The 72,089-nt window shown below is 38.9% G+C and overlaps 4 protein-coding genes and 1 pseudogene across 5 annotated transcripts; 2 read left to right on the plus strand and 3 right to left on the minus strand.

Moving 5' to 3' along the window:
- Positions 1 to 941: 941 nt before the first annotated feature.
- LOC112177394 lies at positions 942 to 10,400 on the plus strand (annotated as a pseudogene).
- A 28,857-nt stretch (positions 10,401 to 39,257) lies between these two features.
- LOC112179905 (probable pectate lyase 18) lies at positions 39,258 to 41,498 on the minus strand. The gene is made up of 4 exons (XM_024318395.2): positions 41,317 to 41,498; positions 40,442 to 41,191; positions 39,965 to 40,103; positions 39,258 to 39,843 (listed from the first exon to the last, which is right to left on the minus strand). The coding sequence occupies exons 1-4, from the start codon at positions 41,439 to 41,441 to the stop codon at positions 39,622 to 39,624; spliced, it is 1,236 nt and encodes a 411-aa protein (XP_024174163.1). The 5' UTR covers positions 41,442 to 41,498; the 3' UTR covers positions 39,258 to 39,621.
- An 8,871-nt stretch (positions 41,499 to 50,369) lies between these two features.
- On the minus strand, positions 50,370 to 50,750 carry LOC112177395. Its single transcript, XM_024315688.1, has one exon. It carries the CDS (start codon positions 50,748 to 50,750, stop codon positions 50,370 to 50,372), a length of 381 nt encoding a protein of 126 aa, XP_024171456.1.
- A 127-nt stretch (positions 50,751 to 50,877) lies between these two features.
- LOC112176400 (protein MHF2 homolog) lies at positions 50,878 to 53,115 on the plus strand. 2 transcript variants are annotated; one of them, XM_024314305.2, is made up of 7 exons: positions 50,940 to 51,012; positions 51,112 to 51,160; positions 51,264 to 51,304; positions 51,515 to 51,554; positions 51,672 to 51,725; positions 51,817 to 51,921; positions 52,754 to 53,115. In XM_024314305.2, exons 1-6 carry the CDS (start codon positions 50,986 to 50,988, stop codon positions 51,918 to 51,920), a joined length of 315 nt encoding a protein of 104 aa, XP_024170073.1. In that variant the 5' UTR covers positions 50,940 to 50,985; the 3' UTR covers position 51,921; positions 52,754 to 53,115. The 2 variants fall into 2 exon arrangements, with proteins under 2 accessions (XP_024170074.1, XP_024170073.1); XM_024314306.2 differs by lacking the exon at positions 51,672 to 51,725 and having other exon boundaries at positions 50,878 to 51,012.
- A 69-nt stretch (positions 53,116 to 53,184) lies between these two features.
- On the minus strand, positions 53,185 to 55,296 carry LOC112176399 (leucine-rich repeat receptor-like serine/threonine/tyrosine-protein kinase SOBIR1). Its single transcript, XM_024314304.2, has one exon. It carries the CDS (start codon positions 55,239 to 55,241, stop codon positions 53,328 to 53,330), a length of 1,914 nt encoding a protein of 637 aa, XP_024170072.1. The 5' UTR covers positions 55,242 to 55,296; the 3' UTR covers positions 53,185 to 53,327.
- Between the last annotated feature and the right edge of the window lie 16,793 nt (positions 55,297 to 72,089).

Genomic DNA, 72,089 nt, shown 5'->3' on the forward strand with positions numbered 1-72,089 from the left:
TGGAGCACTCGAAGAACATAAGAGATAACAAAATCTTGAAACTCCTCGCGGTAATCAGCCTTCGAACGCATGAAGTAAGACATTTTTTTTAAGGCCAGATGTCATCTTTTTGGGCCTTTGCTTCATTCTAAACCTTCCTTTAATTTTAACACTTGTGAAATAGGACAAAAACCAAATTTTCTTAAATAGGCCTTCAATTCAAAATAAACTCCTTATTCACAAAGGGAGGACTAAAATCCATACACTTTTTTTTTTTGCCGTATACTTATTTTTTTTCATTTTTTTTTTCTTTTCGGCATACATATATTTTTTATGGACAAGTCTGACCCCCCCCCCCCCCCCCCACACACACACACACACACACACACACACTTACTTACAAAAGTATATCTCTAAAAATATTTGCTCCACTAATTCCTTCGGATAGGAATGTTCATCGCTTTCCTAGTCACCATAAACTAATTAGCAATAAGTTAGATATTCTCATCTATCCTTGACCTTCATTTGATATCGCTTGGTATGATAACCACCACCCATAAGTAAACTCCACCACTAGGAAAAGTTACAAACAGTACGTGTTTCAAACTATCTGACAGCAAGGAAGATCTGAAATACCTTTGTGCACAAACCTAAACATCTCCATTGTTTCAAATACAATTTGGACAGGCCTTTAATATTTGGTTGTGTATCAGAGTTGGTTGTATATCGGAGCAATCATCGGTCCGACAATGGATGCGATGGCATCATATCGTCTCTTTCCCTGAGGTGGGTGGCATAACCAAAAGTTGCTTGTAAGTGATGAGGCGGCGACATTATTCATAGTTGTTTATGGAACTGGCCTAGTAATACTTTAACGAATGGAATGGGCTCAAAATTTGGGCTTTTGCAATATAAAAGTTAAAACATAAACCCTAATTTTCAGGAGCGGAGAGAAAGGAATCATGGTGAAGTCGTACCTGCGATACGAGTAGGGTGCCGCCTTCGGCGTCATAGTTTGTGGCAATCAAACATTGCCTACGACAGTTCCGGGAAGCACCTTTTTTCCCCGGGCCTGGAAAAGGTGGGCGTCTGGAACGTGCGACAAGGCATTTGCGTCAAAACCCCTAACTCCTTCTGCTGTTGGCATGGATATTCTCCGGGGCCAGTCACCTCCATCGCGGTCTCGCCTACCTCTTCTCTGATAGCTACCGGGTATAGACATGGTAGCATTAGAATTTGGGACTCCCACAATAAAATATGTGAGACCATATTCAACGGTCATATGGTACAACAATATTGGAGATAGCCTGGTTTCTGGAGGCCAAGATAAGGACATTATATTGTGGGATGTGTAGAGGGCCGAGGGCATCTATCGCCTTCGTGGGCATGGCAATCTGGTCACTGACCTCGTCTTCTTGGACTCTTGTAAGAAACTCGTTAGTTCCTCAAAAGACAAATTTTTGAAGGTCTGGGATCTTGAAACTCCTCCCATTGCATGCAGACAATAAGTGACCATCATAGTGAAATTTGGTCCATAGATACCGATCCAGAAAAAAGATATTTGGTTTCTGGCTCTGCTGACTTGGAACTTAGGTTTTACACAATTAAACATGACCTTGAAGCTTGCCATGAAACAGAAACTGCAAACTGCGGAGATGATAAATGGCAAGTTTTGAAGCTCTTTGGTGAATATCAGCGAAAAATGCAAGAACAAGTCCGGAAATTTGCTGGCATATCAAGAGGCAGGAAAGGCAATACATATATTCAGCGTACTGGATGAAGCTGAATCTAACCGTAAAGCAAACCGCAGGATTCGCCGGATTTAAAAGAAAAAGTCTGCCCATGAGAGGTGATGAAAGATGATGGAGCTGGAGAAGAGGGAAAGATGGTCTCCGCAGTCTTTCAACATTTCCAAACTATTCGACCTGGCAAAAAGATATGTTCCATCTCTTTTTGTCCAAACCCTCCCAAGACTTGCCTAGCCACAATAGCCTCGTCTCTGAACGGTCATCTAGCTATGCGTATTTTATTCTCTTGAAAGTTAAGCAACAAATCATACACGCGGTATAGACCTCCGGGGCCAGCGATCTCTGAGTGTAACGCTTACACACTTTTGATGTCAACTAGTCACACTGCAGCAAAGATCTGGAATCCAAGGAATGGTTACTGCCTTGGAACTATTGACACAGGACTCGGCATGTGTGCTTTTATCCTTCCTTGTTGCAATAATAAGTTTGCACTTGTTGGAACCAGGAGTGGAACAATGTAAATTATTGACGTTGGGAGTGCAACTGTCACTCAAGTAGTGGAATTAAGCTCATGGTACGTGGCTCTTTTGAGTCTATTGCAAGAATTCCCAATGAAAATGGTTTTGTCACAGGAAGCTCAGATGGTTATGTTAAGTTCTGGGAATATGAAGTCAAACAAGTATGTCCTATGTACCTTCTCCAGTTTGAAGTTCTAGTCCTATATTACTATCATTATCAGTTCTTATGGTAACATCTCATTTATTAACTCTAGTCTCTAGGACTTATTTCTGGAGCAGACTTTTGTCTCATTTCCATGAGTCTATGTCCTGATTTGGTGATGTCTTTATGATTTAACTATCAGCGTTTGAGCGGCTTGTTTTCTCAAATCTATAAAAGCTTTTGATAATATGCAAAGTGGGATCTGTCTACTGTTATTACTTATTGATCATCAGAGTCATTTCAATCATTTCGAACAAATTTTTTTTTTTTTTAAAAATCCCTAATATGTCTATGGATGGGCTCAGGTATAATAAAAATTATCTTTTTTCTTTGTTGATTGGACAAGTTGGAATCCCTAATTGTCTCGGATGAAATCCCATCCTTGATGTTCCCCTCCAGCTTTGTGGCCCTCCATTCCTGCTGTTTTATTGGGCTCGACCTTCTTGACTTTTTTTATGACTTTTTTTTTTTTTTTGAATAAGGGATTAGGCGATATTAGTTCCTCGGAGGCAAACGATGTAGGGAACAAGTCCCACCCTCAATCCCGAAGGAGAGGGGTTTGCCACACTCTGGGAACCCACCGCCCGTCCCCCTATTATTATTTCATTAATAACATAAAAAAGAAAATACAACTTAAAGAAGGGGGGGGACATAAACCTTACCCCAAAAGCTAGAAAGAAAGTCAAAAGGAAGTGAAAAGATTGAAGCAGAATCGCAAATTTACCCAACTTCCAACTATTAAAACAAGCCCAACACCAACCCATGCAAGAAAGAGAGTTAAACATGGCGAAGGTAAGGGAATCCCAAATCATCCATAAGAAGATAAGGAGATATATTAGGCGGGGGAGAAACATGCCATACCAAGGATGGAGAAAGTAAGCCCATGTTTGTCATTCTATCAGCCATCGTATTTCCTTCCCGAAGAATATGGGAACAATGAAAGGTCACTGCTCTAATACGTGCTAAGCAAGTAAGCCATGCAATTCGTAGCGGCCAAGGTGGAACAAAAGATGAGGATTTGATGCATGCAATAACACTAGTCGAATCACATTCAAGCCAGAGGCATCGCCAACCATACTGGAAGGCATATTCAATCCCAATGATCACACCCATAAGCTCTGCGTAGAAGGCAGATTTGTGTCCCAATCCTTGACAGTAACCGCCAATGTAATGACCATGGGTGTCACGAAACACACCACCACAAGCTGCAGGTCCTGGATTACCCTTTGCAAGACCATCAGTATTCAACTTAATCCAAGGAAAAATTGGAGGGTGCCAGAGAACTAACCGCGGCGCCACTCGATTTTTAGGAATAGGCTGAATTAGGGGTCATCATTTAGCCCGTGGGCCTAGTGGGCCGATGGAGGCCCGCCGGCCCGCAGGGCCAAAAGCCCGGCCCGGCCCGCCAAAAAGCCCTCCATAGGCCCGGCCCGGTGGGTAGTGGGCCGGGCTTGGTTTAGGGGTTAGAAACCCGGCCCGGCCCATAGGCCCGGCCCGCCAAAAGCCCGCTAGGCCCGGCCCGTAAAAGCCCGCAAATAAATATGTATTATATAAAATTATATATATATATATATATAATACATATATCAAGAAACGGATCCTACCGTTGTTTCAAAATAAAGAGAATCCTATGCTACAATGAGTGTTTCTTACCGTTGGATTGGACTATTGGAGACCAGCTGTCTCACACGGTCACACCATCCCACAACGGCACAACTGACAAACCCCACGTCCTGTCGGTCTGGACGTCCCCACTCCCCACACCCACTAGGTCAATCACTCAGTATCTCAGTCTCTCACACTCTCAGACTCAGTCTCTCACTCGACTCAGTCTTCTCTCTCGTTCTCTCCGCCGTCCCCGATCCTCTTCTCTCTCGTTCTGATTCGCACGAAGCCGCTGCCTCCGTTCGTCGATTTCACACGACTCAGTCTTCTCTCTCGTTCTCTCCGCCGTCCCCGATCAATCTTACCTCTTCTCTCTCGTTCTGAATCTCACAGCCGCTGCCTCTGTTCGTCGATTTCTTACGAATCTCCAGTCTGATTTATCCTCCATCGGTCCATCCTCCTCGATTTCTCACAAAGTTCGAATCGCAGACTAAGAACCCGTTTCTTCAATTTTCTGTTTGTCTTGAAATAGATTAGTGTGAAATATATCGGTTCGAATCTCAGACTAAGATTCAAGTTACAGGTTTGACTTTTTGATCATTGTAATGTGCAGGTTCTAGTGCAAGATATTCGGAGGCTTCCCCTATTCGGCTTATGGAACTCCTGGAAGCTGGTAATCGGTTCGAATCTCTTTCTGATTTGTTCATTTTCATTTTCAGTTTCTGTTTTAAACAATGAGTTTTATTTCTTTGTTTGTTCATGCTTCAGAATGCATATATCTGCAATCTAGTACGGACTGAAACGAAACTGAATCAAGTTGAAACGATGGCTTTTGAATCAAGGTTATGTCTTATTTGTTCATTTTATTTTTCTTATGAAGTTGGTATTTTGATTTATTGGACAGGAGTTGAAAGAGTTAATTTTTTTTATGCGTTTTGAAGAACCCAGTTGTTCCTTTGATTAGATGTTGGGGTTAGAATGATTAGATATTGTTTTATGCATGTTTTGAGTTCTTATTGTCACAATGAATATATAACTGATAGTCTGATACTAGTGACTAGTTCTTAGTAACAATCTAGTTGCTATATGCTATTTTTTTCTTGTTTTGATTGTGATCTCTCATATTGTAGGACGAGGAAGAGCAAACCAAGGAATGGACAGTAGCATCTCTGCGAATAAGTTGTGCCTCATAGCAGTTTGTTCATTCAAAACTCTCAAGTAATATCTGAACCTTGTTTATTTCCAGCGAGAAATGGATGATATTAATGTTGATAATGTGACTGAAACTGGAGCTTCATCTATTTCAGCATCTTCTAAGAAATCTAGGTTCACTAGTAATGTTTGGGACTTTTTTGAAAGGGTTCAAGTTAATGACCGTGGAAATATGGTACCAAAAAATAAATGTGGGCTTTGTAAGACTTTGCTTAGAGGTGGTGCTAGTGCTGGTACTAGTCATTTAAGAAGACATTTACAAATTCATGAGAAAGGGCAGAAAAGATTAGGTCCCGATATTTCTGGAAATATCTCAACTTTTGCTTACGATAAGAAAGTTGCACGTAGAGAACTTGTTGATTATGTTATTAGAGCTGAATTGCCTTTTACTTTTGTTGAAAAACATGATTTTAAAGGAATGATTCGTCGAGGATTTTGTCCTCAATATGTAGGAATTTCTGCCCCAACATGTAAAAGAGATGTGATGAAGAAATTTGTTAAGAGCAAAAATGAGCTTTTGAGTCTTTTTGAAAAGTTTGAAGGCAAAATTTGTTTGACTTCGGATGTTTGGTCATCGCGTCAAAAAATGGGTTACATGTCACTTACTGCACATTTTATTGATAAAAATTGGTCTTTAAATAAAAGAATAATATGCTTTAAGATGATTGAGTACCCTCACACGGGAGAGTCACTTGCAAATCATATATTTGAAGAATTGTTGTCTTGGCGCATTCATAATAAAATATTTTCCATCTCTTTAGACAATGCTACGAATAATGATGTGGTTGCATGTGTTCTTCCCACTTATCTTATGCTTGAGGCAGTGCCTAAAAGGTTGTTTCATGTGCGATGTTGTGCCCATATTTTGAATTTGATTGTGCAAGATGGTTTACGTATTTTAGGTCCATCTATTGATAAAATAATCAATGTTGTTAGAAGCATGAATTCTTCTAATAAGAGACATGAATTGTGGGTGCGTTGTTGTAATGATTTGCAAAAGCCAAAAAAAAATATTGACAATGATGTGCCTCATAGGTGGAATTCCACTTATGAACTTTTAGAAGTAGCTTTAAGTTATAAAGGGCCTTTGAATATGTATGCTCTAAAAGTGAATGAATCACGATCTTGCAATTTAGATGTTCCATCCGAACAAGATTGGTCAATTGCACAACTAGTTAATGGCTTTTTATCGATTTTTGCATCCTCAACTAAGATATTTTCTTGTGTATATTACCCTACATCATGTCGTGTTATTAGTTGCTTGATAGATATCCATTTTGCATTTGAGGCATATTCTGATTTTAATGTTTTTAAGGATGCATTGGGTGCAATGAAGGACAAATTTGATAAGTATTGGGGTACATTTCCTAAAGCTTTTTGCTTTACTACAATTATGGATCCTAGATTTAAGTTATTTGCTGTTGGAGAATGGTTAAAATGCATGGGTATTGATCAGCTTGATGTTGATATAAAATTGTTAGAGTTAAGAACTGAATTGCAAGCTCTTTATGAAACATATAAGAAGAATATTGTGTCAGCAGATGTAGCACCTAGGCAATCTGAAAATTTTACTTCTTCTACCTCGAGTGCTCCGGGTTCTATAGCATTGCCTATTGTTGGTAATTCCTCAATGCAAAGTTTGAAAAGGGCAAAGGTATCATCTTCATATACTTCCTCTGCGACTTCTAATGATTTACAAATGTACTATGATTTACCGACTACTGAAGTTGATGATGATAATCAATTTAGTGTCTTGGCTTGGTGGAAATCAAATGAATCATTATACCCTATAGTTTCTCTCATGGCTAGAGATTTGCTAACAATTCCAGCTTCTACTGTAGCTTCGGAGTCGTGTTTTAGTGCAGGAGGTAGAGTTGTATCTGAGAAAAGGGCTTGCTTGAGTCCAAATACAATAGAGGCGTTGATTTGCTTGAAAGATTGGGGTTTAGCAAAAGAAAGGATGCAAGAGGCTCAGCGTGAAATGCAGCTAGCAGAAGAAAGGAGACTCATTAAGGAAGCACGACCAGACTGGATGGGAAATAGTGAAGATGAAGGTGGAAATGAATCTGATAATGATTCTGGAAATGTGTCTGGTGAACAGGTACATAATTTTTGGTTCATTGCTCCTATTTTTTTTATGCTTCAGTTTACCAAAACATGTTTGCTGGTTCTTTAAATCTCTATTTAAATGTGTAGTTACCAATATCAGTTGAATCCCATGAGTTATCAACAAATCTGGAGCCTCAATTTTCAAGGTCAATAGAGAAGTAGAAACATGTATTTTTTTAACGATTTTTAAGTGCTTTAGTATGAATTTTTGGTGGAAATTAGATGTTTGATTCAATTGATTGGAAGAGTATCTTCTCTATTTATGTTTGATAACCAAGGGACAATTTTTAACACCCTGTACCAATTATGCAGGGCTGCAGGCATATGATAAAAGGGAAGAGTAAAAAGCTTTCATTGCATTTAGAGAAGCATTGAAGATTTGAAGTCCAAGTTGCATATAAGTTGTATTAATAATTTATTTTTGTTCTAAGTTGTGATTGAGAATGTTCCTATACTTTGTATTCTCCGTCTTTTTATTTCAATACATTGAATCGGGCGTGGGGATGAGCCTCCCAATGGGTTCCAAACCCCTTAAAAAAAATTATATCTTTAAAACTTATTTTTTTAATGAAGCCCGGCCCGGCCCGTAAAGACGTGGGCTACCCGGCCCGGCCCGTAAAAGCCCGCAAGGCCCGCCTTTCCGGGCCGGGCTTGGATCTTGTCATTTATAATGAAGCCCGGCCCGGCCCGGCCCGCTATTTTAAAAAAAGGTAATTAGGCCCGGCCCGGCCCGTTGACGACCCCTAGGCTGAATACCCAACCCAACCAACAACTGAGTGTCAACCAAACCATTCGAATAACCTGGCATGTAAGGAGCAGCAAAGCGAAGCCAAGCCTTGAGAGAGCTGAAAATTCGCATGAGGGAAGGGCGCTTGTCCTCAAATCTAAGCTTATTGCGAGCTTTCCATATAGCCATAAGAGCATAGAGACAACTAGCAAGCCAAATATTTTTCAGTTGGGGAGAGAAAGACTTGCCAATAATGGAGGTAAATAACCCACCAATAGTGCCACTAGTCGGTAAGAAAGTCCCAAAACAGCATGCTAGCCATTGCCAAACATGTTGCGCAAATGAGCAAGTGGCAAATAAGTGAGTAGAATCCTCAATATATGCGTTTGGGGAAGCACATCACCAGGCCTGAAATCAGGTTTCCATTGAGACAGACGAAAAATTCCAGATTCGAGAGTGCAAGTCCCACCGCCCCAAACTTTGCGCATATCTGCTTCAGAGTTGAAGTGAATATCAAAATACCCTTTGCCAATGGGGACCAGACGCCACGGACCCAACGGACGCCAAAGAGTATGCAGAGAAGCCTTGAGAGTTTCAGTTTTCAATGGAATAGTGCCCTTACGGAGTAGCAATCGACCGATCAAATTATTTCGGCAGGCTGCTAATTGATCTTGATAGATCCTCTCATTGATCTTCACATAAACCGTGTCTCCACGAATTGTTGGAGCTGGAAGTTGGCTGATAGGAACTTGGGTTTCCTCTGAACCTGCAACAATGGATGCAAAGGTCTTTGCTTTGTGAGTTTTCTGTTCAGATGTAGAAGAAGGAGATCTCGTGTCAGAGAATTGCTGAAGAAAACCCCACGGGCATGCTGGAGGAGGCTCGCCCATGGCAGTGGCCTGGTAGGAGACGGCCCCAAACCCTCTATCGTGGGTTTCGGACAACCGATACCAAGAACCGAGTAAACCTGAATTAAAATGTCATGAACCGAGGGTATATCACTATTGGTTTGCTTGTTACCTGCAAATTTGATAGGCAAAGGAACATCAATTCATGCACTTTGTTTGTAACAGGATTCTAAGCGCCCCTGCTGGTGTCAAATGTAAGAATGAAGAAGATGGATACTGATGTTTGTGTGGTTTCTGTCAGCCCTGATGCCAAATATCTTTTGGTGGCTTTGGATACCACACTAAAGGTGTTCTATATGGATTCACTCAAACTTTTCCTAACCTTATATGGTCACAAGCTGCCAGTGCTATGTCTGGATGTCTCATCCGACGGAGATCTGATAGTGACTGGATCTGAAGACAAAAATGTGAAGATTTGGAGGCTAGATTTTGGTGACTGCCACAAATCAATGTTTGATCATAAGAGCAGTGTTCAGCGAGTACAATTTGTGCCAAATACCCATTACTTCGTCAGTGTTGGGCAAGATAAGCAAGTAAACTACTTGGTTGCTGATAAATTTGAGTTGCTTTTAGCTATGAAGGGACACCATGAGGGTGTTTGTTGCCTTGCTATTAGTAATTACCATGGTAATTTCTTTGTCACGGATCTCACGATCGAGCAATTCGCCGCTGGGATCGTACTGATGAGCCATTTTTTCTTGAGGAAGAGAGAGAAAAACTGAAGTTGGAAAAGTTACGAGTCTGACTTCAAAGGATGTATATGAGAACAAGGAAAAAATCCCAGCGGAGGGAGCTGCATGTGGCTTTTGCTGGGAAGAAAACTAAAGAAAACAATTTCTTTGACCGACTCAATTGTTACTAAACTAGAAATAGCATGGGAAGAATCAAAGCGACACACCAATTACGAGGCGGAAAAAGTAAGTGCTGAGTTTCAACCGAATCCTTTTTATGCTAGGGCTGTCTCCTCCTGATTATTTTCTGCATGAACTTTTGAAAGTTAAGACAAGCGAGCGATTTGGAGTCGTTGCTATTGGGGTTACCCTTCTCAGATGACTTGAAGATCTTGTCTCTCTGCAAGGATGTTGGTCTACGTCCTGATCGATGAGGTTGAATTCATTACCAGGGTGATTACACTGCTGCAGCAGAAAAGTTGTAATCAGTTGATTTCCAGTCCAGCTGTAAAAACCAATATTGACTGGTTTAAAAGAGGTTCTTTACCCAACTTAAAAGGCAAAGAAGGATATTATCGGTTACAACCTTGCAGCAATGAATCATATCAAGCAATTGCATATATTCTCAAAAAAAGAAAAAAAGATCAAATGCACCACTTCCAGATGCAATCTCCAAGCGTGGTGTACGTGCAAGTTGGTATGCGAAGACAGAAGAAGGTAAACGTAAAAAAGATCGAACATGCGAACCGAAGTATGAAATTAGACCTGGTAACGGAGAGGGTTTGTGCAGGTTTTTAATTGAGCGGTTTGGCACGTAAGAACCAGTTAACTTAACGGGATGTAATGAATTAAGTACGGATTGGCAGGTTGCCCGTTAGAATCCGTTTACAATTTTTTTTCTCTTCTTTTTTCAAACCCATCGGCTTCTATTTGTCTTGTGTATCTTGGTAGAACTATTTTTGTTTACCTTCGAAGTCAACTGTAGAGCATGAAAATATCCATGTGTCTTACTTGGAAGCCAATAAATAAACCTAAAAACACCTTAAGAACAATAATTATGGTTAAGCCCGTTCATCACAAAACAGAAAAAAAAATCGTCTTCAGAAACTATTAGGATTGAATTATTATTCAGAGTTTGCTTACAATTAGGAAATGGATGGGTACACCGCATATCTATATATAAAAGAGACCACGCAACATTCATAAAATAATTTACAGTTTACATGCAGTTGAATCTAATTGTAAATACTAAATACTACTCGTGGTCGTTGCTATTATTCCTCTTCCTTAAATGAATGTCGCATAATACCTTAAATAATAGCGACTTTGTAAGTATTGTTTGCCTCTTTTTGTCTATCTCTATTACCGCCAATTCATTCATTTTTGTTGAAGCTCTGTTTTAGACTAAAGAGTTGAAAACTAGAATCCCTTGTGATATAATTGAGAAAGTCTAATAACTAAAGCCGCAAGCTGTTTTTTGCAATTTTTTTTTTTCCAATACAGGTTATTCTAGTTGGACATCTAAATATCACCAATGTGATATTTGGACCTTCTCCTACTTATTAAACCTCGAATTCAATTTTTGTAAATACTTAAGAGGCTAAGAGCTAGCAACTCTAACAGCTTTCTATAATTTTTGTATTATAGGGAAGCAAAAGTCAAAGTGTTAACCTCTTTTTTTTCTCCAACTCCAACAAATTCTTTATTTACAGCAATCTCTAAAATCTCCATAATCCTTTCTTAAAATTTTAGACATTGTTGTAAAGTTAGAAAATTTGGTTTTCACTTTCCTCACTATCCCTAAAATGGGAATAGTTATAGAAAAATCTGTTTGAGCAAAAGAGACTCATTTTCTCCTAAAATAGAGTAAAATAAGAGTATATGGAAACTGTTGGAGTTGCTCTAAAACATGAAACTTAGTACACCTCCTTAACTATACCAAAACACCCTTAAATAATTAAATATGTATCTTCTGTTGAAGGAATATCGATTTAGTGTGCCTTATCAAACTAGGAGTAGCAATAGGAGAGAAGGTTCTAGATTTCCCAATCCTACACGGATTGGTATTCCTTGTAATATTAGAACTAGTACTTTGTAATCCCTATATATAGGGCTCCTATTCTCAATAATATGACACACAATTCTCTCTACAATTTCTCTCAAATCTCTTTTTCCTTAAACACGTTATCAACACGACTCTAACCACAAAACAGAAAACCAAAACTCATTCACAAAGCAGCCCCTAGCCCGAGCTAGCCGAGCCTTCGCTGCAGCCTGCGCGCCCGTGCGTTTGCAACCTTACACAGCAGCCCCTGCAGCCCTGCGTTCCAACCTGCTGCCACCGAAGCATCCCTGCTGCCACCGAAGCATCCCTGCTGCGCAAACAAGCCAACGCACACCACTGCATCTTTTTCCCGTTCCTGTGCACATCCGTCTACTTCCAAGCCTCGAAACATCTAGTTCGGAAGCTCAGATCGAAAAACTTTCTTCATAAAAGTTGTTCGTCTCTATCTCTTCCATCTAACCTCCGAATTTCAGCCTTATCGGAGTTATATTGAGATCTGTACACCAATCGAAGTACAAGCTGTTCAGAACAGAATCTGCTCCGAATTTTCAACAAGTAAGTTTTTAAATTAAAGTTCCTGTTTTCGAATTTTAATTCCTCCTTCTTTTTCTTCGGGGACTTGCAACCTCCCTTCTTCTACATCCCACCTTTCTTATAACGTGGGTTCGATTCTTGAAAAGCGGAATCGTGGGGATTCACGCAATTAACGAACTAAGAGCGTTCGTAAGACTTCGGACTAAGAGCATCCGTAAGCATCTATTTATGAACATATAAACATCATTGTTTCGGTCTAATCCAATCATTCTTGGAAATCGATTTCTTGGTAGCATAGCTCGGAAATCTTATTATTTATTAGTTGTCGTTGAAGTTTTAACTCCGAAACTAATATATTTCTTCTTCTTGATTTCAGGATGTCAAAGTCAACGCTTGACTTTCCTATCCTTGACTCAACTGGCTCGGAATATCATATAATTGGGTCACGGATGTTGAGAACCACCTCACTTCAAAATGGATCCTACCCGTAATTCAAGCACCAAATCCCGACCTCTTATTTGAGCGTACGGCTACAAATAATGCCACCGCTCTCATCTTGATGAGACGCCACATGGATAAATCGCTCCGATTGGAGTACATGGCAATCAAGGATGCTAGGGAATTATGGGTTGCGCTAGAAGAGCGATTTGGTAATGTTCAGGATACCCTCCTCCCCGACTTGAAAGTTCAATGGGGCAATCTACGATTCGCCAACTTCAAGTCTGTAGCTGAATATAATTCAGAAGTTCTACGCCTCAAAACCATGTTGGGGTTCTGTGGACAACTTGTCACAGAGCAAGAATTAATTGAGAAAACTCTCTCCACCTTCCCCGTCTCAGCTATTTTGCTATCAAAGCAATATCGAATAGAATTCAACACTGGACGGATCACGAGGTTTCATCAGCTAATTAATATCATGTCTGTAGATGAAAAACATGATAATATCCTCGTGAAGAATTATAATTCAAGGCCTATAGGAACTAAGAGTGTTCAAGAGGCGAATTATAATCATGCACCCAAAGGAGGGCGCAAGGAACGGAACCCTAAAAATAAGGGACACAATGGACGTTTCGGTCCATATAACCACCCTACAAAGGAAGGTAATCGTCAGAATGAAGGACGAACACGTGGCAATACATGGCAACATGGGAGAGGAGGCCGTGGGGCTCTAGGACGTGGAGGAGCCACCCAAGGCCGTGGGAATGGGGCCAACTCTTCTAGGGGACGCCACCCAAGTACAAATAATGCACCTCAATTAAGGGGAGGAAATCACAATGACATGTGTCATCGATGTGGATCAAGTGAACATTGGTTCAAGCAATGCAATGCAAGCAAGCAATTAGCTGCGCATTACAAGGCATATAGAGACTTTAGAGAGCATGAAGCCTATCTTGCCGAAGCAGAAGAAGATGGTGATAATGCCAATGTCAATCTCACCATAGCGGACTTCAAATCTGACAAAGAATTGCACAAAGATGCTGCAGATTTTGATTAGTATAGTCCTTAGTTTTACTTCCAAGAATTATGTAATGGCAATATGCCTTAGTCAATAAATGACATTTTGTATTAATTCTATCTTATGTGGCGCATCGAATTAAGTATGATGTCTAGAACAGTAATTGAGATTAGTGGTACTTAAGAGACCTTCGCTCCACCGACATCTCTCTCTACTTTCCTGGTCATATTTGATTGGAGTTACCAAACGGATAGAGTGACTACGATTTGTCTACGATTTGATTTTATGTTGGATTAGATTTTGGTCAAGAAACTTTGATGTAATCATTGGCTATTATTAATAAAGTATCGATTTATTTTAATTCTATGTCTTGGACATATTTTAATTCCGAACTTTATTATTTTTCAGTATGTCTCCCGAAGAGCTAGAATGCCTCGTGGATAGTGCTACTACACATACCATCCTTCGAAATAGACAATTATTTCTATGGATGACGCCATCTCGATCTTCCATGACTACGATGGCTGGATCATCTCAATTGATTCATGGTAGAGGACCAGCCCAATTTATGTTGCCAAATGGCACAATTTTAATTGTCACCGAAGCTCTTTATGCTCCTAGGGCAGGAAGAACCCTATTGAGTTTTAAAGATATAAGAGCCAATGGTTTTCATGCGGAATCATATTGTGAGAATGGACAAGAGTTCCTTTGCATCACCTCTAATGACTACGGACATAAAAGAGTCTTAGAGAAACTTATGTGTCGATCTAGTGGGTTGTATGCAACCACTATACGCATAATTGAATCCAATCATGTTATGAGAGATGATTTATGGGATTCTGACACATATAGGCTTTGGCACGACCGTTTAGGACATCCAGGTCGTGATATGATGATCCGTATATTAAAGACTTCACACGGACATCCATTTTTCAGAACGAAAAGAAGTAAAACTCGACATTTGGATCAAGGAGGAGCACCTGCGCCTCACGGTGTCTTTCCCCTTCAAGTTCGTCTATCACAAGCCGACGCCGCCATCCCCCTGCGGCCCAAGGGTGGCTTTAACGCCACCTCTACTCCCCTGACTCCAATTTCTACTTCTCAAGTCCATTGTGACTTCGTGGCTCAACCAGAATCCTCATTGGTTGTTTCTAAAGCCCATTATTCGTTCTGCAAAGCCTGCTCTTTAGCAAAATTAGGATCGAGACCATCCTATGCAAAGGACACTAAAGAAAATATATCATTCTTGCAAAGAATCCAAGGTGATATTTATGGACCTATTCAACCACCATGCGGACCATTTAGATATTTTATGGTGTTGGTTGATGCATCGACACGCTGGTCACATGTCATGCTATTGTCCACTAGGAACGCTGCATTTGCTAAACTCCTAGCACAGATTATTAAGTTGAGGGCTCACCACCCTGATCATCCTATTAAGTTTATAAGATTAGACAATGCTGGAGAGTTTACATCAAAAACTTTTGATGATTATTGCATGTCCATTGGGATTGAGGTTGAACATCCAGTTCCACATGTTCACACCCAAAATGGTCTCGCAGAAGCCGCCATTAAACGACTACAAATGGTCTCTAGGGCATTGGTAATGCGCACCAATCTCCCTATTCCTGCTTGGGGCTATGCAATTTTGCATGCAGCTGTGCTTATTCGTCTAAGGCCCACTGCTACTCAACCCTTTTCTGCGTCCCAGATGGTGACTGGATATGAGCCTAATGTCTCACACTTACGCATATTTGGGTGTGCAATATATGTGCCTATTGCGCCGCCACAGCGCACCAAAATGGGTCCTCAACGATGATTAGGCATTTGTGTTGGATATGATCCTCCAACCATTGTCCGCTATTTAGAACCCTTGACAGGCGATCTCTTTACAGCAAGATTTGCGGATTGTCACTTCGATGAGACAGTCTTCCCGTCGTTAGGGGGAGATAAGAACATAAATGTTCAACAGGAACGACAGGAATTGTCGTGGTCTGTCCCTACTCTGTCTCATCTTGATCCCCGAACCGCACAGTCCGAAATTGAAGTGCGGAGAATTCTCGATCTTCAGAACGTAGCAGAATCGATGCCTGATGCGTTTTCTGATATCGCTAAAGTGATGAGATCACACATACCTGCTGCAAATGTGCCTGCAAGGATTGATGTCCCTAAAATTAGAGGACATGACGCCACCTCAAGGGCACTTGAGCATGGCGCCAACGTCCACAGTGGTAGTGACGTTGTGGCTAGGCCCACGGCTCCTGCCAGGAAGCGCGGGAGGCCAATAGGTTCGATGGATTCTCGCCCAAGAAAGAAAGCGAGTTTGGCACAAAATAATCCATTAATCATCGATGTAAATAATCCATCTCATGAGAACATTCCGGATTATGGTTATGTCCAAGAGACATCATTGGGGGACGCTCCAATGTCAGAACCAACTCCAGAGAATAGAGAGATCTCCATGAATTACACTAGTATACATGAGATGATGGATAGAAATTCTATGGCAATTGATGATGCGTTTGCATATCATGTTGCAAAAGGAATCATAGAATATGATGATATCGAACCTCGCTCTGTCGAAGAATGTCAACGAAGAGCGGATTGGCCTAAATGGAAAGATGCGATCCAGGCTGAATTGGATTCACTAGCAAAGAGACAAGTATTTGGACCTATAACGCAGACACCCCCAAATGTAAAACCTGTTGGCCATAAATGGGTCTTTGTTAGAAAGCGTAATGAGAAAAATGAGGTGGTTAGATATAAAGCCCGACTCAAGGCGCAAGGTTTCTCACAACGCCCTGGAATCGATTAGGAGGAGACATATTCTCCCGTAATTGACGTTATAACGTTCCGCTACCTTGTCAGTTTGGTATTTTCCGAAAAACTTGACATGCAGCTTATGGATGTGGTTACAGCATATCTCTATGGGGATCTAGATTCAGAGATATATATGAAGGTTCCAGATGGACTTCAATTACCCAAATCAAGTGGCTATAAACCACGGAGCGCGTTTTCAATAAGATTAAAACGCTCACTATATGGATTAAAACAATCCTGACGGATGTGGTATAACCGTCTAAGTGACTACTTGATTGGGAAGGGATATATTAATAATGAAATATGCCCATGCGTGTTCATTAAAAGAACAAGTTCCGGATTTGCAATCGTAGCAGTTTATGTCGATGACATGAGCCTAATTGGAACTCTAGATGAGTTGAAGGAAACTGCTAAATACTTGAAATCCGAATTTGAGATGAAAGATCTCGGGAAAACACGGTTTTGTTTCGGTTTAGAACTTGAGCACCGTAGTGATGGCATTTTGATCCATCAGTCTGCATATACTCAGAAAATCTTAAGGCGCTTTAATGAAGATAAAGCAAAGCATGTGAGTACTCCTATGATCTGTCGTAGTCTTGAACCAGGAAAAGATCCGTTTCTTCCAAAGGATGAGGACGAAGAGCTATTAGAGGCATAAGTGCCCTATTTAAGTGCAATAGGTGCATTATTGTACTTAGCTCAATGCACAAGACCAGACATCTCATTCGCAATGAACTTGTTAGCTAGACATAGCTCCGCGCCAACACGTCGCCATTGGATTGGTGTAAAGGCAATCTTTCGATACCTAAGAGGTACGATTGATATGGGCCTATTTTATCCCTACAGAGAGAAGATGAATGACGGAAGAATGGGATCGGACCCCATTAGGCATGGAGCCACAGTCCACCATGACAAGGTGGCCGGCCATGTTGCCGCCAACGCTGTCACCACCACAAGGGGTGGCCGGCCTCACCCTATCCCCCTTCATCAAAACGACAATGATGTCTTGATGGGTTTTGCTGATGCAGGGTACCTCTTTGACCCTCACAAAGGTCGCTCCCAAACGGGTTATGTCTTTACCATGGGAAGCACTGCGATATCTTGGAGGTCTACGAAACAGACCCTTGTTGCTACTTCCTCAAATCATGCAGAGATTATTGCTCTACATGAAGCCGTGCGTGAATGCATATGGTTAAGGTCTGTAATTAGACATATTCAAGGAAGTTGTGGTTTGAAGACTACCACAGATGAACCTCCATATATGCATTTATGAGGATAATGCAGCTTGTATTGAGCAAATGAAGTTAGGTTTCATCAAGGGTGACAACACCAAGCATATCTCGCCTAAATTCTTTTATAATCAGCAACAACAAGCACTTCTAAAAATTGAAGTGAATCAAATCCGATCAGAGGATAATGTAGCGGACTTATTCACTAAGTCGTTACCTAAATCCACCTTCGAGAAACATGTAAGGAGCATCGGATTGAGAAAGTTATCTGAACTCCCACGATTGTAGCAATCAGGGGGAGATATTGACATCAGGGGGAGTTATGATGTCTACATGTTCGATCTCGAAGAGTGAAGGACGTGTTGTGCTCTTTTTGTCCTTCGACCAGGATCATTTTTGTCCCACAGGGTTTTTATTACCTGGCAAGGTTTTTAACGAGGCAACGGATGAAGCGTCACCACCAAGTTTGAGCGGCACAAGGGGGAGTGTTGAAGGAATATCGATTTAGTGTGCCTTATCAAACTAGGAGTAGCAATAGGAGAGAAGGTTCTAGATTTCCCAATCCTACACGGATTGGTATTCCTTGTAATATTAGAACTAGTATTTTGTAATCCCTATATATAGGGCTCTTATTCTCAATAATATGACACACAATTCTCTCTACAATTTGTCTCAAATCTCTTTTTCTTTAAACATCTTCAACAATTTGTTACATGTTATTCTTTTTTTCTTTTTATTTATTTTTTATTATTTTATCTCTATCAATTCAATCACGAAGAATTTTCATTTGAGCACTAACTCTTCATCTTCTTCGTCAATTGTAAAGGAGGTAACATAGTTAACTACATAACTTTGCTCTGCAAGCCTGCAATCATCTCATAGATGGCCTGATCATCGCCTCCTATAACATGGGGTACAGCTATGGTATGTTAACATTTCTCATACATCAACTATTTTTATCCCTCTAAGGACTCATGTTATCACTTTGAGGACTAATATTACTATTTTCATGACTCATATGGTAAACTAAGAAAATTTACTACTTTAAGGACTCATGTTAGCACTTTGAGGACTAATATTATTATTTTGAGGACTCATGTGGTAACTAAAAAAATTTACCACTTTAAGGACTCAGGTTACTATTTTGAGTATTAGTCCTATTTTGAGGACTCATTTTACCATTTTTAAGTCAATTGTATGCATGTCATACGTTAACACATTGTAGAATTTTCCCTATAACATGAACCCAATCTAGATTTTGGGTATCTCACAAATCTTTTCCCTTCATATTTGAATTGCTAAACGTGAATGACATACCTATAATATTTAAGAAGAATTCAAATTTATCTTCCATTAGTGAAAAAGATTTAAAATTTATGCTAAACGGAAAATATTGTAGATAGAGAAGACCCAGACTCAGTCAAACAAATGAATGAGAAATTTGATATTTAATTCTTTAGAATTTAAACAAAACAAGCAGACCATAACTCCTTTAATTGAGCACTACAACCATGATATAGGCCAATGGCTAATGCTTCTGGAATTGAACTAGGCAACCCAAGGAGACCAAATTTATTAACCTGTGTGATGCCAAATTGCAGAAGCAAAGGGGCAAGACAATGCTGAGTTCTACTTTAATGGATGTAGGTTGAATGAATCCGGAAAGTAATGGTGAAGTTGAAACTCAAACTCAACCCATAGCCTAAAATCATGGCTGGACCATTGGGCCATGTCTGGTATTGGGGTGAATTAAGTTACTAATTTAAGCTTCGAAGAAAGATATTAGGCAAAATTAATATGTATATCTGCAACTACTCCAACTCGTATTTTTTGTATCGCGTATATGTATATGGGTCGACTTCTTCTTCCTCTTGGATTGACGCTTTTCCTTGTATTTTTTCGTGACATGGAATTAGGAAAACTATATGAGTAAGCTTTCGAGAGCCATGGCAAAGACCAAAAAAGCCGATCTGTCCATCGTCAAACTTGTCAAGATATAATGGGCACAGCTCGATCAACTTACAGGTGTTGAAAGTTGAGACACCAGTATAGTCTTCAGAAGTAGCCGCTTTTACAAGGAAGGGGGATCAAATAACAGAGACACGGTGAACTTGCAAGATAGAAATAAAATTAATTAGTGCCATATCTGTTCGACTGCAGGACCATATATGTTCCAATCAAATTGGGTACAATATTTTTGGTTAGAGAAGTTCTAAATCTCTAGGCTTAAACAAGCTCATGATCATAAGAATTAAGAAAGCAGCAAACCACTTGAACTCTTGAAGAAATCAAGATCAGATAGCATCATTGCAGCAGCATAAACTATCAACACCTGAGCTTGACCATAATATTGACCCGGCAGAGCCCGAGACTGAGACTGACTTGGGCCATAACCTGAGGCCAGATTGAAGCGGTTTCTTAAATGGGCCGGCCAAGTCAAGTCCCAGCTTCTACTTGCGCAAAACCCAGTGATCAAATTCATTTAGTGCAAAAGTATTTACCAAAAGTATTTACAAGACCCAGACATAGCATCCGACTCGACGGTCTTAAGCTAGCCTTAGAACTTGGCAGCTAGGGGATGATTACAAATATTTCAATAGTTTGAGGCTAATTACAGGTCACGGTTTGAACCAAATGTGTTCCTTACTTGTTTTTATAATGTCAACGAATGGGATTCAAATTAATTAGAGTAATGCTATATATACCACCTTGTAAGATACCATATGCATTTTTATCTTATGTGGTATAGCACAAACCCCTATTATTAGAAAATGTCATTAAATGATATGACTATACCGCAGAGTAAGATGCAGCTGTACCTAAAAATATGGTTTACCTAGCATCATGCTCGAATAACTAGATGGAATTTTCAGATTCTGTCATTAACAACATTAACATTATTGTTATTTGCCTGAAGAAGTTGACGATAAATAGGTGTTGCCTTTATAGAGGAGGGTAGCTAAGGTTGTGGATGAAAAATGAGACAGACAGGCCACTTCACCTCAGCATCATACATCCAACAATGCACAAGAATCAAATTCTGACCTACTCTGGAACTCCAGAGAACCAAACAAGGCTCATAATCCAGTGAATTTGTGGAATTAACATCTACCGAGTGGGTTGGGGTTTGAGTATAATTGTATAAACCTTTGACCGATGGTCATTAGAAGGTGCACATATCAAACATGTCTATCACAAGGACAAAAAATACTTAGGGCGTTAAACATCGAATTGATCTAGATTTGAGAACAATTATAGGGAAGTGACCACTTGAAATTTGTATGTATAACCCCTACTCAAAGCTACAACACATTGAGCTTGGCCCATAGCTCACCCACACAGTAAACTGATTCACTTAATTTGTCAAGATGAACCCTATAAAGTCCAGTTCAATATCATCGGCACGAGGAAAAGCTGGGGGACTTGTCGAAGTGAAGAAGCTAGAAGATTGGTGCTTGAAAAATTCTCCAAATTAACTGTACTTTTTGTTCTTTAACCACCTTGCAGAAGAGATTAAAGCCACAAAGTTGTGATGCCAATTATGTATACACCTCAATAGCCCAAAAAGCTTAAAGAGTGGAGCAAGAACAGTAATGGAGTCAGATATACCAATGGTTACCTCGTTTATTCGTGTTAGTCATATTCCAGTGAGGTCTATTTCCACTAATGTCTGCCACATGCATGGTGGAGACTAGGGTGAATACGAAACTAGATCACCTTCATTGTACTGAAAAGTTGAACATAACATTTTGGTCCCATTTTCTCAATGATGGGTACTAGTCTGTAGGACGATTATCCAGACTTGAGCCCTCTGTTTATGGCTTATTTTGCCCTAGGAAAGTCCATATATCTATTGCATTGGTGAATGGTAGCCTAGGAATGCCAATGTACGTGACACTCAATTTTGAACCCTATGATTCCACTTGATCTGTTTTATATTGTACGGAATGTATCGTAAAGTTTTCAATATGATTTTCAAGATCCTTTTTCATCGAAACAAACTAATACTAATAGTGGAAATAGTTTTATAAACTAAAAATCAATGCTAATTTATTAATTAAAAAGAGCAAAGAATGCAGCTATACGTGAGACATAAATCTTATAAAAAAAAAATGAAAAACGAGGTACAAGAGAAAAAATTTCTTCTCTATAAGCCAATCATACAAACAATTAACATAAACGAAAATCTGTTTAAGTATAATGTATTTGAGAGAGATTGATGTGAGAGATGTGTTCTTATTATTGAGAATAGGAGCCCTATATATAGGGATTACAAAGTGCTAGTTCTAATGTTACAAGGAATACCAATCCGTGTAGGATTGGGAAATCTAGAACCTTCTCTCCTATTGCTACTCCTAGTTTGATAAGGCACACTAATAGCTGATTTCCTTCAACACTCCCCCTTGTGCCGCTCAAACTTGGTGGTGACGCTTCATCTGTTGCCTCGTTAAAAACCTTGCCAGGTAACAAAAACCTTGTGGGATAAAAATAACCCTGGTCGAAGGACAAAAAGAGCACAACACGTCCTTCACTCTTCGAGATCGAACATGTAGACATCATAACTCCCCCTGATGTCGATATCTCCCCCTGATTGCTATAATCGTGGGAGTTCGGATAACTTTCTCAATCCGATGCTCTTCACATGTTTCTCGAAGGTGGATTTAGGTAACGACTTAGTGAATAGGTCCGCTACATTATCCTCTGATCGGATTTGATTCACTTCAATCTTTAGAAGTGATTGTTGTTGCTGATTATAAAAGAACTTAGGCGATATATGTTTGGTGTTGTCGCCCTTGATGAAACCTAACTTCATTTGTTCAATACAAGCTGCATTATCCTCATAAATGCATGTAGGTTCATTTGTGGTAGACTTCAAACCACAACTTCCTTGAATGTGTCGAATTACAGACCTTAGCCATACACATTCGCGTACAGCTTCATGTAGAGCAATAATCTCTGCATGATTTGAGGAAGTAGCAACAAGGGTCTGTTTTGTAGACCTCTAAGATATCGCAGTGCTTCCCATGGTAAAGACATAACCAGTTTGGGAGCGACCTTTGTGAGGGTCAGAGAGGTACCCTGCATCAGCAAAACCCATCAAGACATCATTGTCGTTTTGATGGAGGGAGATAGGAGAACGCCGGCCACCATGAGCGGTGGCGGCTCCGGCGGCGGCAACATGGCCGGCGGCCATTCCATGGACGGGGGCGTTTTGCCTTTTGGGGTCCAATCCCAATTTTCCGTCATTCTTTTTCTCTCTGTAGGGATAGAATAGGCCCATATCAATCGTACCTCTTAGGTAACGAAAGATTGTCTTTATACCAATCCAATGGCGGCGTGTTGGCGCAGAGCTATGTCGAGCTAACAAGTTCACTGCGAATGAGATATCCGGTCTTGTGCATTGAGCTAAGTACAATAATGCGCCTATTGCACTCAAATAGGGCACCTCGGCCTCTAATGGTTCTTCGTCCTCATCCCTTGGACGAAACGGATCTTTTCCGGGCTCAAGACTACGGCCGATCATGGGAGTACTCGTAGGCTTTGCTTTATCTTCATTAAAGCGCCTTAAGATTTTCTGAGTATATGCAGACTGATGGATCAAGATTCCATCACTACGGTGCTCGAGTTCTAAACCGAGACAAAACCGTGTTTTCCCAAGATCTTTCATCTCAAATTCGGATTTCAAGTATTTAGCAGTTTCCTTCAACTCATCTAGAGTTCCAATTAGGTTCATGTCATCGACATAAACTGCTACGATTGCAAATCCGGAACTTGTTCTTTTAATGAACACGCATGGGCATATTTCATTGTTAATATATCCCTTCCCAATCAAGTAGTCACTTAGACGGTTATACCACATCCGTCCGGATTGTTTTAATCCATATAGTGAGCGTTTTAATCTTATTGAAAACGCGCTCCGTGGTTTAGAGCCACTTGATTTGGGTAATTGAAGTCCATCTGGAACCTTCATATATATCTCTGAATCTAGATCCCCATAGAGATATGCTGTAACCACATCCATAAGCTGCATGTCAAGTTTTTCGGAAACTACCAAACTGACAAGGTAGCAGAACGTTATAACGTCCATTACGGGAGAATATGTCTCCTCGTAGTCAATTCCAGGGCGTTGTGAGAAACCTTGCGCCACAAGGCGGGCTTTGTATCTAACAACCTCGTTTTTCTCATTACGCTTTCTAACAAAGACCCATTTATGGCCAACAGGCTTTACATTTGGGGGTGTCTGCGTTACGGGCCCAAACACCTGTCTTTTTGTTAGTGAATCCAATTCAGCCTGGATCGCTTCTTTCCATTTAGGCTAATCTGCTCTTCGTTGACATTCTTCAACAGAGCGAGGTTCGATATCATCATATTCTATGATTCCTTTTGCAATATGATATGCAAATGCATCATCAATCGCCATAGAATTTCTATCCATCATCTCATGTACACTAGTGTAATTTTATGGAGATCTCTCTATTCTCTGGAGTTGGTTCTGACATTGGAGCGTCCCCCAATGATGTCTCTTGGACATAACCATAATCCGGAATATTCTCATGAGATGGATTATTTACATCGATGATTAATGGATTATTTTGTGCCGAACTCGCTTTCTTTCTTGGGCGAGAATCCATCGAACCTATGGGCCTCCCGCGCTTCTTGGCGGGAGCCGTGGGCCTAGCCACAACGTCACCATCATTGAGAGATGGGACGTTGGCGCCATGCTCATGCATTCTTGAGTTGGCGTCATGTCCTCTACTTTTAGGGACATCAATCCTTGCAGGCACGTTTGCAGCAGGTATGTGTGATCTCGTCACTTTAGCGATATCAGAAAACGCATCAGGCATCGAATCTGCTACGTTCTGAAGATCGAGAATTCTCCGCACTTCAATTTCAGACTGTGCGGTTCGGGGATCAAGATGAGACAAAGTGGGGACAGACCACGACAATTCCGGTCGTTCCTGTTGAACATTGGTGTTCTTATCTCCCCCTAACGATGGGAAGACTGTCTCATCGAAGTGACAATCCGCAAATCTTGCGGTAAAGAGATCGCCTGTCAACGGTTCTATGTAGCGGATAATCGTTGGAGAATCATAACCAACGTAAACGCCTAATCGTCGTTGAGGACCCATTTTGGTGCGCTGTGGAGGCGCAATTGGCACATAAACTGCGCACCCAAATATGCGTAAGTGTGAGACATTGGGCTCATACCCAGTCACCATCTGGGACGCAGAAAAGGGTTGAGTGGCAGTGGGCCTCAGACGAATAAGCACAGCTGCATGCAATATTGCATAGCCCCAAGCAGAAACAGGGAGATTGGTGCGCATTACCAATGCCCTAGCGACCATTTGTAGTCATTTAATGGCGGCTTCTGCGAGACCATTTTGGGTGTGAACATGAGGAACAGGATGTTCAACATCTATCCCAATGGACATGCAATAATCATCAAAAGTCTTTGATGTAAACTCTCCAGCATTGTCTAATCTTATAGACTTAATAGGATGATACGGGTGGTGAGCCCTTAACTTAATTATTTGTGCTAGGAGTTTAGCAAATGCAGCGTTCCTTGTGGACAATAGCATGACATGTGACCAGCGTGTCGATGCATCAACCAATACCATAAAATATTGAAATGGTCCGCATGATGGTTGAATAGGTCCACAAATATCACCTTGGATTCTTTGCAAGAATGGTATATTTTCTTTAGTGTCCTTTGCATAGGATGGTCTCGATCCTAACTTTGCTAAAGAGCAGGCTTTGCAGAACGAATGATGGGCTTTATAAACAACCAATGAGGATTTTGGTTGAGCCATAAAGGCACAAGTGACTTTAGAAGTAAAAGTTGGAGACAAAGGAGCCTTGGTGGCGTCAATGCCACCCTGAGGCCGCAGGGGGAAGGCGGCGCCGGCCAAGGATGGCCGGATTTGGGGGTGAACGGCGCCGTGAGGCGCAGGGGCTCCTTCGGTGTCCAAAAACCGAGTTTTACTTCTTTTTGTTCTGAAAAAGGGATGTCCGTGTGAAGTCTTTAATATACGGATCATCATGTCACGACCTGGGTGTCCCAAACGGTCGTGCCAAAGCCTATATGTGTCGGAATCCCATAAATCATCTCTCATGACATGGTTGGATTCAATGACTCGAATAGTGGTTGCATACAACCCACTAGAGCGACACATAAGTTTCTCTAAGACTCGTTTATGTCCGTAGTCATTAGAGGTGATGCAAAGGAACTCTTGTCCATTCTCACAATGTGTTTCCACATGAAAACCATTGGCTCTTACATCTTGTAAGTAATAAAGTTCGAAAAATATGTCCATGACATGAGATAAAATAAATCGATACTTTATTAATAATAGCCAATGATTACATCAAAGTTTCTTGACCAAAATCTAATCCAATATAAAAATCAAACCGTAGACAAATCGTAGTCACTCAATCCTTTCGGTAATTTCAATTTAGTTGTGACCAGGTAAGGTAAGGCGAGATTTTGGTGGAGCGTTGCTCACTTTTAAAACCGTTCTCTCAGATCCAACCTTGCCTAGACATCACAAGTACTCTTGAGTACGCCTAGAGGGAAAGAGTTAATACAATAAGTCATTTTATTGATTTAAGGCATAATAGCCATTACATAATTCTTGGAAAAATAAAAGACTATAAATAAAAATCTGCGGCATTTTGTCTTCATTGCCAGATTTAAAGTCTTTGTGATCTCGAAGTCTTGATCACCATGATGCGACTACCTTCGAAGGTACATTGCAAGTTCAGGTCCATTGATCAGATGTTCCATATCAGAAATAGACACCATAAAGAGGATTCTCCCTTGATTGAGGCGCATTGGCGCAATGTGCATAGTCCCTAGGACTGGTGGCGTTGGAAAGTGATATCCATGGCCAACGTTGGCTCCATGGTTTCCAACCCTATGTCCCTAAAAATCACGCCTCCTACGGTCGTGTGATTGTCGCCTTGAGCGATTACCTTCTTGAGCATTTCGATCGTATGGATCATGACGTCGATGGTGACTTTCTCTAGTCATAGGACGATGCTCTTGATAGCTATCTTGAAGCCTATCAAATCTTCTTTGCACAAGTTCATTGCCATGTCTTTCAGCAGTGGCCATAGCTTCAATAAGCTGTTGGAAACTTGTGATCCGTCTTGCATTTACATGAGTCCGGAATAAGTCAGAGGACCTCATAGTATAGACGGGGAAGGTATTGAGGGTTTTCTCAATCAATTGGTCTTCTGTGATTGTTTTTCCACAGAGACGCATCATTGCTCTGATGCTGAGAGCTTCCGAATAAAATTGCATGACAGTGTCAAATTTAGAGAAGCGAAGATCTTTCCATTCTGCTTCTGTATTCGGAAGTATGGAGTCACGAACATTGCCATATCGTTCGCGAAGCGCATGCCAAAGCTTTATGGCGCTATCCTCATTTATGAACTCAAACTGTAGGTCACTATCCATGTGACGTTGCATGAAGGCAAGTGCCTTGGAATTATCTTTCTCAGTTTGAGGGTCTGGAGCTGTTTCTATAGGACAAAGCTCTTGGATAATATGCAATAAATCACGGGCAATAAGGTGGATCTCGATATCAATGACCCAAATTAAGTACCTTTTGCCTGCATAATCCAATGGAACAAAATCGAGTTTGTTCATGTTTGACATCCTGAAAGATGAAACAAGAACAAGTTAGTTTCGGAGACAATGCTTCCACGAAAACTAATATAAATAAGATTTCAGAGCTATGCTACCAAGAAATCTATTTCCAAGAATAATTGGATTAGACCGAAACAATGATGTTTGTATGGTCAAAATAGATGCTCACGAACGCTCTTAGTCCGTAGCATACGAACGCTCTTAGTTCGTTAAATCGATGCTTACGGACGCTCTTAGTCCGAAGTCTTACGAACGCTCTTAGTTCGTTAATTGCGTGAATCCCCACGATTCCGCTTTTCAAGAATCGAACCCACGTTATAAGAAAGGTGGGATGTAGAAGAAGGGAGGTTTTCAAGTCCCCGAGAAAAGAAGAAGAAATATAAATTCCGAATTATAGGAACTTCAAAACTTACTCTTTTGAATACTTACTTGGTGAAAATTCGGAGCAGATTCTGTTCTGAACAGCTTGTACCTCGATTGGTGTACAGATCTCAATATGACTCCGATAAGGCTGAAATTCGGAGGTTAGATGGAAGAGACAGAGATGAACAACTTTGATGAAGAAAGTTTTTCGATCTGAGCTTCCGAACTAGACGTTTCGATGCTTGCAAGAAGACGGATGTGCACAGGAACGGGAAAAAGATGCAGTGGGTGTGCGTTGGCTTGTTTGCGCAGCAGGGATGCTTCGGTGGCAGCAGGCTGGAACGCAGGGCTGCAGGAAGGGGGCAGCAGGGGCTGCTGTGCAAGGTTGCAAGCACACGGGCGCTCGGGCTGCAGCGAAGGCTCGGCTAGCTCGGGCTAGGGGCTGCTTTGTGAATGATTTTTGGTTTTCTGTTTTGTGGTTAGAGTCGTGCTGATAACGTGTTTAAGTATAATGTATTTGAGAGAGATTGATGTGAGAGATGTGTTCTTATTATTGAGAATAGGAGCCCTATATATAGGGATTACAAAGTGCTAGTTCTAATGTTACAAGGAATACCAATCCGTGTAGGATTGGGAAATCTAGAACTTTCTCTCCTATTGCTACTCCTAGTTTGATAAGGCACACTAATAGCTGATTTCCTTCAACAAAATCAAGAAAATCCAACCAATCACTACTACAAAAAGAAACAATAAATAGTAGTGGTAGATCCCACCAAACCAGACCTGTGGAGTTGCATGATGCCGTGATTTACCAAACCATCCGCAACTTAATTACCTTCATGAAAGATATGCGATGAGTGAAAGTGCATCTAGAGATATGGTGCAAGCAATTTCTTCATTCTCTGCTAAGTCACCAAGGTACTAAAGATGGAGAGTGAATGAAGTTATGCACAATCTCATAATTCACTTCAAACCAAATATGTTTCCGCTCTCTCACCCAAGCCAATTCAATAGCTTGAATAACAGCCATATATAACTTTAGTGGCAACCGAACACGACGTCTCTATACTTGAGCAAAAAGCACCAACCACCTGACCTTTATAATCACGAAACAACCCACCATAACCAGCCTTACTAGAACTACTCTTCCATGCCTTATTAGTATTAAGTTTATACAACCATAAGAGGGAGGGTGCCAAATAACCTCAACTATTCGTGGCACACGTCGTGATCTGCATTGAGCACCAAGCCTCTTCAAAACAACCAGGTATGATGTTGAATAATGCATGCACCCAGTAACATGTTTGCTTGAAGAGATAATATAACCATAAATTAAGGTGCAAGCATGATTAACAATAATTACCTGACCACTAAATAAACTTGGCTTTATTTCTAGACCCCCATATATATGAACCACAAACTAGCTGAGACAAAACAAGCAGACCACAACTCCTTTAATTGAGCACTACAACCATATAGGCAAATAGCTAATGCTTTGGGAATCCAGTGAGACCAAATTTATTAACCATGCCAAATTGCAGGAGCAAAGGGGCAACAATGCTAAGTTCTACTTCAGTGGATGTAGCATATAGGTTGAATGAATCCAGAAAGTAATGGTGAAGTTGAAACTCGAACTCAACTCATAGTCTAAAACCATGGTTGGACCATTGGGCCATGTCTACAATTGGGGTGAACCCAAGTTACTAATTTAAGCTCCCATCCTTCTGGTGCGTTACTTTGGAAACTTGCTTTTTGTAAGTTGCTTTTTGGGTGGACAGAAATAAGTTTAGGTTTGATAATACTTTATTTAGCATCATTTGATTTAAGCAATTTTTTCTTCCTTCTCTTAAAGACTCGGCATTTCTATTAAAAAAATTATATATATATATATATATATATATATATGCAACTACTCCAACTCACATTGTTTGTATCGCTTATAGGCAGTGGCGGATCTAGGAATAGGGGTGGGATGACTCAAGCCCTCCCCAGACATTTGGCTTGAAAAAAAAACCCTATATATATGATAATATATTTTTGGGTTAATTCCTGTTTACCCAGAAATCACATGTATTGTGCCCACTTGCACCAACAAGTTTGTATTGTGCCAATTTACACAAATTTTAGGGGAAAAGACCTATAGGGGTAGTCTTTTCTAAACCAGTGTCTAATATGTCATATGCTGACTTTTGAGTTTAACCTTTGCTTTTCCTTAGAAAAACTGTTCATACTTTTGAGAAAAACAAAACTAGCCTTCAACATGCCCAATTTTCACCTAACGGTTACTTTAACATGTGGAATCACTGCTGCTTTCTTCGATCTTAAGCTGAGTCCATTTTTTCTTAGGGAAAAGAAAGTCTAAGCCTAAAAATAGTACAAGGATAAGGCAGAAACTTTTATAAACATGTTAAAATATCAAAGTAAAATTTAAAACATAATTGACAAGGTGGATGAGCAATCTGAAATTATTTATTCAAAAAGAATTTACAGACTAAAATTCAAAACCTCATTCTCAGGTAAACAGCTAAGAAGCTGTTTAGCTATTCATAAAAATGATTACAGATACTTACTTGTAATGAAAGCACACTACTTCCCACTAAACAGGAAGGAAAGAGCACACTGCTACTATGACTTTCTTACTTCTTGAGAGAATTTGATTCTTCTCAATTTTCTGATCTAGAACTGATATCGAAATTTTCGAATGCCATACAATGAAACCTAAACCTCCTTATATAGGGAGCGGAACTCAATCTAGAATTCAAAACATAAAAATGTAAAGAACAACTCCGTGATTATCTGCTTTTGTGAGTGCTTCTGCTGGTGGAGGTTGGACGGGAAAAGCAAATTCCTTTAGGTGAAATGTTTTTCACCTATCTTTTTGAAAAGCAAAAGAAACTTTTGGGAACAGTCCAAAAATGCTTTCGGTGCTTTCTACACTTGCTGCTTCACATGTTCTCGTCTGTTTCTGAATTGTGACCAAGGACAAATGAGTTGTTATCTGCCTGGGCCATACGAGTGGTTGTTGCATTGTCCTCAACATCTATATCAACATACATCTTGTAGTGGTTGTTTGTTTCAAGCTTTTCAACCCACTGTAAGCATGCCAGTTTCGAGTCTATCTCCTTTCTTGTGAGAGATAGGAAAAGGTCACTGCTGACAACGTCAGGATGATTGTAAGCAGTGATAATTGTTTTTTCTTCTGCTGCCAGGAACGTATTTTTTGTATCTTCAGAGATGATCTTTTTGATATATTCTAAAGACATGGCCTTCATCTATAGAATGCTTGAATTAGGCTGGCCGTTGTATCCAACACAGGCGGGCTGAAGATATCTCCTTTGAATAATTCTCACATAATGATATGGAGAAATTTATTCAACTTCACCATTTGTCTTCTTTATCCATTCTGGTGGAGTAGATCTGAACTTCAGTCTCAAGATACAGTCATTTTTTCTGACATTTTTAACTGTGTTGACAATTATAGGGGCAATCCCTTGAGATCATCATTTGTTTTAGTCCATAGATTATGGACAAAACTATTTTCAACAAGCTAGAGCTTGTGTTCTTGAGGATGTTCACTCTGAACATTGACTAGATATCTTCCAACATAAGGTCTTGCAATAATGAAGAGAGTTGGAGGAATACGTGCCTTAGAATTATGACTTCCTATCAGATTATAGAACTCGAACCAGTCTGATTCTGTTAACGCTATGATAGGAACTCTAGCACTTTCTGGATCTTCAAGAAAATGAATTTTTTTATTTATATTAGCACTCTGCTGTGTATGAACTTCTTCAAACTGTGGCCTGCCATTTTCGTGGAGCTCCTCTGCTAAAGCAAACAGAGCTGGGAACATTATGCCACTGTTTTATTCTTGAAAGACAAATAAGATGTTATCTTAAGCAAGTCTCCTGCCAGTTTTGAACACAGGAGTATCGAACATTTATTACTCCAGTTGGAGTAGGTTTGCTTTTTGGCAAAGCAACAGTCGTCAACGATCTTGATGAGCCTTTACCGTCTGCCGTTTGAGACGGGCTAGCCAATCATTTACCCTGGGATTGATCAGTTGTGGCTAGTCCTTTTGGACCTAGTAGGAATCTTTTGAGGATTTTTTCTTTAGGATCCTCAGCGGGTTCATGTTCTTTCCCAGATCTTCTGCTTCTGGGGTTGCGACATTCGTCGTCATCTTTTCGGCTGAACATCGCCATTTCCCTGGTTAGGGCGTCTGGAAGATAGTTCTTGTTTCCTGCAATTAACTCAACACTATAATCATATTGGTTAAGAAATAATTGCCAGTTGGCTAATCTTCCTCTATCAGCAGCTTTATCAAGTTTAAAATTTTTAAAATTCTTTACTCTAGCACAATCGGTGTGGACAGTAAAGGGTTTTCTAAGAAAATCTAGAGAATTTAAAATTGTTTTCTTGACAGCCAAAATTTCTTTTTCCCCTGTGGGATAATTCAGTTCTGCAGGGCTGAACTTGCCACTACAAAATTTACAGATTTTTTCAATGTTTGTTCTAGGAGTTTTTGCCAGAACAACACCGCACCAATAATTATCACTCGCATCTGTCTGGAGGATAATTTCATCATTTTTCTCTGGTTTTTGTAGAGGAGGAAGGTTTTTGCCTAGATTTTTTATCTGCTTCACAATTTTCTCATCATCTGCAGTGAAGTTCTATTTTCTCTTGGAACTTGTTTTAAGAGATAACATTGTTGTTAGTCTTGAGATTTTGGGAATGAAATCTCTCCCATAATTTATGACTCCTAAGAATCTCTCTAGACTCTTGGCATCAGGAATTCTATCTGGCAATTTCCAGATCTTCTCAAGGATGTGAGGTTGGAGTTTTATTACTCTATTCTTGATGTTTATTCCTTGGAAGTCAACGTCATCGAGGATAAAGAAGATTTTCTTTTCTCCTAGTATAATTCCATGCTGAACTATTAGCTTTACAACCTTGTGGAGGTGTTTCATGTATTCTTCTCTATTTTTGGAGAAGACAAGGATGTCATCAATATAGACGACACAGAATTCAACCACATGTTTAAAGATGTTGTCCATCTTTCTTTGGAATATTGAGGGGGCTTGTTTTAGACCAAAAGGCATTACTAACCATTTGTAATGGCCTTGTGGTGTTCTGAATGCAGTGAGAGGAACACTCTCAGGATGCATTTTGACCTGCCAAAAACCCTACTTTGCATCGAATTTTGAAAAGATTTTAGCTCCTCTGAGCTGGTTGATCAGTACTCTTACTTAAGCAATTTGATAACCGCCTTTGACAGTCTTCTTGTTGACGTCTCTGTAGTCAATCACCATTCTAGCTTTTCCTCTTAGGTTTTCTCTATGATTTCTCACGTAGAATGCTTGAGCATGATGAGAGCTAGTGGAAGGTTGAATTAATCTCTTGTTCAGGAGATCTTCTATATCTTTTCTGAATTCTTTTTGATCTTCCTCTTTTTATTGAGGAATAGTTTTGACATGACAGATGGAATTCTTATCATGTAATCTTAATTCACAGACCACTGGGTCTTTTTCCCAACACTTTTGAGGGTCTACATCAATATTCTGCTCGAGTAGTTTCTTGATTTTATCAAGAGTGGAAATTTTCTGAGACTCAAGCTTATTCTGAAAGTGTTTGAGGTTATGCTTGTGAATGAAACTAGCTTCTTCATCTGTGCTTGTTGTTTCTTCTTCTTCATCTTTAGAAGATGATTATTGAACAAGTAGTTCTTCTTGTTGTTTGATTTGGAGGATGGTTTCAAATTTGGGTTTGTAGGTGGTAAGATCACCACTATTTTGTTGCGATCTCTGATATTGTGTAGTAAAATTTGGACCTACTACACTTTTGGCTTGAGTAAGCCTGTTCGCCCAGAACACCCGTTCTCCTTTTTTGAAGCCTATCGCTTCTCCATCCTAGATGAATCTCTGTTGGAGAATAAAATCATTTCCCAACAAGAAATCTGATCCTTGGCCTTCAGATTGCCAAACATTATGAATAAGAAATGTTCCTCCACCAATGGTGATGTGAACATTTTTTGCTACTTTATTCATTGTAAGATGGCTTCCATCAAACATAACACCAGTAGCTGTTCTTTTCTTATATTCTTTCCAGAGTTCTTCTGGAATTGCAAATATCTTTGCAACTTTAAATCCTGATCCATTGTCTACAAATGCATGTAGATGATATTTTTTATGATCAGGGAATTTGAGTCCAATCTCTATGTAGTTGCTGTATCTACTAGTAGAGACGACTTTCGATTATTGTTGCTCTTTTTCTTGAGCGTGTTCCTGAGGTGTGAATGGTTTATATTCTTCTGGAACATTTTTTGGTATTTCAACTAGTTCAATGGTTGCATCGAGTTTTTCTTCCTCGATATTTTCGTCCTTTATTTTTGAGGAAGATGGTTCCATAATTTCTTGGAACTTAATTTCTAATTCTTTCTTTTTTTTCTCAGAGAAATATTCTTCATACTCTTGTTCTACCAATTGGCTGACAAGGCCATTTTTGGTCTTTCTTCTTGCTTCTGCTATGAAACATTCTTTGTGATAAGTCTTTTTAGACCTTTCACAGAACATAGGAAGTCCATTCTTTTCGTGACATAAGTAGTAGTCACAAATGAATGTACCAGGGTTCACTTGATAAGAAGACATTATTACTTCTGTCTTATTTTCTTTCCAGTTTTTGACGTGTAGAACATTCATCTGTCTAGATTCCAAGTACTCTATTTCAAAATCTATTTCAGAATCAGATGATTCTTCTTCAGACCAGGCAGAGCAAACTGACCTGTCATCATCTTCATCATCAGAATAAGCTATTTCGTAGCCCTTCATGTTTACTGTTTCTACTATAGGCTCATATTCTTCAAATAGAGCTTTCTTAGATTTTTTTACCCTTTTTTGGGCATTCATTGGCATAGTGCCATTCAGCTTTACATAACCAACATCTACAAGCTTTCTTGCTTGGTTGTTGTTTATGCTGATGATTATTCTTATTTTTCTTGAAGAATTTTTTTTTAGGATCTTCATCCTGTTGTTTTTTGAAGTTGGAACTTTTCTTGAATTTCTAATCTCTTTTCTTATTACTCTTTTTGAAATTTTTAGAGTAATATTTTTCTTTTCTTTTTCTGTGGACCTTGGATTCATGACATCCCAAGTTGGTTGGCATATCTAATATTCCATAACAGAAATTTTCAACTCCTTTAAGTTGTTTCTTAGCCATCTTTGCTCTAAGATTAGCTTTGCATTGCTCTTTTAGTAATTGCCTAATTCTGTCGGCAATTCCTCCAACTGAAAATCTTTCAATTGGTTTTTCATCTATGCTTTTTCTCACAGCTGTTCTCCATGGTTTAGGGAGTTTCCTGTGCAACAGGTTGACTAGATCAGTATTTTCTTGTTCACCAATTGTACAGTAATATTCTTGAAATTCATTCAAATATTCTTCAAAATATCTCATGTCACAGATTTTGAGAGCATAGATATTTGATTTGGCCGTTTCTTTAGCCTTCTCACTTAGATTTGAGAGATCTCCACAGAACTGATCATACAGGGGTACTGCAAAATCATACGGAGATTTTGAATTTTTGATTTCTTCAAGCCAGTCTTTCTCTCCGGCAGTCTCTTTAAAAGAGAAATAATACTTTTTTGCTACTCCAGTGAGAGTAGTTTCATAATGCACCTGAAGATTTGGTGCTTCAAATTTTCCAAGGGTTAGAGCAGAAACCATCATCAGGTTACCAACCCATTGGTCAAGAATTTTTCTCTTGTCTAGAGCTTTGTCTAGATTTAGCCAGATACCATGAGTAGAAATTGATATTCTTGGTATGTTGTCCTCTGGGACAAATTTTTGAGAATTTCTTTCTCCATTTTGCCCGTAGGGGCTTTCTGTAAAGGGAGTTTTATTTTTCCTTTCTCTTTTATGATGACTGTTTTGGAATTTTCTTCTTCTTCCATTTCAATATCTTGATATGGAACAAGTTTTCTTTCTTTTCCTGGTTTGAAAATTTTCATTTCTTCGATTATTTGTTCTAATCGTTTAGGATCTTCGCAAGATTCTACTTCATCATAGAGATCATAGAGCTTTTGTGCTCTAAGCATATTTACTGGTCTGTTCAGATCAGCTTCTAATTCTTTTTCGGTGATGGACTCTGAGGGTTCTTCAAAGTATTTAGTACCACTAACACTAGCTTCTCTAGTGTTGTAGCTTCTTCTGAGAAGATTGTTGTTTATCCTGATATTTTCGGGACAGACGTCACTTTTTCTGTGATCGTCAAATTTTAGACTGATATCTCCAGTCTTTCTGCTTTCATAAATTGCCGCTTTGGCATTTTCTACTGGTTTTTTCGGACCAGACAATTTCCATTCAATAGGAAAAGTTACTTCATTCCATGTAACCTTGTGAATCTGTTGTGAATGGTTCTTCTGACTGGTGAGAAATCCAGTAGTAAGACCTGAGATATTTGATATCCGGGTTTTAGGCTCTACTGTGGTACTCATCAGTTTATAGTATATTCTGTATACTATAGCCAGTTCTTGCATATCTTTTTTCATAGATATGCCATCTGTCTTGACTCTCAATCTTAGACAGTGAGCTGGATCTTTCAAGCTGGTTGAGAAATTTGGGAAGCAATTGAAATAAGCCACTTGATTGCATAAAGATGCCTCAACGGTTCCCAACAGACTAGCTTGAAAATCTGTTAGCCTATTGTCTTGTAAGACACATAGGACCGAATAGTTTATGCCTTCTCGGGCAAGAAGTTTTATGCCTACTTGGACTGCTCCAATATGCATAAATTGATAATTTTTTGTTCTTGCTCTAGCAACTTATGCAGGAGTGATGATCAGTAGATCGGTTTCTCCTGTTGTAGAGGGGGTTGTAAATTCTAGTAATTTGAAGTGATGGCTATCCATCGGATCAAAAGTTCCCATTTTGTAGATTTGTTTGAAATCTAACTTTGGAATTGAGGAGTTTTTTACCTCATGTTCGATTTCATTGTATTCGAATTCTTCAGCATTCAGGAGTTGTACTCCTTTCTTTTTCTCGAAGATGCTCATCATTTTGACATCTCTCGTATTTTTCGGGTTTTCATACTGAATACTAGTTTGACTAGTAGATGGTCCAAGAAAAATCATGTTTGGAACAGGATTCTTCTCAGGTTTTTCTAATGGTTTAAATCCATTAGCCTTCTTTAGTTTGACTGTAGGCACTTTCTTGTCATTCAGTATATTTTTCATAGAATCCAGCGTTTTTTACTGTTCATTAATTTTTCTACTAACAGTTGTTAGCCTTTCTTTTTCCGTTTTTGGAAGTTCCTTGATATAATCTATTTTGTTTTCTAATTTTTCTAATTGGTAGATTATAGCAGGTAGTTTTTCTAGATGATTTTGACATCTAGATAATTCTTTCAGCAAGATCTGATGTTTCTCATCAGAGGATTTTAGTTGAGAATTCAACTTCTCTAATATTAAATCAGACATTATCCCCATTGGGGATTCCCCTTTTGAGCTCTTTGCAAGCTCTGATACCAGTGATTTGCGGATCTAATCAATGCTCAAATAATCAAGAGGTTTTTGCTCATTCTTAAGATTATATAAAATATCTTCAATATCTTGTTCAACTTTATAGATTCTTATTTGAAGTCTATAGATAATGACCCAATAATCGGGAGTTTCTCTGTTAAGACTTTCTCTAAAGTTTTTCAACTTTCTCAACTTTTCTTTTTCAATTCTTAATTCTTTGCTAGTACTATTACAGATAGCAATTAACTCAAGTCTGTCAACGATCGGAATTATGAATAGTAATTTTAACTGCTTACCTTTGAATGTAGAGGACGAATTCTGATATGTAATTATAGTCTAAACAAAAATTCAAGATAGGCCCACCACACTTTATCAAAATATAATAAAGATGTAATAAGAAAGAAAAAGATGATGGAAATGGGTATTAGTGGGATGAACAGTGAGTGGTTTTGAAAGGTAGAGAGAAAAAGTGGAAAATTTTGTGTGAGTGAGAATAAAAATAAGTTGGTGGGGTGTATGAAAAGTATATTGCTAGATTTGGGGTGTATGAGAATTTTCCCTAAATTTTTTGTTTGTATGTTTGTTTGTTTGACGAAACCACCTGTATTTCCTAATTATCGAAGTCAAACTCCTCTCTGACGAAACTTTCTACTCACACAAAAGTGGAAAGTTTTGTGTGAGTGGGAATAAAAATAAGTTGGTGGGGTGTATGAGAAGTATATTGCTAGATTTGGGGTGTATGAGAATTTTCCCTAAATTTTTTGTTTGTATGTATGTTTGTTTGACGAAACTCACATGTATTTCCGAATTATCGAAGTCAAACTCCTCTCTGGCTCTTCCATTCTCTCCGTCTATCACAAACTCTCATTCTTCATCTTCCCAAAAAGGCTTAAATTCCAAACTAAATTCAATCGTTGAACACTTAAACTCTCAAGTTCTTATCTCCCCAGTCCTGCATTCCCACACTAGTGCATAATTGTACTAAAAAAATTTTTGGGCAAGGCCCAAAGAGACATATGAATACATAGCCAACCCCATTTTCGGATCCTAGATCCGCCACTATTTTTATGTACAGACAAAATAGCTCTATGTTGTTGTTACTATCAATTTACTTCAAGAAATCGTGTATGAGCATAATATTTGTTGAAATATCTAAAAATATATTTACGTAAAAGTTAGAAACAAAATGTGACGATGAGATTATAAAGAAAGTGAAACTATTAGTGATGAATGGATAAAGCTGCGGAGAGCGAACTATCAGCTATATATGGACGGATGGACCTCCTCTCCCATGTGAGATCTCGAACTCAATCACGTTCAATCCTGAATTTAAACGTACGAGAGTGTGGAAGACTGAAAGGGGCACTGAAGCATGAGTTTGCTTTTGAACGTGGCTTGCCTATTCTGGTGCCCATAAAACCCACGAAAGAGATTGATAGCAAACTAACATTGTCAAGATTCATAACAGTTCCAACGCCATTATTCAAAAGCTATACCTGACGGCTACATGTAGCTATAAATCTCCATCAAAAGAAGCTAGTTAGGTCCAGTACTTGAGGCCTTTGCATGTGCTTTCTTTCTTTCTTTTAGTCCACAACCCTAATCAATTCCGCTAATTTCAAATTCAAACTTTGGCCCTATGACTAGTCTCCTACCCCTTTTTTCAATCTGCTGGGTTTTACTTTTCTTGGTACTCTGTTTTAACTTTTCGCATGTAACTTCTACTTGGTCTTTGCTTTGGTGGGAGTGCAGATTTACCGGCATCATCTGCGATGGTCAAAAATGTTGGGAGACTTGCTTGTCTTTATAGAAAATTTTAGTATTGGATTCTGTTTCTGCTGATCTTTTGTCGTTTGGGTCTAAACTGCTTCTTAGAGACAAGAACACATACAAAGATAGAGAAAGATTACCATATGAATTGGGTAGAGAGAGAGAGAGAGAGACAACGAGCTCAATAATATTATGAAGTGGACTGATAATTTAGTATAATCAACACTTCTGCACTTGTATTCTAATAGGTCATCGAGATTCTGTTAGAGAATCCCTAATATTTGCCTTAAGAATAACAGGCCGAGGTCGTACTCAAAACCATGAAAGTAGAAAATAGTAGGTAAAAAAGAGAGAAAAAATTGGAGGGGAGAAAAAGGCAAAGAAAATCCCTAATGGAGATTTGAGTCATTGACCATTGGTGTTTGTAGGTTTTTTCTTGCCTCGTTTTGCACTTCCCTCTACCTAACTTTTTTCCTCCTAAATATATTTGTAATTGAGCAATGATCCACTTTAGGATTGTCCCTCCAATTGGTTACAACCTTTAGCAACGAGAACCCTTTCGGCAATTGAGTGCACCAGAAGTTGTGGTGATTGAAGCCACAAGAGAAGATGGCCTTGCCCCCAAGCTTGAGGCTTTTGCATAGCTTGAAGAGGCTCCGGCACCAGAGGCCGTGAAAAATGCACCGTTTATCAACATGTCACCCTCTGACCTCCAGTTCCAATTTTTCCACTCACTTTCAGGTGCATCCTCATGTTTTGTCACCTGCACAACAGTCCGACATGCTACATTATTAGAATATATGGTCTAATAGGAGCTAAATCAAATTTGCACAAAATTTACCCTAAACCGTAAGATCTACAGGTATAGTAGATGGGTTTTTTACCTCTTTGCTGAACCTTATATCTGGTGCAGTAAACCTATTCCCCTGGCTATTGATAGTAGGGTTTGCACTGCCTCCAATGGCGTACATCTCCCAATGGGTGTAGTCATTGTTCACCACATGGAAATATCCATGCCTGCATCTGAAAAGTGACGAAAAAAACAAAAGCATAAAAACCATGGCCCACCTGTCAAATCACTATTAATTAAGCAAATTAACCTACTTAATTCTTCGATAAACACCCAATTAACTAAAAAATTACACTATACTCAGTAGAATGACATACGAATCGGAATAGGTTGCAATTCGGTTAACTAACTTTTCCAAAAAGCCTTTACTTGAAGTTCTCTACTCTAGTGCATTATTGAAATTCCGATATGCGAATGATTCGATTAGCTAAATGTGTATGATACACTTAACTAATCTAACGGTTCACAATTCAAGAATTTCAAATATTTCGGAGCAGCATAAAAACTTTACCTTGGCATCCTTTGAACAAGACCTTCTCCAAAGTGGTTGAAGGCAATAGTGACCTGCATGTTCTTGTCCTGGGTATAGGTATCACTGTGTCCCAGCAACATGACCTTATCATGGTGCGTCATGTAATTGTTCGAAATCGTTATCGCAGTGGACCCATGAATTGCGTCGACCAGCCCGTCGGCGCAGTTCGACAGGGAGCAATGGTCCACCCAAACATGGCTCCCACCGAAGATGGACACACCATCACCGTCCGATATGGTTCTCCACCCGAAGTGATTTGGGGAGTCACGCACCATAGCATTCCCTCCAGGCTTGCAATCGTGTATGTTGAGTCCATGTATGATAATGTTGGTCACGTACTGGATCGTAATGCATGGCCCGCCGGAGATGTGCACGCTGGCTCCTCGGCCGTCCAGGGTCTTGAACGAGTTCATGATCAGCTCCTCCTTGAGCTTGATCGACATGTCGCGCTCGAAAATGATCCACAAGGGCTCGTCCTGGATGACGGCATGTCGTAGAGTCCCTGGCTTGGGGTTCACGGGGTCGTCGTCCCCTGAGTCAGTCACCACGTAAATCTTCCCGTCCCTGCCGCCAATGGCGTTTTTGCCGAACCCAATTGCGCAGTCGGCGAGCCTCTGGCGGTTCTTCTCCCAATTAGGGTCGCACCGCCAGCAGTCGTCGATCGGGTTTCCGGACCCACATGACAAATAGCCCAACTTCCTCCGGGTAACTGAGGCATTATAGATGCTCCTGCAACAAGAAAAAGTAACACATTATTAATACAGTTAGCTAGAAACCAAACCAAACGGTGGCCGAATGTGTAACATTAGTACCACACAAAATAAATACAGGTGGAGCCATTGGCTGGTTCTTACCTTTGTACTTGCTGTACAACGAGTTCAGGATCTTGAACTGGTGCAGAGGAAACAATGAGGGCTAGGGTGAGGAGAGAGAAGAGGAAGATGAGGAGAGAGAGAGAGGGGCCTGAAGGCATTGTCATTTTTGTTTGTCGAGTGGAGAATGGGGAGGACTGAGGAGGAGTGAGTGTGGAGAAATGAGGGGAGGGAGTGGGTGTATATAAAGAGAATTAAAAACAGAGGCAGGGCTAATTAGTGTGATTAAACTAAACATCTAGGCCCGACCTGGTACGTGATTTCAGGGTTTTACAGAGGGGGTTGGGATTGGGTAGTTTTGGCCGTTAAGCATGCCATGAATGATGGTGGTAGAAAAACCACAAAACAATACTACCTTTACCTTTGCTCTTTTGTTTTCTACCCGACCATCATTGCTACATATAGTCACTGTAACATACGTAAGTACTGCAATTCAATGGGAAAGTGACGTATTCTTGCTTTTTCCCAATTTTATCTGTATCATGGTAAATAGTTTTTGTTTATGCCTCAGTTTGGTTTACAAATTAGAGGTTTTCTAAACAAATATTGTAGACCGACAATTCACGTAATATATGCAAGTACTGCAAGTCAATTGAGAAGTGATGTATTATTGCTTTTCTCAGTTATCATGTTAGTTGTAGGTATATCTCGTTTGTTTTACGAATCAGAAGTTTGTAAACAAACAATTCATGTAAGTTTGTATAATATAAAGAAAAATGATGCTTATTATTAAAAGGTATGAACGGCTCGCTAAAAAGGGAAAATTAATCAAAACTCGAACTTTATATGTTGCTTGCAAGACCCTCTTGTATGAATTGAATGTGTTCTTATCTCAAGTAATATTTTTGTCGAGAGATTATTAGTGATAAAAAAGGTAATTGATGAACCGTAACAACTTAGTAAAAAAAAAAAAAAACAGAAGAGATTTTCAGTGAATTTAATTATCAACTTTAACTCCATTTTTTTACATCGTGTTTGATAGCATGAGTTATTTATCTTGCCCTGGATAAATTCATGACTCCCGCCATTAAGTAAAGAATTAAAGTTCTTTTATGGAGGAGAAGTTTAACCATTAACCACCCTCCACCGAAAAGGCAAAAACATTGGCCCCTCGAAGAACTTTGTGTTGAAAACACCTGCTGCATTATAAAGTAGGTATTTGTTACGTCCTTAATCAATTTTCCACAACTGCATGTCTATTTATTTTCCATTAACATCAAGCTAAGCCGGTAGAGTAGGTTTTGCTCTTTAAGATGATGAAGTATTTAAGGTAGACCATAATATGCACTCCTCTTTGAATTATTAATGGCTAGTCACATTTCACATGTAGTGGGAAAACTATAGAGTATACGCATGGTTGTCCTGTTTGATTATATTTTCTTGGAATTAGGAGATTTTATGGCCCCTAAAATTGACTAACTTGTAATTAGCGACTAAAAAATTTGCATGTTTGTCTAATACGTTATAGTCCGAAGCTTAAATCGGCAACCGCATGTGAGTTCAGAGCACCGATTATAAACATAAAAAGAAGATTGGCAATGTTTTTCTTCTTCTCAAAAAAAGAAAAACAAAGAAAAAAAGATTGCAATGTTTATATTAAAGAATTAAGTACAACAAGGACTCATTAGTACTCTAGCCATGCGTGACACGATTTTAGAAAGGCCATGATGAATACCACATGGATAGGTGGGATTTCACTTTGAAATAGTTTGAGATTCATTTGCATGAGTGGGCTGGATACAAATTTTGTATACGTGATTAGTAATACGATGAACATGAACAGAGTCATACTCACATGATATATTGACGAGTCAAAATTTATAACAGTTACTATTGTATCATTCCAAACCTCGATTCTTACAAGATTATTCAATCTATCTCTATAGGATCATTGACTCTTTATTACAGATGCTAGAGTGAAATTTTTTTAATTCCTTGTAAATGTATCACAAATAATCTATTGTTTTCAGTTTTTTTGCATTTATTTTGGATGACATCCCTTAACACATAGCAGGATAAGGCACTTAATAATCCGTGACATAATTGTGTGATGAGCTTTTGCGCACTTCAAGGACAAGCAACCCCATAAATTCTTCAGAACCATTTGAAAACCGTTATTTCTTCCAATTAATTCCCACAATTTCTTCGTGACAGAAGCACATGGCTTTTGCCCTCAAAATCAAACCCAACAAGGCCCAGTAGGCCCAACCGATTCAATTATTTCCCTTACAATAGTCTCTCAGCCGCAAACCCCGCCTAAATTAGTAAATTACCCAAAAAAAAAACACCACCAGCCTGCTGACATGGCACAATGGCTACCTCAGCCGATGCCACTTGTCGGCACCAAACCACATGACCGGCAGAAGGGCCGTGGTGCCCGTTAATTTGCTGACTTGGGCAATGGGCACCCTGAAAGCTACCTCCTCACCAACGATTTTAATTCTCCCATAACGATACGGCTGTCGATTCGGCTGTTCACCACCGTCGATAATTGATTCGAGAGGTAACCGGGGCCGTTGATCGGCGAATGGTGGGGTTTTGATCGGCTTTTGGTTAGGGAATCGAAAAGGATTTTAGGGACAACGTGAGGGTCCTTGTTGAGCAGCTGGGTATCCTCGCTAGTTGGTCTCGTATTTGGGATTGATACTGGCGGGTGAGTGAAAACTACTTGGCAACTTAAGCACCCACTTGCTACGTGGTGCTTATTTGCGTCGACATTTGGCATCATCTTTGAACCAATGGCTTGGCTCACCTGCACATGCTGCACTTTCTTATTTCACCATCAAGCTAGATTTTGTTCTCAAATCCTTGAGTGGATTGCCCAATTAGTTGCATAATCTTTGGAATTTTTTTATATAACTACCTACATTCCTCTGTCAATCAACTAGTTCGTTAATGTTTGACTGAATTATTTCTCTTAACAATATTAGATGAAGTATGATAAGATTATTTCGTTTAATGTGATAACCGATCAATGCAGTCTCGTACTCGCATTCATAAGTAAATGATAAGTATATTACAAGTTTACTTCATATCGATTGGGTCAAAGTTTCAAGTATTTATGATTTGGTCAAGCTTTGTAGATGCACTCTTTTATACGATGTGTGTCAACCGACATTTTATTTGCAAGAAAAAGACCAATACAATTTTGACAAGGCATACATGAGACAAATAATTCAACAACCAGCTACTGGGAAAGAAAAGCAGAATCTCATTTATCACCAAAAAAGAAGAACAAGGAAATCCTACAAGATTGGATGGCGTGGACCAAGATGGACACCACTCACCAAGCTTGATATAGGTTTGAAACAACACTCAATTATTAGTGCTGTTGATCCAATTCTGAGGACTTTAAACTAACAGGCAATACCCTACCATGTTCCAGTGGGGCAATATATGGTGCTCTTATATTAGGCATTGATGTAAGTTCTTGATGTAGCTTCCCACCCTGCAAACTAGACGATGATATGAAAGCTGCATCCAACTGGTCCAGTACTTGAGCCATTAAACCAAATCTTGACAACTGATTAGATCAAAGAACCTTAATGGTTAATACACAGATGAACTCACCCTCATGAAAACCCGAAAACCACCGTCGTGAAATTGGAAGTTATCTATTACTGATGAGAACCATAACCTACAAAGACGCACTTGAGAGCCTCTTTCACATTCTGCTAAGTAAGAGATGAGAAAAACGATAAACAGTGCGATCACAAAAACAGAATTTAGTGATCGATAGTCAGATACTTCCAATCTGTAACTGAAGTCACTACTCAACTATTTGCGTTAGACTCCTAGAGCAATATGACAAAGAGTAAAGACAACTGAGTTTTAGACTAAATCAGAAGAAAAAAAGAATGACAATCAGAGATATTGCACTAATCAATTGACAGCATATCAAGATCTCAATCATATAGTCATGTGGCATGATTTACTATTATTAGGTTTAAGTTCCATTTGTTACAAGCTAAACCTAATTATCAAATCTTGCTACTTATGTCAAGGCATGATTACCTCTCACTTTAATCAATAGTGTTGGGCATGACTTCTTGTAAAATGTCAAACCTCCATTCTGTTCACCATGATTACAACCACCGCAAGTTTGTACCTGTGTTTCTCTTTTGGGTCCGTTTTTCTTCTAGATCTTCTACTTTTTTCCAATTTTCCTTTCCCTTTCACACATTGGCTACTGGCTAGGTTCAGCATAAACAGGTTAGGAATAGAAACACCTACAGGTTAAACAGATGACCCACTGATTACAAATTGGGTCAGCAGTGGAGCTAGTTGTAGGCTTAACTATCGGTTTCAAACTTTCAATACTCCGGAGCGTTATATCTAGAATTTTCTTATCTCATGATCGTGTTCAAAAGCAAAAGTGAGATGACTTAATGATCAAGTACCAGTTCTTTTTCTTGGACTTGTCTGGAGGCATAGTTTGGTGTTGTCTGGTCCAGGACTTTGGAGGCTTTTCTTTGTTGGCCGGGATGGGAAGTATTTGGAGGCAGTATAAGGAACACTGTATGCTTTTCTTGCCAGTTATGAGGCCCTTTTCTTAGCACTATGCGTTTTGGGCCAAGTTGTTTGTCAATGTTTATGGATTGAGGTTATAGATAGAAGACCAAGAGGTACCTTCCCTAGAAATCCTCTGATTTCCTAGTCCAGATGAACAATAAAGTCTGGAACAACATCTATGGGGTGGCTGTGAAAGGGTACAACTATTGCATACAAGAAATTTTCACAAAGCTAATTAACAAGAGAAACAAAGAGTTCTAAGAACAAGCAATGAGCTTAATAGTACTTCAGAAGTTCAGATTACAACACTGAAAAGGGAAGTGGGGAAACAGATAAGACAAAAGTGTATCTGATTCACCATATATTTGGGTAGTAGACAGATACTCAGCTTTACTAAGAACCGATGACTCACAATCAGACTACTTGATCAAAGAAACACTACTATTTTTGAAAGGATGTTACCATTCGTTGTCATTGCACATTGCCTAGCACTACCTACCATAACCAGAGTCTAATATATTACTGTATTGAAACACTTCAAATCCCTAACAAGCACGGATAATGAATTCTATTTCAAATTGCATTCATGTGACTATAGTACCACAAAACCCAATTTCAACTACTACTTCCATCTCAAACAAGCACACATGCTATATATTCAAGCAAATGACACTAAGTATCTAGTGGAACATGTATTGGTAACAGATTAAAAATCCCGATGGATGTGATTTATAAGCAAGTTTTATAGAGATGCAAAGTAGTACATAAAAAGTGGGAAGTTCTATCATCATCAAAACCCAATTTCAACCATTACTTCCATCTCAAACAAGCACACATGCTGTATATTTAAGCAAATGACACAAAGTACCAGTGGAAACATGTACAGCTAACAGATTAAAAATCCCAATGGACGTCATCTATAAGCAAGTTTTACAGATGCAAATTAGTACCCAAAAAAAGGGCAGTTCCATAATCATCAAATGCAAAAACTATTTTTATACCCTTGTTTTTATTCCTAATTGGATGATTTGTGCTAAAAATTTAATATTTTATTGATTCCTTGACATCATATGCTTGAATCGGAGATGACATAATATAATTGCTATGTATTATTGGTACACATGCTACGAGCAAAACTAGCTAATCCCTTCAAATTCCTCACATCAAAATGATATTAGAGATACTTTTATTGTACTTTTATTGTTAGTATGATTAGTTTCCTCCACTATTTCAATCAACGTAATTAGTATCATATATAGATAACACTGGTGATCTCATATTTAAAGTTTTTGGCTTCTTGGTCATGAACCAATTGAAATTTGAAACTATATCATTCTATTTACCTTTATATATGAACCAGTCATTGATAATTTGTGATTGTTAGATTATAGTTTTAAATGGCAGAAGCTATTCACAAATCATGAATTAACTGAGATTTATGGAACTAATTAACTGTGAATTAACCAGATGGACTTTATAGTGATAACATTCTTTTCACTCCCATCAATGGGTTTATAGTGTCTCATGTAATTTGCAGTTGAACCACTTCCCCCATTTAAGGAACTAATTCAACTGCGGATTCCCTCCCACATTGTTTACCAGATGGAGTTTCTTTTCATCTTGACAATATGTACGTTCATTCTTACAAAGGTTAATTACAAGTACCTGGCCGGCGTATGTAATGTTAATAGGAAAGTGGTATTACTTGGGATATGCAATCTTAGAGACCGAAAGTTGTAGTGAAAATTGCTGGTATGTCTCTTTCAACAAAAGGAAGATTGCAGCTTCATGTTTCAAAACCAGGATCACAAGATTTGCAGGCATTACAGTGGCTATGGCATTTGCAAATTTGGGCCAGCTTGTTAATGATCACCCGTTACATTTATAATCAACCACATCACATTCCTTGCTTTCAGTGACTCGGCAAGTACTGATGATACAATTCAGCTGCAGCTGTCCGTGTAATGAGTTTGAATACCTGCTACTTTTATGATTTTCAAACTTAGGAAAATCAGAAAAACTTGTAAAAAAAAAAAAAAAAAAAACTTCAATATTTTTGAGTTCCCTCACTTGGATTCTGTCATAAAAAATTGTACTTATCAATGATGAAATTATGGCATAGAAAAATTTGTGGTCTTGACATGGTTTGACACTCTACTATTGTCAAAGTATGCCAGATCTTTTTGACATTATTTTTTATTGAAATTCTTCACCGTCTCCCACCATTGATAAAACATAATTTTTCTTCAAGTGATGGACTGCAAAAATGTCAACCCCAATTTTTTTTTTAATGATTTTCTGACTTTCAAAAGTCGTAAAAACAAATTGGATCAAGATTTTTCGTTTCCGTTGGTTTTAGAATTGATTAAATCATGATTTAAGAGTGGAAGATTTTTGTGAGAACATGTGATTTTGGCCAAAAAACCATAGAATTGCTTTAGAAAATCCATAGTTTTTGTGTCGGAAAACATAATCTCAAACAATTTATATATATATATATATATATATATATATTTTTAAGGAAAGTTCTAGAATCAGGATTGGAAAAACATGCGACGTCTTTCGGAGTACTTGGCCTTATTTAAGAAGGCACAATTAGTCTCGCTTGCATGGACGTGAGAGCACACGATTTGCATCATGATGGATTCGCAATACCAGCTGCGACTAGTATCTACTGCTCGCTCATTATTCACATTACCAAACCATATAAATTATGCCTTTCTATATGTCATTTTAGCATATAAGCATAATTTAAAATATACTCTATTTCTTGCATACCTTCACCTGACTTGATGTTTTATAGTTCTGTTGCCTAGATGAACTTTGGATGACAAATAAGTTCTGCATTGTATCTGCGTTCTACACATGCCAGTCTCGGCAAATCCTTACAACATGGTTTTCATGAATCATGATAATACTCAGTTTTGAATTTGGATGAGGCTAGATTTATGACAGTTGGGTCAAGTATAGATGGAAGATCATGTGGCACCTTCCCTAGAAATCCTCTGATTCCATATCTGATTTTCAGTCCAGAAGAGCTAGGCTAGACAAACAATGAACAAACATATAATGTGACAAGAAGAGTTGAAAGTTCTAATAAGCAATCAGCTTGATAGTACTTCTTTCATATTTGCCAGACAGGAGGGTACATACCAAACCCCTGGGATTAGCCTAGGTGATGAGGGGAAGTGGCCACAGGCATAAGACAAAGATATATCTGATTAACCATTTAGGTAGTCGACAACTTGACATTCAGCTTTACTATGACCCAAAGGAGTCACATCCCACTACTTGATTAAAGAAACACTAAGTCGTCTCATTGCAGAATGCCTAGCACTACCTACCATAATCAGTGTCTAATAATTTACTGTATTGAACCATTTCAAAGCAGAACCAGGCATGAAGAAAGCATTTTAGTTCAGTGCCTCAGAAGATCATGAAGCACATAGCATATGTTTTTCTGATTACTCATAAGGAATTAGATCATCCGAAGAAGAAAGAAAAAAAATAATGAAATTGATGTCCCATTGAACTGAATGTTGACATAAGACTATCAATGCCCAATTAAGTAAAGCCACAAATTTTTAAAGAACCACTGATTTAAATAAGAGTGCAGTAGAGAAAAGATTCAGCCAAAAGTAATTATAGATAGGACTTGCAAGGAACTCCAATCTGCTACTAAAAGTAGTACTCTAGACCTAAGCATATAATAAAAAATGTTAGACTTGAAACAAGACCTAGCTTGATGTGCCAAACAAATCAGATAAAAGTGTAGGCATTAACAGTTTTAGTAAATTCGAAACTGAAATCCCAATGCATGTTATGTATAAGCAAGATAATCATCGGTTAATACTGATGATGTCTAACAGCAAACAAGAGAATATGAATATTAGAACATTTTACAGCAGGCAAGAGTGAAACTTAAAAATGTGGCAAAGATACCGGCGTAAGGTAAACAATGCAGCACTTTTAACCATATGCTCAATCATCTGTCTGTACCGTAAGGTAGCCAATATTCTTCGTATAGAAGTGTATGCAAATCTTACACAACTATGCAAAATGCAAACCAAAACGAAGGCAGCAACTTCGAATACTAGAATGAGATTGTATTGCATATGGCTGCAGCAATATGCACAATCATCTGTGTCCAAACATAAGCAAGCCAGCGTTCTACTTATCTTTAATGTATAAGCCCTATTTCAACCATAGTATCCTAACCATTACTTCTATAGAAATACGAGGGTACACACATTATAGACAATCATCCAATCCGAAGAAAAGGTAGCAAGTTTAATTAATAGAACGAGGTTGTTAATCCAAAGATGTAATGAATCTCATTTCTAAACTCAACAATTCTCATGCTTTATAACTTAAAAACCAAAGTGGCTGATACTTCCACCCAAATTTCGAATCAAAATGCATCATACTTGTCAAAAGTAGTAAACAATGAAACTAAAGAGTATCAGAAACTTCTGAGACCTCAAAAATCTAACACTAAAAAGTTTCACTGCCACATCAAAAGCTCACGTCTTGCGACGAAGACTCTTCCTGAGCTTCCTCAACTTATGCTTGTTCATCTTCCTCTTCCTCTTCTTCTTCACGCTGTCAGCCCAAATCGTCCCCGCGTCATCAGACCCGACCCCATCGGCCTCGCACAGCCCCAACCGCTCCGACCCAATTTGGGAAATCGGATTCAAGCAATACCCGAATGGAAAACTGGGGAAAACCGGCAACGACAATTCGACCTTGTCGACGGTTATAGGACCCAAATGGGGAAGGTGGGTATCAGATTTGGGAGGGCCCAGATGATTGTGATGGGTAATGGGAAAGGGTTTAGGTATAGGGAAAAGATGGGTTCTTAGAGAGGTTGAGTTTCTGGTCAGTCTCCGGACGAGGCTAGCCATTTTGGGACTCCAATTTGAAATCTTTAGGCACTGTGCTGTGGTGCTTAAGCTGATTGAACAAGGGTTTTTAGTTGCGACTTGCGAGAATCACTAAAGAAGAAAGACCAAGCGACGCCGTTTTGGTGTGACGTAATAAACTACACGTCGTGTTGTAAAAACGACACGACTCTTTCTTCCAGCTTAAAACGCGCCAGTAGCTCCTCCTACTCTTCTTCTTCTTCTTCTTCAATCGCAAATGGAGGAGTACCAGACTTTCGAGACGGTAAAACCCTAATTTCATGTATCCGATTTTCGATTCTGAGTGTTTTCCTTGATGTTCATGGCTCTGAGATTTTGCTATGTGGTTTTTTTTTTTGGTTAGGATCTGATTCACGCCATTTTCAAGCTCGTCTGGTCCAGAAGAGCTCTCGGTTTGAATTCCTCGCCATTTTCGTTCCTTTTTTTGCTCCGTTAGCTTGTAACTCTTCTCCTTCTTCGTCTCTCTTATGTGTCGATTTCTGTTTCCGATTACAGAGCGTCAGTTACTTGAAGGCACCGATGCTTTGGACGGCGAGGTAACAAATTGTTCCTCCACATTGGTTGCTATTAAGCTTTCTTTAACCAAATTAGGGCTAGGAAGTTTAACTGAACGAATTGAAATTTGAATCTAGGACGTTCTGAAGATACCTAATCTTTGGGCCTTGATTACTCATATCACTGTAATTAGCTACTTTTGTGGTGCTAAGAGTGTATATGGTTTACATTTGAGTTTGATTCGGGTGCAGGTGGGAGCTGGAACGTCGAAGAAAAATCGGCCGACGTCAGGTAACTCTCACAATGTAGCTTTTACTATTTTGATTGGAATTTCTGTTCAGAAGAGTTTTGGCTTGTTTGTGTTGTTACTCGGTTTTGTGGTGAACCATTTGGACATTTGTAATGCAGCTAATGCGAATGCTTTGAAATTGAGTTGTGAGCTTCTCCGAAACTTTGTCACAGGTTGTACAGGATTTTGGTTTAGTTGAGATGGAATGTATTGGAATTTATGTTTGTTTGTTGTAATGTTTTGAGAGAGCATTTGTGTTGGCAGAGGCTGTGCAGCGTGCTGCTACGATTGCTGAGGCGGAGGGCACTGATAAGATTGAGGCAACTCATTTGGAGCGGATTCTCCCGCAGTTGCTTTTGGATTTTTGAGGTATTTAGGAGGATCTAGCACAGAAAAAAAAAAAACTTTTTTTTTTTGTTGCTTTTCTTATGATTTCGGCCCCATTTGAATCCTTGAAAATATGATTTCTTGAATTTTTTTGATGTACTTGATGAACGATAACTTAAGATAAGCTAAAACCTCTTAGGCATCTGTTTCTCCATGAGAAATAAGACATAATAACCTCGTAATCAACTTTTATGTACTTGCTGCTGAATTTGTATTTCCTTGCTACACATGGTGAACCCAATGGTTTTTGTCTTTTGATAAGGTTAGTGGACTTGATATTTTGTATAAGGTCTTGAAATCTGTACTGATATCCGTATTGCTTTGAATACTCTCTTTTGGTCATGGGACCTGAAAACATACGTGATCCTCAGGTCAACCTTTAATATACTTGCTGTTGAAATTGAAGTCTTGATATTTGTTTCAGTTTTCTCTGCTTTTCTCTGCTATCATATGATTCACATGGTGAAGCCAATAATTTTTTGCTTCTGATTATCTTCTTGTCAAAGTAAATGCATTCAAGGTCCTAAAACTCCATCTGATAAATCATACCCGGTTAATTCACTTTTTCTGTACAAATGACACAAATTTTTCGAAAGCACTTCTGTGGGAAGTTGATTTATTGATTTATTGCTTTAGAAAAAGCACTTCCATTATTTTCTTGAATAGTAATGGAATGCATTTATGTGGGACCTTCCTTTCTATTGCATGAACTTGCTTGATTTTTCATATCTTAGTGGAAATTCCAATTATTTTTGAAGCATGAGTTCTTAGAGGCATGTCTTTTCATAATTTAACAGATTATGTTTTGCTTCAGGTATCAAAACGTGCTGAGTTAAAAAAAGAATCTGGACAAGTATATCTTTGGAGGCAACTACAGTAAGAATGTTTCATAGGAACCACCCTTTGTAATGGTTGTTGCCTCTACTACGGACTCACTTTTGTTATATGTAATCTAAAATACTCCCATCCTTTTGTACTAGAAACCTTTGGAAGTACATATGCAAGGATTTGTGCTGAGACTTGTATAGTTTCCTCATGATTGAGCATATTAGGTAGTTAATGTTCTTGCATTTGGTGGTTTATATATGCGAGTTAGGGCAAGAATCCTCTTTTCTTCTTAACCTTTCCTTCTGATACATTTTCAAGGTTGATTCAATCATATGATATCTTGCTCTTTAGGTTGCTTCTTTCAAGCTAGAAATGTAACATGAACTAAATTTCTGAATACATAATGGACACGGTGAATTGCTGATATTATTTGCAAACACAATATTTTCTTATTCCTCATGCTATTTATAACATTACACACAACTTCTTGGATGATACATATGAGATACAATCCATCCAGTGGGATTTCCCATTCATTTCTTACATCTATGCTAATATGCTTAGTGCTTGATTTGATCCAACATGCACCTAACATCCTTACTATTAGGTCTCTCTTTCGGGTTATCCACTGTGCAAAAGCATGCTATCTTTAGAACCAAGAGCATTTGGTCCTCAAATCCATTTCCCATCAATTTTGAGTCGATTGCCTGCTTAGGATCCTCTGACGTCAGAACATTCTTCATCCACTTAACCAGACTCATCTCGCTGGTGGTCTGGAAAAATTCATCGGACGGTAGCTTTCCTATGATCAGTACCCCGAGCAATACCCCGAAGCTGTATATATCACACTTGTCTGTGAACTTGAGTGTCTGATGATACTCCGGTGCAATGTAACCAACCGTTCCTGCCACATTTGAAGTCGTGATATGCGTCTGGTAGTCAGGCATTGCTTTCGCAAGCCCAAAATCTGCAATTCGAGCTTCCATATCGTCATCAAGCAGGACGTTTGCCGGCTTCAGATCCCTGTGAATGATGTGAGGTGTATGGTGCACATGGAGATATTCAAGCCCTGAAGCGATTCCTATTGCAATCCTGTGCCTTGTTAACCAATCCAGTTCCTTTCTCCCTTCAGAAACCTCATTCAACATGTCTTGTAAGCTCCCATTTTTCATGTACTCATACACCAGCAGATGACAGTCCGGCCGGGACACATGTGCCAACAGAGGAAGCAGATTCCGGTGTCGAATTTGTCCCACGGTATTGATCTCCGACCGAATTTGACGCATCTTCTTATGCATCTGCTTGCTGTCTTCGTCCGTCAGCTCTGCCGCTTCCTTAGGAGGTTGAATAATCTTCTTAATAGCGATTATCTTCCCGTTGCTTCCTGGCAACTCAGCTTTGTAAACCTGTCCACATCCTCCACTTCCGATGAGCTCCAACGAAGCAAGCCCGTCTTCTTTCTCCAGAAAAGCCAAGTCCTCTTTTCTCTTAATCAGAGAACTGAAAATGGCCGGACCAGACTCCTTGCCTCCACCTCTAACCACAGCCAAGAGCAGCTTGAACAGCAGAGAGAAGATGAACCCGGATATGCTCCCGGCCAGCGCTCCGGCGAAGAACCCGAGCAGCCAGCCTCCGACTTTCTTCTTCTTGCTCTTCTTCTTCTTCTTCGGTAGTGGAGATGGCCCTGGAGCTTGAGCATTAGAACCGGAGGGTGGTTGAGCGATTGAATTACTATGGTTGGTTTTTGCTGCGGTGGTGGTGTTTGATGTTTCAGCAAAAATGAAACGCCTTGGAACCTCGGAAGAAGCTGAAACCTCGACCTTTTTCAACTTAGGTGCGGAGCCTTCCAGGAACTCATTTCCGGCGAAGTTGAAGAACCTGAGATTGCGAAAAGAACGAACCGAAGCTGGGATCTTCCCGGAGAAGAGATTGTCGGCAATAGAGAGATTTTCCAAGTTGGGAAAATGCTTCAAGAAGCTCAAGTTGCCGGAGAACTTGTTGGAGGAGAGGTCGAGTATTCGAAGCCTGATTAGAGAAGAGAGCTGAGAAGGAACTTCACCCGAAAACTGGTTGTTTCCGAGGTTGAGGATCTCCAGCTTCTTGCAGTCAACGATTTCAGGCGGGACTCGGTCAACGAGGCTGTTGTCCGGAAGAGAGAGCTCTTTAAGCTCGGAGAGCTGTCCGATTGCCGGAGACAGAGAGCCGGAGAGGAGTTGGGACTTGAAGACGAGTCTAGTGATTTTGAGGACGTAGGTGTTGTTGGAGAGTCTTCTCTCGCAGAAGACGCCGGGGGTGTTGCATGGGTTGGTGGGTTTGGCTCTGTCTGGGGTGTGGAAGCCGAGGTGGGTTTGGACAGTGATGAGGGCTTGAAGGTCTGAAGGGTCGAGGTTGAGCCTACCGCCGTGGATGAGGAGGAGGAGGGAGAGGAAGGTGAGGAGGCGGAGGAGCTGCGGTTTGCAGGGAAAAGGGTCCATTTTCCGGCGGGCGGGCTTTAAATTGTGGACTAGGTAGACTAATTCATGCTTAGGTTTGTTTTGGGGTTTGTTTTAAATAGGAGGAGGATGTGGAAAAGAATGAAGAGTGAGTGGAGCCCATTCAGAAGATTGAATCCATTATTCAAAGTTTGATTTTCTTTGTATATTACCCAATCATCACATTTCTGAAATCTATGTAATTTTATAATAGAATCATAATAGAAAATGCAATTTTGCAAAATTGAAAAGGTTGTGAGACAATTATACACTACATCAATCATACATGATGCTATGATCTTGTTGAGAATGGGATAAAAATTCATTATTTGAGGGACGTGCAAAAAATTATTGATAATCAATTGATACATCTGACTAAACTCTATAATTATTAATTATTGAAACATACGATTTTGATACTATAAACGAAAATAGAAAAATGGTCATACTAGATGAGTACAGAGAACTAAAAGTAAAATGATAAATGTTAATTTATATATATATATAGTTAATACATCACTCTTAAGGGTAAGTCGTTGATCAGGCGGTGATGATGGTTCCCTTTTCTTCGGAGGTAGGGGTTCTCTGTGTTATTATTGGGTTACCACTTTTGTTTTACATAGTTCATTTGAGGGGATTTCATTGGGATGGCCGTGTTCGACTTTACCCTACTCTTGAATGTGTACTTAGGCTGTTTTCCTTGGGGGCTTTGGGGTGTATGTTACTAGTTAGGGGCTTATTTTCAGACCGTAGCTGTCTTTTTGTAATGTTTGCTTCGATATTTAATGAAAGTGTTCACGTTTCTTAAAAAAAAAAAAACTATGAATTCATTCTGAGCCGTTAAATCAATTTATCTCTCTAAAACTATTGAGCAGCCTGCATTATCCTCTTAAAATAAGAAATATTGGATATTTACGACATATGATGTACTGAAGAATACTACAGATGATTATGAAGGTCACTATTAAACAACTAGTTATTTAATTTGACTGATGGGGTGTATGAAGGTCCTAACAATAAAAAACCTAAGTCCATTGTATTGGACCCCATTTAATACGCAAAGCAGAGCGCGCCGAATGTGTCAAAGAGAACTTTCACTCTTTCAGACTTGAGTGGCCTTGTTCGTTGGGGTATTAGTTGACTAGGAAGCTTCCGAGTATACTCCAAGTAATTGCCTCACATCTCCATCGGTCAAGTCAACACAAAGCAAATGGCAAGTCTTGCGGACACTTCCGGCCGTTGGATCATATTTTTACAATAATAATCTGATATTGACCTGAAGCAGAAATTAATATTCCCACCCGCTCATTTTCTTGCTAGGGCCAACCAGCTTCCCGCAAAGTCTCCACTAGTCTCTGTCGTCCTGAGTCATCCAGACTCGCCCCGCATTCTCTGTTTGCATTTCTACTAGTCAATACTGTTGTTCTTTTCTTGATGCTGAATTACAATAAACATGTTGATCAGTTATAGTTATCCTCTTACATTATCGTATCTATCCGCAGGCTGGAAGTCGAGCAAATGAAGAAGAAATAAGGGTTCAAGCCGGGTAACTATATATGAACCTAAATTCATACTGAGAATTGAGCTTCATATATAGTTATCTTGATTTCCAAGTCTTCTAGCTGTAAAGGGTTCAAAGACTCGATCGTAATGAAGCTTGATCCGCCAGAAAGTAGTGATCATAGAATATCACTGTACGTTCTAGGCCGAGCCGCCGAGTTAGCCGTGTACTTGATGGGTTAGGGATGGAGATGTTCGCACCTCTCAATTTGCTTTGTTTGCTTGTCATTGTTGCTGTCGTACTCAAATTCAAAACAGTTCAGCGGACATTTTGCATGAGCATTTTTGCGTGATTGCGTCCTTTAATTAGTCTTACCTGTCCCAACATATTTTTGATTGTTGTTGTTGTTGAAAGATATCGACATTGAGTGTGCCTCTTCAAACTAGAATTTAGTTGTAGAGTTGTAATAAGAGAGAATGTCATAGATTTTCTAATTATATTTGGATTCTATTTCCTTGTATGACAAGATTATGTACTTTGTAAATCCTTATATAAATGGCTCCTATTATCAATAATAGAACACACGTAATTCTTCCATCTATTCTCCTGCAATTCCATTTTCACTACAACAGTTGTTTGTTTATTTTTTTTTTTTCAGAAAAAATGTCAATTCATTAATGATTCAACAACAATACAACATAGCAACTTCCCTCTGCTGGGGCTGATAAAAAGAGCCACTACCTAAGCACCTCATCTTTTCTAGCCTTTAAGTCCATAACAGATGAGCACAATTTCGGAAAGTACTCAAATGACCTGGGATCTACGCACTAACCTGCGATATCTCCCTCGGCCTTCCATCCTTCAAAACATGAAAAACAAAAACAAAAGCTCAAGCGCATATACAAAAACGTAGACCCAACACCAACTTCAGCAGCCCTAGTGTCAACATCCAAAGATTGAGCCCAAACCCACACCTAACACACAGGCCACGCCCGACTGCAAGTCCAGCGCTACTGCAGTCAACCACGCAGAGCCGGCCCTGAGGGCAGCCGCCTCAGGCTACCACTCTCTGACGGGCCTCCGTCAAGTTTTTTTTATTTTTTTATTTTTTTTATATTCGTCTATGATTATATAATTTTTTTTTGCATATCTGCTACAATGCAGCCACGCTAGCGCAGTGGTAATATAGATGTGCTGTTGTTTGCAGCATCAAGGTTCGAAACACAATGGCATATTTTTTGTCTTAATTAGTTTCTTTGCAATTAAACTTTTTTGTTCCTTCTTTTTCCAGCTTCTATGGAAAGAATATTTTGAAATTGAATATTAATGTACTTGCCCTTTATTTTTCATTGGTTTATTTTGTAGTTAAATATATTCTGTTCTTTTTTATTTTTTCAACTTCTAAGTGAAAAATTATTTTGGAATTGAATTTAATTATATATATAAAAAAAATTGTTCGATTATATGAATTTTTTTATGTGAGGCCACATTTAAATTATTTGCCTCAGGCCATCAAAATGTCAGGACCGGCCCTGCAACCACGTCGCCCGCAAATCCACCATATGTGGATCCAACCTCCAGTCGCATCCATTGCTGAGAAAACTTCCGCAGCCGCCGCCTACCTTCCTCCAGACGTCCATCAGCACTGCAGCATTACAACTCGATCCCGCTCCCACTGTCGTAGGAATGGTGCCTCAATCAAGAGGACTCAACTCAAGGTTAACCCGAGTTTGAACAAGCACACATCCCAGCCAATAGCTGGAATCGAACCCAACAGAGAACTACCCCTCCACCAGATTTCGGCAACCGAGAAACCAAAGGCTCCCCATGTTCAGCTCAGAAATTGATGACAAAGAAACATGGTAGGCTAGCTAAGGCCTACAATTGAAGGTGCCCTTGCCGTGACACCCTCTTTACGAGCAGACAGAAAAATCCCTTGGCTGATCGATTTGTTGGAATTTTAGTTAATATTTCAAAATACACAACTATATGATGAAAGATATTTGCCTTATTTTCTAAATGCGTCAATTTAAATTTTGGAGTTGTGAATTTCAGTTTTGTTTTTAGAGCACTTATTGGATTATAAATTACAAATTGACTCATATTAATATATATATTTATCATGATCATAACCCGTCTAGTAATTATTTCATACATGGCGGTTATAACAGTTACCCATTTTGTAACCCCTCTATTATCAATTTATCATTCAATCTCTTTATGATTTGTATAATTATACTAGCTAGCAACTCTTTTATAAGCGAGAACACCACTTGCTCCAAAAGTGACAGATATTCTTTCTCTTTCATCATCTCTTTTAAAATTAGTCTTTCTCTCTCTCTCTTGAATTTTTTTTTTGTCGTAAAGTTTTGAGAGTTTTACTATTTTACATTTTTCCAAAGGAAAGAATCAAGCAGTTCTAGGATCCAAGTTTGCGAGTGTACGCTTACAAGGATTAATGGTTGTTGTACCCTGGAGGGTAGGGCGCCACAAACCTGCTACACCGAGACATTGTCTCCGAGGGGCGAAATCTACTCTTAAGGGCAGTGTTTACACGCCTCAACCTAAAACTATTTTCGACTAATGTGTCCTTCGGAAGCCTATAAATTGAAGAGATAAGTTCTATAATCCTTGTTATTTTCTCTATTATGACAATAATATTATGATTATTATTTGTTACTAATATATTGTATTTTTGAGATCTTGTAGGAGGTGAAATTTGGAGAAAGAAGTAGCATCCATCGACCAAATTTTCCAACAATTGAAGCTGCTAATGACCCGAGTTCTCTATGCAGAGAGAAAAAACCTAACATCATCTTCTGATATAACATATTCTTGATTCTAATTAAGCCTCTTATAGCATCTTCAAAACATTTTGCCCTCATATATATTCAAGAAAATGCAAATACAAAGAGCAAGTAAGCTTTCATAGGTTAACAGAGTTTGCATGTGAGCGCGGTTCCCCCAATTTTATTTGATTCAAAATGAAAAAGAACACCAAGTGTTGATGTGATGCATGTTCACAAGTAGTAGCAGACAACTAGGTAGAAAATAGTTGAGCTCATTTATTTCAAGAGATTGAATTCCAGGAGTTTACAATACTTCTTAGCTAGGCAGATGGGTAGATTTTCGATCAAATTATAAATATAAATAATACTCATTTTCTTTGCAACAAAATATATATAGTACGATAGACTTAGTGCCGTTTTTTCAGGCGCAAAATTGCTCTTCCTAGGGATGCAAGTGCCAATTCCTCCAACAGGGCCATCTCAAACTTGTTCAAATGGTTGAGATTCATATCCTTGGTGAATTGCCACCAAAAGTATTTAAGGATGACGTGATTCTTCAAGTCGTCGGCCATGAGAGCAAAACATTCAACTTTTGTAAGCGACCTAACAATTCTTTTCGAGATGGGCAAGTCTGAAGAGGGAGGAAATCTCGATGCCCAACTTCAAGTTCTTCTCCATAAAAATTGCCTTTCTTGAGAGAATGGGCACGTATTCCATCATTAGGATTTAGGAGTTGTGTAAGTCCGAACAATGCCTAGTGACATGAAGATTATCATGTCAATAGCCTCTCCTTCTCGAAGAATAAAGGTATCCTTGGCAAATATCATTGCCTTTAAAAGCTCACAAGTTCCCTTCAAATCATCCATTCCTTTGATTTCTCTAAGCTTTGGCACCTGGAGTTTGGTGTAAGAATTTTCAATATTAGTTCAAGAAAATAGACGTTAGAACAGGGGATAATAAGCAATGGATCGATTCTCAAAATTAATTGTAAACATATATATATATATATATATATATATAATTACGAAATAAGATTAAAATGTAATTCAATCCTAATATATGAATGAAATTGAAATTTTCTTGAAATTAAAGGAGGAAGTAATGAAATCATTGACTTGATCTGAGAATGATAGAGGCTTATGCTTGTAGCAATATCCTAAGACAGAAATTCGTCTCTACTCTTGTGCTTGTAGTTCCTTGGAGGTCTATCTTGCAGGATACAACTATTAGATTCAATCATGGCAAACTTTACTATGTGTTTCTCTTTTGGAACAAAGGCGGGGAGGAGGAGAGGAGAAACGTGCGTTCTATTTCTTCTCGTGTTGCATATATAGACAACGGACGAACAGTTGCAACTATTCTTTTAAATTCAAACTCAATCAACAGTTGTGACTATTGATAACTAATGATGTTTGATAATCATCCAAAAATCAAACAGCCTAAAGAAACAGAATGCAAAATATAATTTTCGTTTTAGCCCAAGGTCCATAATTGATACATATAAATACACACACACACACACATATTTAATTATTTACACGTACAATAGGGCTTGCCTCCACCCATTGGCTTTACCTCTCTCTGGGCATCTCCAACAGAATACTTATTTCAAAAAAAAAAAAAGGATTAATTTTAGTTTACCCCCCCTGAGGTTTGGGGGTGTCATCATTTCACCCCCTCTACTTTCAATTTTGAATTTTTACCCCCCCCCCCCCAAACTTTCCAATTTCAATCAGCCGTGTCCAATTTCTACTATTCCGTCCAAATTGGACGTTAAGTCTGACCCTTGAGGGCTAAAATGGTTATTTCAACATAAAAAAAAAATGAAAAAACAGAAGAAAAAAAATTAAATTAAATTATTTTTCTGTTTTTTTGTTTTTCTTTTCTTTTATGTTTTTATTTATTTATTTTGTCTTCAACCTATACACCACAAGTTATAATAGGTTTATAAAAACAAAAAACATACTCTAGGTAGTTGAAAGCCGCTCGCTGGTCTACAATATTTGTGATATATCTCTGATAAAAGTGAAGAATTTTAGGATATATTCTCAATAAAGTGAAGAAATATCTGTAAAAAATAATTTTACACTTTATCTGTAAATAAATATCTGTAAAAAATGATTTTACACAAATATTTCTTCACTTTATTGGGGATATACAGATATTTACAGATAAAGTGTAAAATCATTTTTTACAGATATTTATTAACTTTATTGGGATTGGGGATATATCCTAAAATTCTTCACTTTATTAGAGATATATCACAAATATCGTAGACAAAAAATGATTTTACATAGATATTTTTTCACTTTATTGGGGATATACAGATATTTATTTACAGATAAAGTGTAAAATTATTTTTTACAAATATTTCTTCACTTTATTGGGGATATATCCTAAAATTCTTCACTTTATCAGAGATATATCACAAATATCGTAGACCAGCGAGCGGCTTTCAACCACCTAGAGTATTTTTTTATTTTTATAAACCTATTATAACTTGTGGTGTATACGTTGAAGACAAAATAAATAATAATAATAATAATAATAATAAACGAAGAAACAGAAAAAAAAAAAAAAAAAAAAAAAAAACAGAATTTTTTTAATTTTAATTTTTTAAATAATTTTTTATGTTGAAATGACCATTTTATCCTTCAAGGGTCAGACTTAACGTCTAATTTGGACGGAATAGTAGAAATTGGACACGGCTGATTGAAATTGGAAAGTTTGAGGGGTAAAAATTCAAAATTGAAAGTAGAAGGTGTAACGTCCCGAACCTAAATCCACGTGTTTACTAGTCATTTGGATGGTAAACGACCTTTGCTTTCACTTTTACTTTCGGTTTAGTACTTTTAGTGGCCCTAAAAGTTGACTTTTTGTTCGGGTCAAAATTTGAGAAAATGTTCTTCATGGAAGTTGTAGAAGACGTTAAACCGAGCGCGTGCATATGTAGTACGTAAAAATCGGAGCTCGTATGCGAAAGTTATGGCCAAAAATGTGAAGTTACTGTTCATGGTAATTTTTGATTAAAATAGAAAATTACCTAGGGTAGGTTTCCATTTCCAGAAACCCACCCTTCCCCTTTCTCTCTCCTCCCCCCGAGCTCTCTCTTCTCCGGTTCGACCCTTTCCTTTCTCCCCCCCGATTTCCGGCGATTCCGGCCACCAACCGGCGTGCCACAGGTTACCAGAGGAGCGCCTCCTCCCTCCGATCACCCTAGTAACCTGGGTTTTGGACGATTTGGCCAGAAAACCACGGATCGAAGCAAAACCTCCTCCGGCTGCAGTTTGAAGATTTTGACGATTTCCGGCGATTCCGGCCACCTCCGGTCCCCATTTCGCCGTCGAAGGTTCGGTTTTCATCACTGATCATTTCCCCTATGGCCTTGTATCACGATTTGTTGTGTAGATGCCGAATCGACGAATTGAAATTCTAGGGTTCTTGAGGATTTCTGGGTTTTTGTTCATTAATTGATTTCGACTGTTTCTAGTTGTTATTTGGGAATGTTGTAGTTGAGAAGTTGAATCAGTGTGTTGAGAAGGTGCTACTGCCAAATTTTGGTGGCCATCGGAGATGGTGGCGGCGGCGCCGCCACTGTGGGCGGCGGTGGCGGCGGCTAGGGTAGTTTATAAATTTCAATTTTTAGCTAGTTAAATTCTATAATTATCATAGAGCTTATATGTGAAGTTTGGTGAATTTTGGAGGAGTTTGGAATTGTTTGTGAATTGTTGAAGTTTGGAGTTTTGTGGTGGAATTATGGGAAATCCGACGGTCGGATTTCCCTCGTTTTCATTATGGAATATGTAAATTGAGGAATTGGAATTGTGGAAAAGATTTGGGTTGAATTTGAGAAGTATTGGAGATAGGGATTTTCGGATTTCGTTTAAGTTCGTAATTATTTTATCGGATTACCGTTTACGGAAATATAATTGTGTACAGGGCAATGTCGCGAGCTACGGTTAGATGAAGGAACTCGTTTGCGTGGTTGCCAATAGTACTGTGAGTGGACGTTTGTTTTAAATAAGTGATGCATGCATTTATTTATTAAAGCATGTTCTATTTTATTAACATATTTTCCGAGCATATAAAGTTGATTGCGAATTATCTCATGGATTTACTTTTAAATAATGATTCTCATGAAGTATTTATGTTTTATACCGGTTGTGAGTTTGGTTATGAAGATGTTATGCTCGGATTCGAAATTATAAATGATGTTGATTTTCGACGAATTGATTTTCGATGTGATTTTTGAGATTTATACTGTTTATATTATCTTTATAATCGTCGATTTGAGATTTCTGAAAGATTTTCGAAATGGGATTTCGATGGAATAAATTCTTGTTTATTTATTCGATTTTTGGCATTGGGAATGCCTCATTGACAATCTACTTATTTCTTTAGCGTGTGGGACACGCTGTTAATTTATACGACTCTTTGAGTATTTCCGGGTACGGTTGGGAATCGTACCCGTGTTGTCTTTATACGTGGGACATGGGGAAGCTTTATTGATTTATCGGTTTTTAACCACCATACCCAGGGTCGTTATATATATATTATATTACTGGCTAGCCTATTAGTACTCCTCCCTACTTACTATGTGTTCGTAGGTGAGTAGAGGAGAGCATGGGATGCTCTAGAGTGTGGGACACTCCGACCCGAGCCTGGGAGGCTCCCTTCTTTTGTATGGTGAAACTTCTTCCCCATATTTTATCGTTGCTTGACTAGCGGGGCTAGTCCGATTTTCACTGTAGCCAGCGGGGCTGGTCGTATTTTCTTGAGAAATGAGATTTCGGTTTTACGATATAGTTTTCGAATGTGGTGACTAGCGAGGCTAGTCAATTTATCATTTTGGAATTCTTGGATTTAAAGTTAAATGTATTTTTCTAATTGTTGCATGCATCGGTTATTAAAGAGAATAAATGTGGGAAAGTATGAAATCCTTTTTCCTTTAAATTGTTTATTTTTGTCCACTCACGCTAACGTTTTTCGTCTACTTTCCCCTGGGCCTTTCGGTTTCTAATGCCCAGTTTGCAGGCGAATTAGTGGAGGTCGGGTGTACATGACATTTGAGGCATAGTTGTCACTACTTCCGCAGTGTAGGATCGCGTGATCCTTTACTCTTCTTTTGTATCCCTGTGTATAGTAGTATTGCTCTGCATAACCTTGGGATTAGTATTTTTTTGAGTTTTGTGTTTTGTGAAAGTGGAGTTGTTGGTAATTGGGAGCAGGGTGGCTCCAGGAGTATAAGGTTGGTTTGCTTGTAGAGTTTTGTGTGTTTTACAGGTTTTGGGTAGTCCATTTTAGAGGTGACTCTGCCGAATTTTTGGTTGAGTTATCCCTAAGGTGGGCCCCACAGGGCCACCTCGGATTTCAGGGTGAAATTCGGGGCGGGTCCTGTCAATTTGGTATCAGAGCATTAGGTTGTTAGGTTCTGTAGACTCGTTTCTATTCTGTTACCTTATATACTTGGTGTTGCCCAGTACCTCTCGAGTGATGGCCCGACTGCAGCGGTTCCCCATCGTGTGCTCTTCGGTGCTGTGGTATTCATCTAGTGTGTAAGGTACAAAGTCAGTTGGTTTTCTTCTGGTGCTATGCCTCTTGTACGCCGACCTCCTAGGACTTTTTTTGCGTATTCGATTGGTTAACTGTTTTGCGCCTATCCCTGGTGATGGTAGAGTAAAACTACTCTACAGTTTTGAGTTGTGCTACGAAATGTGATTCGAGGAAAATGTTGTGGTTGTTTTTTGTTTGATGCCAACAAGTTTGTTGGTGCAGGGATTAAGGTGCGGAAACCAGAGTTTGAGTTGTGTTTGAGTGTCTGAGACGAGCGACAATAGCTTTGGGCTGTCTCTAGATGATATGATTGCTTTGGGAATCAGGATTGTGGGTGGAAATGGACTTGGTAATAATGGTGGTTTTGACTTTGAACCAAGTTTCGGGAAAGATGTTTTGTGATGTGATTGATTGTTAAGTAGCATTTGAATATTATTGGAAGTTTTTGGTGGTTCTTTGGGAACCTCAGTGTTGGAAACAATTTACAGAGAAAATTGAATAATTATTCTGGGTTGTTATGGCTAGAGTCTTTGTTTTCAAGTGACTTTGGTCACTGATGATGGCAAGTGAGAAGTGATGATAGTAATTGAGAGATATAAGTAGGACGAGATTTTTAGAAATTGTCATTTTGGGTCGTTGACCTAACCAAGGTGTATGAGCATAGTTTTGCTCGGAATAAAAGAGATTGATTTTTGATACCATGACTTTTAGTTTTGTCTATCTGAGTCTTGTATGGTAGCGAGTAGGGAGATTAACAAGAATGGGCTTTTGCAGTTATGTGCTTGAAGATCGAGAATCGGAAGAATGTTTAAGGTTTTATAATAGAGTTACGACTTTGGTCGGTAAATAATTGGGAGAGTTGGAATCAACTCTTCGTATGTGGTATTATGTAAATGGATTCCTTTGTTTATCCATTTTTGAGTGAAACGGTTGTGGGGAATATTGATAGTGACATAGTTCGGTGTTCTTAGAAGTTCAAACGGAATTACTTTGTGATACGGAATCTGATTTGAGTTTTGAATCACGGAGCCTTGAAGGTTGAATTGTGATAGACTCTTAGTGGAAGTTTGCCGGACGAATGGGTTGTGATATTATATTAGTGGATGGTGGAAGGAATAACTTTAAGGAAATAAGTTTTCTGCTGGCTCTGGAAATATTTTTAAGTTAAGGCTTGACCAAGACTCTTGTTATTTTGGGTGGAAGGTATTGTAGCATGCTTTTAAGTGATGTACTTCAGTGATGATTACCTTGAGGAAATTGGATCATTATTGTGGTGGGACCACGTTCGGATCCGCATATCTCTTGGTGTGCTACAAGATGTTGGACGGGTGTCCTATGATTTATATAAAGGAAAGATCTTGTGAATTGTGTTAGCTACCTTGGGGGATTGATTATTGCTTGAATCAATTATGTGTAATGGATTTCTTTGGGAGGAATTGAGCGAACTTTGCCACCCTGGTGACCTTTAATTGGAAATGTATAGGAAGTTGTTGGTATGAGTGAAATCTAGTCACCACTTATCTAAAGTTAAGACGACTTGAACAGGAAGTAGGAGTTGAGTTGAAATGAATTGATTGGGCTTATGTTCTATCAAGGGTTCAATAGATATTTAAGTACTAATTGTTGAGCTACTATGATTGAGTTATGTTATTGGAATAATTCTTAGTGAGAAGATTTGGAAAGTTTTTGGTGCAATTTTGGTTAGCACAGGGAAGTCATATGAATTCTTGTTGTAGCTGAAATTTTATAAGTTAAGCGTCGATTGAGGAGTGGATTTGTGGTTATCTTATCATCTTTTTGGTAAGGGCAATTGTTGTTTATCAGTTTTGGCCTTAAGTTAAATAAAAGGAGTTGGCTATATTCTAGTACTTGCAAGTTCAACGCGGTTTGACATAACTGATTTCCATTGATTCTTGTAACATCAGACAATGAACCTCTTCGATATCATATTTTCCTATCTTGGGAAGTAGACTCCGTTTCTGTGGTACACAAAGTGTTATTTGTTTAATTAAGTGACTTTGAGTTTTTCTATTTGGGCTCTTATTCGACTTTCTCTCCAGGTTGTTTTGAGTAAAAGAGTTTTTACGAATTTTTGTTTAGCAGTGGCTAAGAGGTTTTGGTAATGCTTGAGGGCATATCTATACTTTAAAACTGTTGAGTCAACAAGGGATGCTGTAAATTTTGTTGGGATTGTTGCCTCTGACTAGATTCCAGCTTAAGGATTTCTCCTTTTTAAATGTTGAATTTCTTTTCCTGTTGGTCAAGATTTGGATCAGATTAGGAGCAATTTCTTGTGTTGATGGATGCATCATTGTCCATTGGAGGTATGTGTCCATTAGAGGATTTGACACATACAGAATTTAGAACTTTTCTATAATGTCATACCTGTAGTAGAATTGTTATGAGGTGATGTCGGACAGATGATTGGAAATGTTCTACTTGGAACAGGTGGAGCAGTTATGAGAGAGTTTTTCTAGTTATCTAAGGATGCTATTTTATTTGAGTTTGATCAGAATTCCAATCAAGTATGGTTTTCGGTGGTGAGAATTATATTGGCATACGAAGTAGAATTATCATTTGTGGCGTAGAGGCCAGCGATAATGACATGAATTCAACTAAATTTTTGGCCTATGACTAAGAAGTGTAGCCTCAGCTAAGAACAACTTTGGTGTGATGTATCTCCTCTTAGATTTGAATATTTGGGCTGGAATTGAGCGAATATTTATGGATTTTGCTTTGCATCAGGTTTCGGAAGATGTAGTACATAATGTGAGCAGTTTCGATTTTAGACATTGGTAATTGGTAGACTCCTTGAAATGCATGTGATTTAGAAGAATTTTATCCCCACATTATAGTTATAAGCAGTTTTCGAGGGACAATGCTAATTTGCCCGTTTGAGAACTATAAGTGTGGCCAGCGGGATAACTATTAAATGAGTTTTCTTGTGACTGGGAATGTTATTTCAAGGCGTGATCAATGTTCCAATCAGTTGTCTGGGTAACAAAGAGGAAGTGTAGTGGTTCCATAACCTACCTGCTTAAGAACTTATGGGTTTGTCCGAGGCTACCCTTTGTTATGCTTGACAATTGTGGGACCTTTACGTGAACGACATTCGATCATAAATTTTTTATATAAATAAATGGAAGGAAGTGTTGTTGTGTGTGGTAGTTACGAAGATTACTTGTTTTGGACTTTTGGGTTTCTGTAACCATGTTGTGATGTCTTAATCGTGTTGGCTTCCCATTAACACCTGTGTAATTTGAAAAAGGTATTGTGTGTGGGGTCAATGACTTATAACAATGTTGTTGGTGAACGGTTTGGTTCTTCACCGTATGAGTTATATGCAAGATTATGAATACGTCTATTCCAGTCAAATGGCTTGTGACGTCAATACCTCGTGCTATCTGAACTATAAGCATGTTTTGATTTGCGTGAGTAGTTGGAATTATAGGAAAATCTTTGGGGTTGTCAAAGTAGTGGACTTGTGATTGTAAGAGAAAAATTTGACCAAGGATAAGTCGACAAGCTTCAAGGTTTTGGAAACATTGGATGAGATATTGTTTTGATTAGTCTTTTGGGAGACTATGAAAAGAAGTTCATTCTGGTTGTGGGTTATATCGTTATTTTCACATCTTGGTTTTCTTGACGGGCGAGACGATTATTACTTATGCAGTATTCAAGATTACAGTGACTGGTCATATTTCTGCTTGAGGACTGTTCATTTTTATATGTCGATTCCCTTATTTTATTTGGCCACCTCTTGGACTAGATCTAAAGTTAGTTTCTGCATGAGTTGAGCAGACTTGCATATCGATCGTGCGATATCATCCCCACTTTGTTATGATCTGAGTACTACCTTCGTTGAGAATGTTGCATTGCAGATTAGTACATGTGTGCTATCTCTACTTTAACAGTATGAAATTTTGAGGACGAAATTGTTATAAGGAGGGGAGATTGTAACGTCCCGAACCTAAATCCACGTGTTTACTAGTCATTTGGACGGTAAACGACCTTTGCTTTCACTTTTACTTTCGGTTTAGTACTTTTAGTGGCCCTAAAAGTTGACTTTTTGTTCGGGTCAAAATTTGAGAAAATGTTCTTCATGGAAGTTGTAGAAGACGTTAAACCGAGCGCGTGCATATGTAGTACGTAAAAATCGGAGCTCGTATGCGAAAGTTATGGCCAAAAATGTGAAGTTACTGTTCATGGTAATTTTTGATTAAAATAGAAAGTTACCTAGGGTAGGTTTCCATTTCCGGAAACCCACCCTTCCCCTTTCTCTCTCCTCCCCCCCCCCCCCCCCCCCGAGCTCTCTCTTCTCCGGTTCGACCCTTTCCTTTCTCCCCCCCCCCGATTTCCGGCGATTCCGGCCACCAACCGGCGTGCCACCGGTTACCAGAGGAGCGCCTCCTCCCTCCGATCACCCTAGTAACCTGGGTTTTGGACGATTTGGCCGGAAAACCACGGATCGAAGCAAAACCTCCTCCGGCTGCAGTTTGAAGATTTTGACGATTTCCGGCGATTCCGGCCACCTCCGGTCCCCATCTCGCCGTCGAAGGTTCGGTTTTCATCACTGATCATTTCCCCTATGGCCTTGTATCACGATTTGTTGTGTAGATGCCGAATCGACGAATTGAAATTCTAGGGTTCTTGAGGATTTCTGGGTTTTTGTTCATTAATTGATTTCGACTGTTTCTAGTTGTTATTTGGGAATGTTGTAGTTGAGAAGTTGAATCAGTGTGTTGAGAAGGTGCTACTGCCAAATTTTGGTGGCCATCGGAGATGGTGGCGGCGGCGCCGCCACTGTGGGCGGCGGTGGCGGCGGCTAGGGTAGTTTATAAATTTCAATTTTTAGCTAGTTAAATTCTATAATTATCATAGAGCTTATATGTGAAGTTTGGTGAATTTTGGAGGAGTTTGGAATTGTTTGTGAATTGTTGAAGTTTGGAGTTTTGTGGTGGAATTATGGGAAATCCGACGGTCGGATTTCCCTCGTTTTCATTATGGAATATGTAAATTGAGGAATTGGAATTGTGGAAAAGATTTGGGTTGAATTTGAGAAGTATTGGAGATAGGGATTTTCGGATTTCGTTTAAGTTCGTAATTATTTTATCGGATTACCGTTTACGGAAATATAATTGTGTACAGGGCAATGTCGCGAGCTTCGGTTAGATGAAGGAACTCGTTTGCGTGGTTGCCAATAGTACTGTGAGTGGATGTTTGTTTTAAATAAGTGATGCATGCATTTATTTATTAAAGCATGTTCTATTTTATTAACATATTTTCCGAGCATATAAAGTTGATTGCGAATTATCTCATGGATTTACTTTTAAATAATGATTCTCATGAAGTATTTATGTTTCATACCGGTTGTGAGTTTGGTTATGAAGATGTTATGCTCGGATTCGAAATTATAAATGATGTTGATTTTCGACGAATTGATTTTCGATGTGATTTTTGAGATTTATACTGTTTATATTATCTTTATAATCGTCGATTTGAGATTTCTGAAAGATTTTCGAAATGGGATTTCGATGGAATAAATTCTTGTTTATTTATTCGATTTTTGGCATTGGGAATGCCTCATTGACAATCTACTTATTTCTTTAGCGTGTGGGATACGCTGTAAATTTATACGACTCTTTGAGTATTTCCGGGTACGGTTGGGAATCGTACCCGTGTTGTCTTTATACGTGGGACATGGGGAAGCTTTATTGATTTATCGGTTTTTAACCACCATACCCAGGGTCGTTATATATATATTATATTACTGGCTAGCCTATTAGTACTCCTCCCTACTTACTATGTGTTCGTAGGTGAGTAGAGGAGAGCATGAGATGCTCTAGAGTGTGGGACACTCCGACCCGAGCCTGGGATGCTCCCTTCTTTTGTATGGTGAAACTTCTTCTCCATATTTTATCGTTGCTTGACTAGCGGGGCTAGTCCGATTTTCATTGTAGCCAGCGGGGCTGGTCGTATTTTCTTGAGAAATGAGATTTCGGTTTTACGATATAGTTTTCGAATGTGGTGACTAGCGAGACTAGTCAATTTATCGTTTTGGAATTCTTGGATTTAAAGTTAAATGTATTTTTCTAATTGTTGCATGCATCGGTTATTAAAGAGAATAAATGTGGGAAAGTATGAAATCCTTTTTCCTTTAAATTGTTTATTTTTGTCCACTCACGCTAACGTTTTTCGTCTACTTTCCCCTGGGCCTTTCGGTTTCTAATGCCCAGTTTGCAGGCGAATTAGTGGAGGTCGGGCGTACATGACATTTGAGGCATAGTTGTCACTACTTCCGCAGTGTAGGATCGCGTGATCCTTTACTCTTCTTTTGTATCCCTGTGTATAGTAGTATTGCTCTGCATAACCTTGGGATTAGTATTTTTTTGAGTTTTGTGTTTTGTGAAAGTGGAGTTGTTGGTAATTGGGAGCAGGGTGGCTCCAGGAGTATAAGGTTGGTTTGCTTGTAGTATTTTGTGTGTTTTACAGGTTTTGGGTAGTCCATTTTAGAGGTGACTCTGCCGAATTTTTGGTTGAGTTATCCCTAAGGTGGGCCCCACAGGGCCACCTCGGATTTCAGGGTGAAATTCGGGGCGGGTCCTGTCAGAAGGGGTGAAATAATGACACCCCCAAACCTCAGGGGAGTAAACTGAAATTAATCCAAAAAAAAATTTAACAAGTTTTAAGCTAAGTTTGATCTCCAACAGATATCTAAATAAAAACTAAATTTAATTTTAGTTAAAAAACTTAGCTATATTTAGCTAGAGAGGAGTAAAAATTTAATGAAAGTTAAATTTAATTTGGAATTTAGGTATTTTGTTAGAGCAACACTCAATAAATGACTAGTTATATTTCAGTTTTAGCTACTTTTAACTATGAAGATAGCTATCACTATTAGAGATGTTATAAGGTCCTTAAACCTTTTCTTACCCCTCCACATTCTCCAACAACAGAGACCACACATATTAGTGCAAATTAAGGTATAAATTAAATCATGTAGAACGT

Source organism: Rosa chinensis, chromosome 7, assembly GCF_002994745.2.
Source record: "Rosa chinensis cultivar Old Blush chromosome 7, RchiOBHm-V2, whole genome shotgun sequence".
Classification (NCBI taxonomy): domain Eukaryota; kingdom Viridiplantae; phylum Streptophyta; class Magnoliopsida; order Rosales; family Rosaceae; genus Rosa; species Rosa chinensis.

Coding starts and splice junctions, on each gene's coding strand:
- LOC112179905 (XM_024318395.2), bottom strand. CDS start 41,441: ATGACAATGCCTTCAGGCCCCTCTCTCTCTCTCCTCATCTTCCTCTTC. Junction 41,192..41,316: donor GTTGTACAGCAAGTACAAAG/GTAAGAACCAGC, acceptor TTCTTGTTGCAG/GAGCATCTATAATGCCTCAG. Junction 40,104..40,441: donor CTTGTTCAAAGGATGCCAAG/GTAAAGTTTTTA, acceptor GTCACTTTTCAG/ATGCAGGCATGGATATTTCC.
- LOC112177395 (XM_024315688.1), bottom strand. CDS start 50,750: ATGGCTAGCCTCGTCCGGAGACTGACCAGAAACTCAACCTCTCTAAGA.
- LOC112176400 (XM_024314305.2), top strand. CDS start 50,986: ATGGAGGAGTACCAGACTTTCGAGACG. Junction 51,305..51,514: donor CCGATGCTTTGGACGGCGAG/GTAACAAATTGT, acceptor ATTCGGGTGCAG/GTGGGAGCTGGAACGTCGAA. Junction 51,555..51,671: donor GAAAAATCGGCCGACGTCAG/GTAACTCTCACA, acceptor TTTGTAATGCAG/CTAATGCGAATGCTTTGAAA.
- LOC112176399 (XM_024314304.2), bottom strand. CDS start 55,241: ATGGACCCTTTTCCCTGCAAACCGCAGCTCCTCCGCCTCCTCACCTTC.